Here is a 72,089-nt window from a genome sequence, read left to right on the forward strand (position 1 = left end):
ACATTTGCTAGCCACTCGGGGTAAGTACAAGGCATGATAAAGCCCGCCTCTAATAATTTGTCTACTTCAGCTTTGATGGCCTCATCCTTCTCGGCCGAGGAGTTCCTCATCTTCTGCTTGACAGGGCGAGCGGTGGAGAGTACGTTCAGCTTGTGAACGATCACCTCCCGGCTCACGCCTGGCATCTCGGCCGAGTATGCGAAGACATCTTTGTTCTTCCTCGGCAGGTCTAGGAGATCGCCTCTACGAATTTTGGCTCCGTGTCGACACCGACAGCGATTACGGTGCGCTCCGGGTCAATTTACACTTCCTCGGTCTCGGCTCCTTCGACCATGCCGACATTAGTATTCATCGATTCGCCCTCCTGCTATAAGGATGGGATCTTCCCTTTCTCCGATTTCTTCGCCACTTTGAGGGATTGCATGTTGCACCCCCTGGCAGATACTTGGACATTGACAATTTCATCTCTTTCGTCCTTTGAGACGAGCTTTTGTGCTTCCCCCCGGTCCGAGACGTACATTAATGTCAGGGCCCGGATGGACATTATCGCATCGGCCTCGCTCAAAGTGACCCGGCCTATGAGAACATTGTAGGCGGATGAACCATCAATAACCACGAACTCAGATAAAACATTTTTAGCCGCGTCCGCTTGGCCGAACATCACCGGTAGTCCGATTGACCCTGGGGTACCAGGCCGCCCCGGCAGAAGTCAGACGGGTTAGTGTGCGGGGCTCGGTCTCCAATCTTGAGACCGAGATTGAGAAAGCACTCCTCGAACATGATGTTTGTGTAGGCACCGTGTCAATGCACCTTTTGACCAAGTGGTTGGCTATATCCGGGTGGACTACAAGCGGGTCGTTGTGCGGGCAACGACTCCTTCGTAGTCCTTCTTTCCGATGGTTATATCGGGGACGGTGGAAGCGGGATCATTTTTGTTTTAGGCACAAAGTTGATGGCTTGGTACAACTCATTTAGGTGTCGTTTGTGCCCATTAGCTGACCCACCGTTCTCGTTTCCCCCGATGACAACCTGGATCACTCCCATCCTTTGGAATACTGATTTTCTATTCACCCCGTCGGAGCTTGTTTCTGGGCCTCCAGCTACATACTTGCTGAAGGCCCCCTTTCGGATTAGCTCCTCGATTGCGTTCCTTAGATGTCGGCAGTTGTCAGTTTTATGGCCGGTGTGGTCGTGATACTCGCAAAACTGACTAGTGTTACCGTCCCCCTCGCCTTGGGGGGCCTTGCCCACTTCTGCCCTTCATTCTTGCTTAGGGTAAAGACCTCGGCTGGAGATTTGACCAAGGGGTGAGACTACTGTACCGCTTCTGGGTGTATGGTCCCGAACTCCCTCCGGCGCCCGCCGAGTGCTGTTTCCTATTAAATCTCTCAGGCCGTGACCTATTCCCGTCACGGCGTCCTTCATCTACGTTGTCCCGACGGCTCCTCCTCTCTGGGTGCCCAGCTTCACTGTGGCCTACCCAGGTTTTGTGATAGTCCTCCACCTTTACGGCTCGGTCGGCCATCTTTCTGGTGGAGTCTAGGTTGAGGTCTTCACACTTGATCAGCTCGTTTTTGAACTCGCCTTTCGGGAGGCCTTTCATCAGTGCGAAGGCCGCCAGTTCGGTGTTCAGGTCACGGATCTGCTGAACCTTAGCGTCGAACCTTTTCACATAGCTTCTGTAACACCCCAAGTTATTGAGAGTAAGGTTGTCCCACATCGGGGAATTGAGGAGGTTGTGATATGTTTATAAAGGATTCCACCCACCACTTAGTAACAAGGCCTTGTGCTTTTGGGCTTAAGTGAGGACAAATATGGGCCCAAAGGTGCACACCCATCTTATTGGGTTGTGTTACGACGGTGGTGGGTCAGGTTGTTATAGCTTCGGAGGGACTCGTCCTCCCCCTGTCGGATAGTTAGGAGATCTGAAGTCTCCACGGCCCTTCTCTTGTTGCAAGCATACTGGGCTAGGAAATTGTCTCTCAGGTCGGCATAACAGTATACCGAGCCATTAGGTAGCCCCTTGTACCAACTCTGAGCCATCCCATGCAGGGTCGTTGGGAAGACTCGGCACCACACCTCATCAGGCTGCTCCCATACCGATATGTACGACTCGAAAGCCTCGGCATGGTCGGTTGGGTCGCTATCCCCTTTGTATGATAGAGGCGGCAGCTTCAGTTTAGTCGGCACAGGGACTTCGAGGACATAGGCACTGAGGGGCTGTCTGACCACGTGTCGAATGACACGCGGCGATCGGCTCCTCGCAACCTTAGTCCGGCTTCTCTCCCTCTGGCGGGAAGGGCTTCTTGTTGTCCGACTTTGGTGAGTCGGACTTCTTTCATTCCTTCGGGGGTGTCCTCGTTGTTGTCGCGGCGACGCTGTCCTCCCACGAGTGGGGGAAGGACTTAGGTCTGCCACTGGCACCATGGGCTCTGCCGGCGTCCTAGCATGCCCAGCTTCTTGTATCGCTCCGGACAAGTTGTTCGGAGTCACTTTATGGGCCCTGGTCACCTGTGGATGCGCTACCGTCACCGTCGTCGTGACGGGGGTGATCGGCGTACTACCCATCAGGTCCAGGAATAGCTTTAGTTTGGCTGCATCGACCACATGTCTCATGACAGTGACTTGGTCGGCAGGCAGCGGTGTTTCTGGCTCTTTCGGCATCCCATACGCCGGTTCAGTGACTCGGCCGGTGGGGGACTGCCCGATCTCAGAATTAGGGAACGTGTCATCCTGGAAGAATGTAGTTCCTTCACTCATAGTTTCTTGTTGTTTTGACATCTTCTTAGCTCTTTGAATGGTTTTGGTTCTTTTTTTTTTTTTGTAAGGTAGGTGACTAGCTTTTAGTATCTATTCCCCACAGACGGCGCCAATTGTTCCGGGTGTAATTCCGGAGCAGGATTGTGACCACTTAAGCTTGTAGAATGATGTCGTTGCTTGTCTCTTCCTTTCACTCTCTTCTGTAAAGATGAACAAACTGAGGGCTCGGCTTGGTACCGAGCGTACTCACTCCGACGCTCAAGTCAGTAAACTTAAAGAGATAAGTTGTATGTTAACTTGGCAAAGTATATTGTAGAGAGATAAGTGAGTTTATACCAGATTATTCGGTTAGTTTTGGGATCCTTTTCTCAATGAGAGAAGTGGAGTATTTATAGACTTTCACCTTTTGTCACGTAGTGGCCAAGTGGTCGCAGCAGGTGGAAAGACTATCTTGCCCTCGGCCGAGGGACCCATGACAGGCCGGCAGGCCTGGTTGACTCCATGCCGAGGGGTCTGGATGTGAGTACGCGGATATGCTTCTCGGCCGGCTAGTTGCCTTAGCTGAGACCCAACTGACAGGCCGACAGGCTTCGTCGGTTAGGCTGTTAATATGTTGACTTGCTGTCTTTTAGCTTTGACCTTGCTCAATGTGTTGACTCGGTCAGCGGGTGCAGAATATGCCCCATCATAAGTATATGAAAAATAATCCATTGTAAGTAGATGTGTTAGTCAAGAATCAAAAACCTGTTTGATAATGAATAACTATTATCTATACTCTTCACAAGAGATCCTTAGCAATGGTTCATATGAGGTTTTAGAAGAAAATTCATATTTGTCTTTAGTTACGATGTTTTAATGGAGATTTGAATTAAAATCGAAATGATATCGTATATGAATTGAGGTAAAGAAATAGAACAATATAATAACGGAATAGTGGAAAACTTAACATTTATCGTTTTATTAATACTTGTAAATGACAAGTAAAGCATTTACATAGTGACCTCTTCCCAACTATGATAAATGATTCCAAGACCCAAATTTATATTAACTTGGGCACGGTAGGGCCGATTCATCCCTTATCAATATAACTCGGTGGATTAACACTTTAATCGATTCTACTTTTAGAACTCTTGGTCGATAAAATTACATTAACATTTATCTTTAGCCCGGAACACATGCGACTACGGTCACGAATACTTCCGTTGAGCTCAATCCAAATTTCGAATAAATGTGTCCATGATCCAAATCCACATAAACTTGGGCAAGGTAGGGCCGATTCATCCCTTATCAACATGAATTCGGTGGATAGACATTTATCACCCACTTCCCCTACGTAACAAGGTTTGTACCCCGGTAGGGCCGAGTGCACTCCCTCGCGAAATAGGTTTTTATGGTTTCTACTTTTTGGTAAGGCTAAGTCTCAATTGTTTATTTTTAGCGAGAGGTCATGTCAATTTATTATCTATCACATTTTAAGTGAACTAAAGCGGTGAACAACGATAATTCTAATTGAAACGGTCGATATACTCGATTAAAATGACAATGCATGTTTTAGTTATGTTGATTTAGCGATGCATGCAACATATAAATAGAATGCAAAACATAAATAAAATCCTAGTATGGCCTTCCTAAAATAGAAAATCTAATTAACAATTACATATTCGGAAACCAACTCCATTGGTCCCTTGAACTTCGGTTTTGGCACGCATCTCGAGGTAACACCGTCTTTATGTATCGTCTTCCTTGAGTGATATCGTCTTCAAGGAACTCCGAAATAAATAAATTACATAACAAATTACATAATTTCCTATTATACATTTGTAATAAAAATAAAGTAAATCTATTAAATTACAAAACGGTGATACGAGATCACAATAAATTACAACCGAATCGATATTCCCATACATTTCGGGTAATACCAATTAAAACTAAGGCCATACTAAGTAAAATTACATAATTCAAAAATTACATAAAATAAAATTATGACAATCATAAATAAAATGCAGCATTATAATATGTATGAACATGCCCAAGTTTATGCTAAATCGCCTTTAAGGAGCCAATATCGTATATTAAACGGTTTTTACGGATTTGCGTGATTCAACCTTTTAAAATCACAATAAATTGCATAAAATCATATTTATGCACAAGTTAATTACCCTAACCAATTTAGGACTCAAAATTAGTCTCCACTAACATATTGACTATAATTAACTTATATATCTTAAAATTGTTCATTAATGGACTCAAAATTACAATAAAATGCCATAAACTTCAAATAAATCACAAAAAATTTCAAATAAATTCAAATTTGAAATTTAAACTCATGAACATTCTGGAAAAATACCATGACACTCATAATGTTCAAAAACATAGTTTAAAGATTTCGAAATTTATCGGAAAAACAATATTGCGGTTTATCGGATTTATCAAATATTGTCATAAAAATATAAGAAAAATTATATTCATCAACTTTTCAATTTTAGATCTGAAAAAGATAATAAAATGCAACATATGACGTTTTTCTTTAGTCATGAAGTATGTTTTAGCAATTATTCACTAATTAAGTCACTATTTATGCTATTTTTCATCAAAAATTCATAAATCATGCATAAAGACTTCATTATAGCCTATTATTTTACACACATCTTGTAAAATTGCATGTGACAACATAGTAAATTTCAATAACCATATTCGAAATATTTCTCATATTAACCTATTTTTCATTTAAATTCGATTTATATCATGAAAAATCCATATTTCGAGCATAAGAACTCCAAAAATTATGAAAATTTACAGGTCATCTAAAAATAATATATGTGAAAACATATCCAAAAACCACTGTAAAATTCGAAGTTTAGCTAATTTTAGTCCGAAAATGACATTTTAATCATAGAATCACATTTTTAATGCCATTATTATATAAGATGAACAATAAAAAATCCATAAATTAACCAAAATATCCTAAAAACATTTTAGGACCAGAAACTTCAACATGCATAATTTATTTCGTGATATTTCATAATAACACAAATTTACAAGTTTTATATGTTAATCGTATAACTCGGAAAAACTATAACCGATTTCCATGCAAACAACCTAAGGCTCTTGATACCGCTTGTTAGAAATCTATATCTCATTACTTAATATATTCATATATGTTCTAATTAATTTAGTCATAAAATTAATTACAAATCTTATGCAAGCAAACTAAAATAGATAAGTGAAGAAATCGTCTTCTCACCATATGATTTTCGGATTATAAGGGCACCAACAAGATCTCCTTCTTGTTAGTTCTTGAGCATTCCAAATAATGGATGAACAAAGATTCAAGTATAGAATCTCTCCCAAAAGCATATACCCAAGGAAAACTCATAAAAACTAATATTATTTTGATCTAGTAATAATATTAATCATAATTAAATTTGACACAAAATGTTATTTTTGCTCTTGAAGTTTCGGTTCAAGAGGGAGGATTTTTTGGAGATTTTAACTCTCTAATTTTACATAAGATGTAGAGAGTATTTTCTATTTTCTTACATTAGAAAATATTGTCAAATTGTGAATGAATAAAATTAGAGGAAAAACCCTCTAAGATGCTCTTGAAAACCGGTTGGGAGGGTGGAGGAGAGCCAATGCATGGGCTCATTTTCTTCCCAAGAAAAATAGACTTGCATGGCTACAAATAGGTGTGCAATCATTTTGTTTTCCACTCAAACAATTAACATAATTTAAAACATAATGCTCCCTCCACCATTTCGGTACTTATAACATAAAATGGATGGTCCATTTTATTTTGTCATTTGTCAATTGTGACATATGTGACATGTTACTAGACATGTGAAATTGTAATGTATTTTTAACATGTTAAAAATCAACGTATTAATAAAAATACGTCATGTACAAAATCGACTTAGTAATTCATAACTACTTGTACCAAAACGGTTTACCCATTATAAATCACAACGTCTTGTATTTATAATAAATTATTCATTCAGTTTCAATTGTTTCATAAACAATAATTTTATCTAAGTAATAAAACAATTCAATCACTTAGACCGTATCTAATATAATCGAATTATAATAAGACACGTTAATTTTACTCACAAAATCATCCGTCAATTTTTAAGCAATTTAATTAACTCGTATCGGCATACGATTAATTAAATAATCAATTAAGAGTATTTCCCTATAGGTATGACCTAAGGGGATCAACTGATCACCACCGTCGCACGACAGTAATGTCAAACTCTAGTCAGCCAATCATTACCGATATGTGTGGACCAGTTGACTGTAAAATATTACATCCCACATGTATTCTTAAAATGAGATTTAAACATGTGATCAATATGATCGACAATTGTGATCGCATTATTGTCGGAGGACATATATTCCAACAATTCCTATCCAAGGCCTCCTGCAACAGCCGCTTGCTTGAAACCGCCTCAGTCTTAGCAGCATCCCTCTCAGCCTGCACCCTGGTCAAGTCAGCAGCTTTAGCAGCCAGGTCAGCCCGTGCAAAATCCAGCTCAGATTTAGCCTATCATAATCTGATCTCATCAGATCAATTTTGGCTACCAAAGAAGTAGCCTGATAGGCATTATGGAGACAGGTTGCAGCACCCTGATCAAAAACAGAGAAAAATATGAGTAGTTTATACCAACAATAGAAAACTACCAAAACAAAACACATTTAGAAACCATGCCAACCTACCTCCCTCAAACGGCCAGGGCACCGACCAAGAGGTTGATCGAATGATCCATCAAGCAACCGCACGAGTAGAAGTCTCAACAGGTCAAGGGTAAGCATGACATCCGATTTAGAAGCCGCATAGTCTCTCGATCATCACCCTAGACCTCCATATTATCCAACCTGGATCTCACCTCCCGATCAAGGCGAAACATCAACATCTTCAATTCTCCTTTTTTGGGTCTTTGAACTTGTTTCAAAGCCAGGGGCGGCAATTTGTAGTAGTGACCTTGGCAGCATCAGACTGCTCAGTCAAGTCAATAACAGGCTCAGTATCCCCGCTTCCCTGGGGACCTTCCTCCTTGACCTTAGCCAGCCTGGCTGAAAGGTCAACCATGCCAAAACTGGCAAGGCGAACAGATGACCTAGTAGCTGCAACACGAAATACTGTATCAGCAATATAAACCAAACATTATCAGGAAACCTAGGTAAAAAGAAAGGAAAGATTAAGATGGACTTACTGCCTGAAGTAGTGGCACTAGCAGCCCCTGAAACTTTAGCCGCCATAGGAGCACCGTCAGCCTTCAAACAGCGTGGAAGGTGACCAACCCCACAACAGAGAGGCCAGGACCTCTCCAAAGGAGGAATAGCGAGGAAAGCAGAAAGATTAGGAGTAGGATACTCAGTTTCAGTAACCCAGTCATCAACTGCACACATAGGAGGTATGATTTATTATAAATTTCATTTCATTTTTTACTAACAGATAAAACATGCAGGGCAAAGAAAGAAACCAAAAAACTCACCAGCCACGCAGGCCTCATGATTTAAATACGCCAGTCGGGACCCATTAATTGGTCCGACAAACATGTAGCCAAGCTGCAGCCCAGCCCTTATCATGGCCACTTTGTCCAAGTTACTCGAAGAGGAGTAGTAGACGCCCTGACCTTAAAACTTATACGGCCAGGACTGTTTGTTTTAACAGCATAACGGGTCTTCAAATCGTCGAGAAACAGAAATATTGTGTTTTTTACAGAGGTTCTCAATAGAACATACAACCTTCCACACCATTGGCATTAATTGATAAGATGGAACACCGATTTCCTTAATAACTTCAACCATAAGAGGAGAAAAAGGAAGCTTACACCGCCTCGAAGGCCTGGGTCATGGATGCTGAGAACCAACCAGGACAAGCCCAGTCAGCCCTGATAGGAGAATCCTCAGGGATCCAGACTTCAGCATCAGCGGGGATGATCCCCTTATCCTTCAAAATCTTCTCGAACTCAAGCTTCAAACGGTTTGCAGGAGACTGATCCTCATTTAAAGCCTTCGTAGGCTTGAATTGCAAAGCACCATGAGATATTGAGATCATCTCCAATGGAGGATCACTCGGCTTACTTACTATGGGAGATGGAGCAGCAGAAGAAGCAGGCAAGGTTTCAGAAGAAATTTCCTCAGGATTCTGAGGAGGAGGAGTTGCAGGAACCCGCCTAGTAGATTTTTTTTTTCTTTTGACCATTATTTAAAGGATTATGGAAGATTGATTAAAGATTGAGGAAGTTGGGAATTAAGAAAACTGAAGAAAAAGATTGTTAAAGAAAGAAGATAAGAAGAAATTGCGTTGATGAGTTCAACTTAATGAAGCACACAAGTATTTATAGTGGAAAAGATTAGGGTTTCAGCCGCAAAATCATTAAGGCAAGTTGCAGTAAATAACCACGCGTCAGCAATTGCAGTAAAAAAGCCATTACAGGAAACTAATCAGGAAAAATTTAACCGTTGGGTAATCTTACCAATAATAAAGTTATCTCCTCATTTTTTTCGTCCTGACACACTGCAAATGAGGAGATAAGGGGCAATTGTTAGGCCTGGAAATCCATGAGACCTTCCGATAAGTATCTCACTGAACTCGATGCCAGTGTCGGTGTGCCAGGCTATCAGGGCACATGAAGATAGGCGCCAGGCCATGGAGAGGACAACGGTCAAAATATCAGGACGATATCAGACCATATTCGCGTATATTAAAGGAATTAAATGCGCAGCATTAAGTATAAAGATTATGCAGTAAATACGATAATTAAGGGAGAAATATTCGATGATTATTACTGGCAATTATGGAGAATATTCTGCCTTTAATACCAGATCAAGCAGCCGTTCAGGGAAGAAGACTATATAAGGAACACTTTGAAGATTTCAGAAGGCATCTCACATACACGCAAGAAGAAGTATACGCAATACTTAGAGAAATACAAAGATTGTTATTATCAGATAATTATTCTTTCAATTTACATAGTGAAATCCTCTCTTGGCTTGGTGCCCGTGGTTTTTCCCATTCAAGGGTTTTCCACGTACAAAATTATTTATCTTGTTATTATTGTTATTTCATTCACGTCTTGTTATTATACCCTGACGACCTGACCAACAGACTACCTAGAGCTAGTTAACCCTACACAGTTTCACCCTGACCTGATTTCGCCTTGCGCAAAATCCACACAAAACAATAGTCCTGCTAGATATACTTCCAACGTACCATAGACATTAAGATTCAAAGTGATGTATCTAGGGAAGCCTGAAAATAGAAAAGTCTATTAGAATGATAAAAAGTACCTGATGCCATCTCATGGGGTACCAGAGCAATTGTGGTCCCAGGATGCTGTAAGACCATATCGCCCAATAGTAGTTTTAAAATTAAAAGAAAACAAAGGTACCAGAAAGGGATTAATGGAATTGGTAGTATGTCTACTACCGGATTTTTATTTCTTTGCTTAAAATAATTTGGCTTCTCATGGTACATGACTTTGTAGGCTAAAATCTACTTATTATTAAAAGTAATGTCTCTTCAGGTGAAGTATGTTCCATGGGCGTTGTATGATTTGACCGTCCATAGTCATCAGTCTGTATGCACCATGGCCAACAACTCCTTCTACCTGGTATAGTCCTTCCCATTTATAGGCGAATTTACCTGCCTTTCGATTTTTAGTGTTTTGGAACACTTCTCGGAGAACCAGATCTCCTACATCCAGGAGCCTGACTTTCACATTCTTGTTGTAACTCATGGCTACTGACTGCTTGTAGGCAGCTAGGCTTATTTTTGCACTTGCTCGCAGCTCATCTATTGTGTCCAGGCTCCTGACCATCTCTGCACTGTTCAGTTCCCCGATCATACATCCATACCTGTGAGTGGGAACTAGAACTTCTGATGGAATGACTGCCTCCGCGCTAAACACCAGGCTGAAGGGTGTCTGGCATGTTGCTATTTTCGGCGTTGTTCTATCTGACCATAACACCAGTGGCAACTCATCTGCCCACTTTCCTCCTAACTCTTGTAACCTCCTTCTCAGATTGTCCATGATGATTTTATTCTTTGGACTCACTTGCCGTTAGATTTTGGAGTCCTGGGTGTTGATTTTTTCAAGGTGATGTTCCATCCGCACAGCACCCTTCAAAGATCGTTGGAGATGAAGTGTGAGCCATTGTCACATATGATCTCTGATGGGATACCAAACCTGCAGATGATATTGCGTTTTATGAAAGAGATGACTTGTTTATCCTTTACTTCTGTGAATGCTTCTGCCTCTATCCACTTGGAGAAGTAATCTGTCATTGCCAGCATCCATATTTTGTTCCCTATGGCTCTTAGTAAGGGGCCTACTACTATGCCCCATGTCATGAATGGCCAGGGAGAAATGATAGGGTGCAAGGGCTCTGCTGGCTGGTGATCATTGGTGCTGAACGTTGGCAGGCGTCACACTTACGTGCGTACTCTACTGCATTTGCCTTCATTGTAGGCCATAAGTACCCTTGTTTGAGAGCTTTATTTGCCAGACTCCTGCCCCCTACATGGTTTCCACATTCGCCACTGTGGAGAGCATGTAACACAGTCTGCGCCTCCTCCTTATCCAGACACCGTAAGTAGGGACCTGCCAGTGACTTCCTGAATAGTATATCGTCAATAAGTATAAACCTGGAGGCTCTTATTCTGAAAGCCCTCACTTCCTTCTTGTCATCCGGCAGCTTATTATGACGCAGCCAGTCTAGGTAGGGTGTGCGCCAATCCCAGTCGTCTACCTATGCTGATGGTTTATCAGGCGGCTGGTCAAATGGCTGAGAGCCTTCCCCGGCTTCCGTGGTTGTCTGAACTCCCACTTCGTCCTGATTATCCTCCAGTTCTCCTTTGTCTACTTCATCTGTCTTCTGGATAAAAGGATCTATCATATGTGCGATAGGGATGCTGGACAGTTCTGTCGGCTTGAACGTTGCCCCCAGAGTTGCTAGGGCATCTGCTTCCACATTCTGATCTCTGGGGATATGCTTAAGTTTGCAAGTTTCGAATTTCTGTTTTAGCTCTTTTGCTATTTTTAAGTATGCAATCATCTTTGAATATCTAACTATAAACTCGTCATTCACGTGGTTGACTATTAGTAGAGAGTCACTGGATATGTGCAGGTGCCTGACCCCTAATTCCGGAGCTAGTTGCATTCCTAATATCAAGGCCTCGTATTCTGTCTCGTTATTAGTTGCCTTGAATTCACATCTTACTGCTTGTGCTATCAGATCTCCTTGTGGTGACCGCAAGATCAACCCTACACCCGTCCCCCTTTGGTTGGAGGCTCAGTCAATATGCATCTGCCAGACCTCTGCCTCCCCGTTCCCCTATATGGTGAGGATTTCCTCATCTTCCAGATTTTGGATGGCTGGGCTGAAGTCTGACACAAAGTCTGCTAGTGCTTGCGATTTGATTGTTGTCCTAGGTCATACTAGATATCATACCAACTAAGGTGTACGGACCACTTCGACATTCTTCCTGACAGTTCAGGCTTCCTCGTGATAGATTTCAGCGGGTAGTTAGTCACAACATGTATGGTGTGGGATTCAAAGTAAGGGCGGAGCTTGTAAGATGCTACTACCAGTGCTAATACTAATTTTTCGAGAGATGTGTACCTGGTCTCTGCTTGTAGCAGAGACTTGCTCACGTAGTATACCGACTTCTGTTCCTTTTCCTGCTCTCTGACTAGAACGGCACTTACAACCACCTCTGTGACGGCTAGGTAGAGGAACAATGGTTCTTCTGGTTCCGGTTTTGACAGCAATGGTGGGCTGCTGAGGTAGTGTTTCAGCTCTCTAAATGCTTGCTCGTGGTCTGTAGTCCACTCAAACTTCTGACTCTTTCTTAATACATCATAGAACAGCCTGCACTTGTCGGATGATCTTGAGATGAACCTGCTCAGGGCTGCTACCTTACCAGCTAGCCTTTGAACGTCTTTAGGTTTTTCAGGTGACTCTAATTGTAAAACGGCTTTGATCTGCTCGATGCTGGCTTCTATCCCTCTTTGAGTTACAATATAGCCTAAGAATTTGCCGGAGGATACCTCGAAGGTACACTTAGATTGATTTAACTTCATTTTGTATTGCCTCAGGGTGCTGAATGTCTCTGCCAGGTGCCGCATATGATCTCTGGCTTTTTCTGACTTTACCACCATGTCATCAATATACACCTTTATAGTTCTTCCTATTTGCTCCTTAAAAATGCGGTTGGCCAACCTCTGGTATGTGGAGCCTACATTCTTTAAGCCGAAGGGCATAACGTTGTAACAATATATTCCTCTTTCAGACATGAATGCCGTCTTCTCTTGATCAGCAGGATCCATCTTGATCTGATTGTAGCCACTCCATGCGTCCAGAAATGTCAGCATTTCATGCCCAGCTGTTGCATCCACCATTGCATCGATATGAGGAAGGAGGAAGGGATCTTTAGGGCATGCTTTGTTGAGGTCGGTGAAGTCCACACATGCTCTCCACTTTCCATTCTTCTTAGGCACCACTACTACGTTAGACAACCACTCTAGATATTTTACTTCTCTTATTTTCTTTGCTGACATGAGGCTATCTACCTCTTGGTTGATTACCTTATTTCTTTCTGCTGCAAATTTTCTTCTTCTCTGTTGGACGGGCTTACACTTTGGGTCCACACTGAGCTTATGTGTTATGATGGATGGATCTATCCCTATTATGTCGTCGTGCGACCATGCGAAACAATCCATGTTGTCTTGCAGAAATTTGATTAATTTCTGTCTTAAGCCTCCTGTGCATCCAGTTCCAATTAGCACAGTTCTTTCTGGGAGCAGCTTGTCCAGGTTAATTTGATCCAACTCTTCTACTGGGGGCTCGATGTATTCGTCCTGGACAGGCTGTTTCTGTAATTGCTATGCAGGAGGGCTGGCAGTGCACTTTAGCGCCTTCTTATAACAGCCTCTAGCTTCCTCCTGATCTCCTCGTACTGTCTCTACTCCCCATGGTGTGGGGAATTTTATGCATTGGTGATACGTTGAAGGGACTGCCTTCATCTGGTGCAGCCACGGCTTTCCCAAGATGACATTATAGGTAGAGGGTCCGTCTATGACCAGGTACCTGATCTGCTTATTGACTCCTCCCACGTAGGTTGGGATGACTATCTCGCCTAGTCAGTTGGATGTCTCCCCGCTGAAGCCTACTAGAGGGATAGTCTTCTTCTGTAAATCCTTCTCGCTGAATCCCATATTTTCTATGGTTTTTAGCATAATCAGATTGACCGAGCTGCCTGTATCTACCAAGACCTTTCTAACTGTACAGTTAGCCATTAACAGGGTGATAATGAGTGCATCATGATGTTCCCGTTCGTCATATGTGTCTCTTTCATCAAAGGTGACTACGGTGGTAAATCACGTGAGAAATTCTACAAGAATTTCTTTGGTCTATCTCCTTTAGTACCGGTGGCATGCCTCTTGTGCCGAGTATATTAGTCCACTTATATCCGAGCCACTTTGTTATCACGTTTATGATCTTGGTGCATGTGGGTGGATTTGCAGGCTTCGCGGAGCCTACCTTATCTTGCTGCTTGCCCCCACGTGGTAATAGGTGGCTCAGTTCTCCTTGTTCGTATAGGCGCTTGATCTCTCTTCGTAGTGTGTAATAGTTTACAGTGTTATGCCCGATATCACGATGGAATTCACACTTCTTCTTGCTATATTTTTGCCATGCTCGCTCTTTCCTGGTGGCTTGGGCCACCTTACTGTCTCCCGTCTCCCATCTCCCGAGTGCTTTCAAGATTCCTCCGATACCTGTAGTGAATCCATATTCGCGAGTAGGGAGTTGCCGATTTTCTTCGATCCTGTTGATCCCCCTTCCATATGGCCTATATCTCTCATCCTTTCTGCTGGTGGTTTGCTTTCTTCCCGATTTTTTCACACGGTGAGGTACTAGAAACACTTGGTGTATTAGGTAGATCGGCTCGGCTAGGATGTCTTCCTCGATCGATTGCGGCGGCAATGCTTCTTCTTGCATCGCTTCAAAGTTATGGCATGGATGCATAGTTAGCCGCTTATACAAGTCGAATCATGGTGGAGGCCCTCAGGAAGGCTTCTATTTGTCGAAACATCACATTCTGTCGCCACCTTTTCATTGTTGAACGGTGTTGTATTCTCCGATGGTTTCTCCCCCCCCGGACGATTCTCGTATAAGTCCCCCGCATGCTTTTGTGGCTTCCCGCCACAGTAAAAACCGGGTGAATGCGTTCACCAATTCAAAGCAAATGTGGATATCGACCTATTGGGTAGACTCACAAACCATCGAAGTGCAGGCCCCGTTAAGGTGGATCCAAATCCTTTGCACATGCGAGCCTCTTTTACCCCCCTACTACGGTACATTCGTAATCATCTTCGCTTGTCTTGGCTTATATGGTCAAAGGGATCTGCTTTGTGCCGTCAAAGAGAGGCATATTTGGACTTGTGAATCCCTTTGGCATATCTGTGATGGATATGGTGTCCACGAATGGCGAGTCGGCATAACTGTCCGGTCTTTGCTTTCTCAAGTGGGGAGGCGGTCTGGAACCCTACTTAGCATCTCTCTCAACTCTAATACTTGTTGATTTGTTATGCTACACGAATTCGGGTCCGCTGTCCGCTTGCTAATTCAATATGCTGCCTCCTGAGCCAAACTCTTGAAGGTTCTGAAGCGTCCCAGCAGCTAGGGGGTTGAAGTAACGATTGTTCCCTGCTGCCAGTTTACTTGCTGGTTCCACTCGGATCTTGCTCCAGGTTGTCTGGTCAATTGCTGCGGAATTGCTGACAGAGGTGCCACCTGTTCGTGCTTCCACTACCGGTCGCCGCCGATTATCCGGTGTCGGTATCCTAGTCCTTGTGGAGTTATTCTTCCATCTTATGGTATTGTAGCTAGATCCAACCTTGTTACCAGTTCAGCTGGTATCTGCCGAAGTGGATTCCTGCCGCCTAGTGCCCCTTGTGTCAGATCTACTAGCTGGGTCCTTCCTTCGCCCGCTCCTTCTTTTCGGGGTGTTCTTTGTTTTAGGATATCTATTTGTGCCTGAGCTCTCTGTCCCTCTTCCTTGCTTGACTCCGCTTTTTCTCGGTCTTCTCTCATGTTTTCCATGGCCTTCTCAGTAGGCTTTCTACGCCGCCGAACAAGATTTGTGTGGGGCGGGTGGCGGGGTGAGGCCTGAGCTCGCTACTCCCTTATCCGATCTGGCTTGGGTTGTGACAACAGGAGTTTTTGGAGGCAAAGAGGTTTTTGTTGTTGGTGTGGTTCTTGAGGTATGTCCGGGAGCCTGCGTTACCACTGTCGATGCTGGATTTTGAGTAGAGGTCGGCAGTGGTGACAGTTGTCTGCTCCCTGACACGGATTCCGATGCTTGCTTATCCATTTCGTACTTAGATTATCAATGATTGACGACCACAATGCCCCACGGTGGGCGCCAAACTGTTTAGGTATTTTTTACCGAATTGGTTGATTCGGGTCAATGCGGTCTTACTCGTCGGATATTTGATTGTTTGTTTGTATGACGGTATTTAAATAAGGAAATAAAGTACGAAACATAAATTAACACTTGAGATTTGGTGACGCGAAAAACCCGATGTGGGAACAACCGCGGGAGGTACGGTACCCTGCCAAATATTGCACTAGCTTTGAATAGGAGGATGATTACAATTGTATCGTAATGCAAGTCTTGCTAACACGAGGTACCGTGTTGATGAGATCCCAAATGAATGTAGGTATGCGTATGTGAACGAATATCTGTATGCGTATGTGAATGAATGTATCTCCTTCTTTGATTGCTTCCTTGGCTATTTATAGGGTAAGAACCCTAGATGTATCCTACTTTGATTATGAAAAGGGAATATAATTTCCATAATAACTCTTTCCATACTTGGCCGTCTCCCTCAATTCTCCCTGATCTCCCTGACTTCTCCTTAACTTCTCCCTGAATACTCTTTCCTAAATCCAAACACTTCCTTCAATGGGCCTCACCCTTCCTTTCGCGCACGTGCCGGACCATTCGTCCTATTCCGTGCTTCCTACAACTGTGGGCTCCCCTTCTCTTATCCCTTCTCTTAGGATCCATTTATTTATCAAGTGGGCCTTTCCCCTTTGAGTGATTTTTTTAGCCCAAACAGCATGAACAATGCGCCTATGGCAAGTGTGGATGAGAAAAGATCAGACTAACTCTTCATGAGTTAGTCTTAGTGTGATTGTTTTCTCTAATATTAGTGATCTCCAATAAACTCGTACGCCTAATATTCATATGATACACCAACTAATAAAACTTGAGAACAATAAAGAATAAGCCAACCAAAGATGAAATCAACCCCATGTCAGTAAAACTGAAATTGTGTTGGGTTAAAACTTCCAATACAAGTAATAAATTTACTAAGTGTTACAATGTGCATAAAATTGATGATATGCATGTAACTAGGGGTGTTCATTCGCGGTTCGGTTCACCAAACCTCTAATTTAATTCGGTTCACACACGGTTCGGTTCGGCAAAACTCCGAACCTAAACCGCACCGTTAGAAACGGTTATAAACTGTTAGGACATATTTGTTGATGATGACATGCCCAATTTAATCGTGTTTCTAAGTGCACTATTTCAGGAATAATATAACCTCCTCAAGCAAGAATTAATCAATGTCAAAGTCAAGAATGATTGATAATTTGCTACCCAAGATTTAGAGCCGTTTTGTCAACTTATGTAAAGATGAAAGGGTAAAATACATGTAATAGTGACAGTCTGATCTGACATACCGTTACCTGTAACGGGTAGTAGTATGCTTGACTACCTCGTTTGACCCGTCACACTTGGAGCAAAACTTTCATTTTAAATATTTTACAAATGGGCTTTCTTAAACCAGTTTAACATCTTGAAATATTTGAAAGGGTGGTGTTTAAAAAGAGTTTGTAAAGAGTATTTCAAAAGATTTCCCTTTTCATGATACAACTTTTGTTTGTCCTTCCATGGAACTTGGTTTGACTCTTTCCTTCTTTAACAAAAGTTTGTCCTCTTGTTAATGGCATCTCCTCTTTGTTTCTGAAAACACAAGAGCTTTTTAAGGATAGCTACAAACTCTCTTTTCTCCTTTTTGATTCTTAGAAACAAGCCACTTTGGTGCTAGTTTGGGAAAACTAAAGTCTTTGTTTCTTTTCAAATGCTTTGACTCACAAACCCTAGCTTGCCTCCTCTTGTGTGCCTCCTCCATAAAAGGAACCCTTCTCTTCACTTTGAAAGTAAGACTTTTCCAGAGAAATCAAAGTATTTTTGCAAAATCAGTTTTTAAAGAACTCGAAATTTTCTTTGCAAAAAATCTTCGAAGCCTTCAAGTGTGTCAGTAGAAATCAATGTTACTTCACAGTATTGTACTCTCTCATCTAGAATCATTTGTACCAATAAGTTGTCCTTCTCAATTCTTTTAAAGAATCAGTCTAAGGAAACTTGGTTTGTAAACCTTCTAGTTAGAGTGTAGAGTTCATAGACGGAGTAGTCTTAGAACTCGTGTCGCAACCGGAGTAGGTTGTTGGTGTCACAACCGGAGTAGGTTGTTGGTCCTTTTGTTGTTAGTGTTTTAAAGTGGTCGGAGTAGATTACTTCACTTATCAATAAAAGAAGATTGGACGTAGGCCTTTAGAGTGTGTCGAACCAATTCAAAATCGTTGTGTTGTTTTTCTCTTCACTTTTAATTCCGCTGCAATTTATCTTATTTGTTCTTCATTCACGCTTTAGCTAGCAATGATCCTGAATCATCGTTACTTAAGTCCGTAGCTTTTACTTCACTTGCTAAGATAAACAAGTAATGATCGAACAACTGCACGCTTCGATTTCAACAACTTACTTTGGCAATCGTGATACACTCTTAATCATTCAATTTATTTGATGTATCCATTTAACATTCATATTGTCAATCAACTTACTTTAAAACAATAAAGATTAAGTTGAAATTTTCAGTTGAACTCATTTATTGTTCTTAAGCACTGTGACAACGATCTTTGTCGGTTTGGTCTGTTGCTTACCACATTTGCAAAGCCAACTAGTAACAGTCTGTCTCACTGTTGCTCTAGTGAGTTCAACCATACGCCTTTTAACTTTCATTTAAAAGGGGTGTTTGTTAGATACTTGAGATATCATTTCATTTGACTAACTTAAATCAATTAAGTTTAGTTAAAAATTTTAAAACAGTACCTAATTCACCCCCTCCCCCTCTTAGGTACTTAGAATCCATAAACTCTTCATAAACGGTTCGGTTAACCACTTTAAACGGTTATTAGCGGTTCGGTTAGCGGTTAACCGACAATTGTCCATATTACTTTTTTTTTCAGTGTTCGTTAATTTTTTCTAATAGCTTAATTAAATTTTCATTATATAGTATACCCAACAATTAAGTTAATTAGTTAAACTTTAGTATTAATCAATTTAAGAAATTTTAAATTTGAATACACTAAGAAAATTAAACGAAAGAACGGTTTTTTATATAATATTTTAATTTTTTCCTTACTTTTTTGTGAAACGGTTCGATTCGCGGTTAACCGGTTATCTAAAATTGCGAACCTTAACCGAACCGTTTCCATAATAAAGTTAACGGTTCGGCTCAGTGAATCGCTTTGTCGAACAGTTCGGTTAATCGAACCTTAAAAATGTTCGATTTTTTGGTTCGGTTATTGCGATTCGGTTTATTCTGAACACCCCTACATGTAACTTTAGGAGGTGTTAATGAATGAAACATTCATTTGTTAACTTTACGTGAAAATGAGACAAAACATATGAATTGTGTTTTAATTCATATGTGTATAACGTAAGGTGATTTATGATGGGTAGTTGTAACGTCACTTTTACGTGGCTATATAAAGGATGTTAAATCCTTTGGAAAAGATATCTCACAACAAATATCAAACAAGGTGACTTAGCTTAGTAGAAAATAGCAAGTCGGGTTTGAGGGTGAGAGGTAGTATAACCGGGTGTTATAATACAATAATTTAGGAGGTTACTCTAGGGGTGATATTAGTGACATTGACTAATATTACTGGAGGTCTAGAGCTTGTTATCTTATTTTATTGTGGGTTTCGAATTGGTATTTAATTCGAGACGGTTACGTTGTACTGGTGCTATTTTTATAGTGGATTTTAGTCAATTTGGCTAGTGGGTTTTACTTCCGGTTTGGAAGGTTTTGCCCTGGGTTTGACCCTAAAATATTGTCTCATCTTATTATTGCTTACATTTATTTAATTTTACGGTTTACTTGTCGATTGTTTGCTTCCATTGCTCGTGGGAGATTGGCGCTAATTTCCCAACAAATTGGTAATTTAAAACTCTTTTTTGTTTGATGTCATGGGAAATACAACCTATGATATATGGTCTAATTACTTGAATGCACTGACTGATGATTGATATGACATAATAATAAAACCACCGTAGAGAATCTTACTTTGATGGCAAACGTAGTTCCAGAGTAGAATAGTTATCCCGTGTTGTATGGGTATTAAGCTTTGAACTCCATCTCCAGCTATTCTCTTGATTCAGTTTTTGCGGTTTTGTTGGCAGTACAACATATTCAATAAATCCTCTTTGAGGGAATTCTTATGGAACAAGATTCCAGTAGATTTCAAACTGCTCAGCTTCTTTCTTTTTGTCATGTAAGCTGTAAAGGGTTTCCAGAAAGTTGGCATGTAACTCATGAGTTACCGCCAACAAGAAAGCCACCAAAATTGGCAAGGAACACTAACATTGCTCAAGAGTCAAGACCTTTGCCTTTATTCTCTGCTCATCTATTATAGCCACTTACCTATTAACAAAGTTCCATAGCTCCATGGGGACTTCACGTAGTAACAACCGAACATAAAACAATCAAACACTCGTTATTTCAAAGTCAATCCTAAACAATCTTAGAACTCGCTTCACATTTCAAATAACTCAAATTTCGTCTCAGTTCTAATTGTATGTTAAACATCTTCACTTGGATCAAAGTACCAGGCCTAAGGAAAATCCATCACGGACACAAGTTAAGTCATAATTCTTTAAAAAAATATTCAGTATCCAAAAATAAAAAATGACAACTTTACTCTGAAGGCCGTGAGGCAATAAACTACGACGTGTCCTTCGGTTTTAAAATCAATTTACTATATCATCATTTACAACTTGAGAAAATAAATCTATTTCAATAGGGTCATTTTCAATGTGTATTTTGTTTGGTCTTACAAGTTACAACAATACTGCCTGACGCAGTGACGCCCTTCACCTAAAAACCCAAAAAGCATTAAATTACTACTCCCTCCTATTCCACATTAGTTTTGGGGTAAAATTAGTGATATGGTGATAAGTGGATATAAATGAAAGTAAGAGAGAGAATGCGGGGTCACAAATTACTATAACCACAAATGATAGACAAATAAAGAAAGTGGTGAATATGTCGTTTTAGAAAATGTGGTAGATGTTAGAGAATAGAAGGGAGTACTTGGTACGAAGTAACATTCTAACTAGAGACAAATTATCAAATTAAAACTCGCTTCGATTCCCCATATTTTTTCGACCTATTCACTAGAATTGCCCCATTTCCTTTTGGACAGTGATAGAGCGCCACCGGGTAATGTCCAAATTGGGTGTCACCCTCTCACATGCATTCTTAATTGAAGGGGTCCTCACTCACCTGAGTCACCCCATGTGAGAGGGTGGCGCCCTTTCATTTTTCTTTCCTTTTTAGGTATGTTTTTGTTAACAAAATTCACTCTATTTTATTGGTGAAATCCACCACCCACTCACACCCTTAATCTATTAAAAAAAAGTAAATGAGGCATTTTCAACAATCCGTCTCATTGTAGACGGACACTTTCCGTCCACTATCCATTTAAAGCTGTAAACGGATAGTGACGCTCTCACAAAATGCAAGTGAAAAGGGCAACTAAGGTTATTCATTTCACAAAATAGTAAAATACAGTAACATTTACGAGCAAAAAGATAAGAGTCCAGCTCCTCTCCAGTTCTATAAAGGAAGTTCTTAAAAGGAATTGAGGTCCAGTACTCTTTTAAGTTTTAATTTAGGGTATTGCGGTTTCAAATACGCATTTTACTCTTTTACATACATAAATTACATTTTTACCCCTTTCATTTTTCAATTTTCTTTCCACCCTCGTCTCGCATACTTGATATTCCCTACCAGTGCCACCACCTTGACCACCACTAACCCCTATCATCAGCGACCCACTTACCGAAGACACTAACCGCTTTCCCCAATCGGCGATCACAGTCGTGACGCAGCCCCCGTCGATACTAATGCAATAATGCTCGCACATTACCATCTTCCTTAATTCTCCTATTTTAAAATTCATTTATTGAAAAAAAAATCGACAAGACAATCAAGTCTTGAATAACAATTTGATTGAAATATCAAATTGACAAGGATTATGGACATTGATTGGTATCATTTTCATATGGTCGAAGAAATGCAGCACGACAAATTTTGCATAATACAAAGAACACAAATTGCATAGTGCAATTTTGGGAGATACAAAGCAACTTGCGTAGTGCAATTTTGGGAAATACAAAGCAAATTAATGTAATTTTTTGATAAATAGAAGTAATTACTTGTTTGATAAGATTCATAGTTGAAGAATTTCAGTGAAATATAATTAGGTTTTAGGAGAACGATAAAATCAATGTTTTTTTTAGTTGAGGGGAGGGTAGTGTTTGGAAACATTATGAAAAAAAATGTATCTGAAATAGTAAAAACCGTATGTGAAAGAGTAACACCGTTAATTTAAACACAAATTCTCATTGAAGACATGACATATCCGTCACAAGCTGAAGACGGATACCATTTTACCTCACAATGTACCCACTTTTTCTCTCTCTGCAACACTATTCATGTGGTCCCCTTTCTCCACTAACCCATTTTGTTACCATTTTATCTCACAAAATATCCGTCACAAATGGTAACCCGTCACAAGGGAGACCAATTGTAATTTAAAAGACACGTGTATAAAGTAAAAAAAGCAAGGGCTGAGATTGGTTTTCCTAATTTACTCCAATTATATTGCTTCTGCAGATCATACATTATAGTTACATCAGTACCCATCATCCATTCTTCCCCATTATTTTACCCATCTCCCATTATTTCCACCATTATCATCTTACATCTACGGAGTATATCTGATCACCCAAAAAAAAAATCATTTATCATCTCTCACATCAAATCTCGTCATTTGGCTTTTAATTTAGCTTTGAAGAAGACGAAATAAGGCGAGAATTCCCCTCCGACGTCAGTGGTGGATTTGCGGGGGAAGTGAGGGCACGTGCCCTCACGCACGAAAAAAAAAAAAAACAAAAACCTGAAAATCTGAAAAAAAAAACAAAGAGGAAAGGCGCATAGAATGATAGAATACCACAGAAACATAAACATTCTACAAATAAAACAAAAACAAGATCCAAAATACAACCACCTTACCGCCGGCCACCTCCTCACCTCCGGCCTTCCACCTTAACGCCGGCTTACTCCTCACTTCCAGCCTTCCACCTGCCATAGTGCCACCTGGGTAGTCGGACCGACGTAATGGGTAACAATGGCTTCCCGGTGTGACGGTTCGGAGAAAGGTGAATACCGTTCAGGTTTGTTGTGTTTAGGATTTGAACCAGTCCAGTAACCCTTTTTGTCTCCATTCTCAAATATTAAACCAAAAATTCCCCCTAACAATTATCTTGTTTGCAAAGTTGAGCGCGGGTTTGTTTGAGAAAATAGATGTAGAAGTTGTGAGTGGAATAGGCATTGACAAGCTTTTGGAAATTCACTGCAAATCGAAGAACGATGATTTGGGTACTCATACACTCCGACCAGGCCAAAGTTATGAATTTAAAGTAAAAACCGGTATCTTCAGTAACACACTATATTTTTGCGGTTTTACTTTTGATCAGAAATTACATTGGTTTGATATTTATGATCAAAAGAGAGATGCCCATGGTGACCCTAACTGTAAAGATTTCTGTCTGTGGTGACCCTAACTGTAAAGATTTCTGTCTGTGGCAAATTATGGTGTCTGGTCCGTGTTCTCTTTTTGGTAACAAAGAGATCCAATTTGTTACCCTTGGAATAATAAAAACTAATTAGCTTCTAATTTATCTGTCGATCCCGGGTTTTTCATGTCACTCACTGAACCTACTACTGCTCTGGAAGCGGCTCCGTCCTGTTTGACCGTCTCAATTGTAATGCTTTTAGTCACTTAGTGAACCTGTCAATATGCTAGTGTAACATTGTATCTTTGAAACAATGTAATTTCTCATGCTATTTAAGTATCTCAGTTGCCTCTCTTTGCTATTGTTGAGTGAATAAGTTGTAGCGTTTGCCTATTACAAAGTGCAGTTCCTAATAAATTGAAACACACAGGTGCGACTGATCATCAGTATTACTCGATGGACTACAGGGCATAGAGATTGTTAAATGAATATTCTCTGTGAGACTGAGTAAGATGACACTACGTTTCAAAACTGATTTACAATAGGCATTTCGTGTTTACAATAAATGTGTCGCGATGTTAGGAAGACAAATTAGTTATACGTTTTGAGTAATTACTCAATCAACAACGTTGTTGCTAAAGAGCTTGAACTGGTTGGCATCAAGAACCAATTTTCGCACAGAAGCGAATGCTCCAAGCAAACCAACGCCAGTGAATACGACCATTATCGAGACATTGATCCAATATATGGACGACGATTTAGAAGGTTTAAAAGTCATGTTATAGAGAAGCATTGGGAGTATGAAGTCTAAAGGAATGAAACCTATGGCTCCAACGACACTGCTGATGTCCCCGAAAAATGGAAGCATTGCTGCGAAGAACCCACAAAGTATCATGTAGAGTGACCGAAGGATTAATCGTGGGATAAGGTTTCTCTTTGAAAACATGCCTTGCTTTGTATCTGCTGATTTCTTCTCCATCACTTCAAATGCTACTTGAGAGTATACCTGCCACATTTTTCATACATAATGTCATGTAAACGGTAATTTACCTTTCTACTGCAATTAAGAGTGTTTTCTAACCCTTTTATACAGTTATCCCGTTGTAGGCATTAGGCAAAAGTCGTTGAGTCGCTAGGGTATAAGCTGCACAACGACAATGAAATCAAAGCATAGTAGTGAGAGTGTTTTACCAAGCCAATGGCTAGGAGCTGGAGAAGAACGAAGATGACAGCAAGTCCTAATAGCCAATCAGGAGCCAAAGCCGGACCGTTGTCTGGAAGCAGGCTCTTGAATATGTTAGATGCAGACTTGTTTCCAAAGACGTAATACCCCGAGACAGCAACCGCGTAGAAAGTTACAAAAATAACAGTGTAGCACAGTGAAAGGGCTTTTAACATCTTCCCTGTTGCTGGTGGTGCCAAAGTCGCCTATCAAAAGGTAAACAATCAGTTGAAACAACAAAACTTTCACAAATTCTCGCATGGGATGATTGTTACGAGACTGACTCAAATAATGAATTACTTAATTCTTTTTAATTTTTTAGTGGGTTGATGCCTTGATGGATGGGAATTTTTTATTGAATAGAATGAGACTGCATCTCGAGAAAACTATGGGACTTTCACAACCTGATGAAATACCAGCAACAAGTAATCGACTTTTATAGATAAGGTTAGAATGACGAATTACTTGAATTTCCGGCAGTATGCCGTTCCCAAATATAGCAGCTATTATTGAGATGGAAGTGAATGCATTAAACACCCTTGTAGCATCTGCAGATTCCAAAGAATAATGTCTTTTTGGTGCATTTTTAGATATACCTGCGAATTGGACAAATTTTCTACTGTTAATATTCAACCTTGCAGAAATTTCGAACAAACTAAAATGATTGGAGACATTAACATAGAAGGGCTGATTCGTATGACCACAAACCTGCATTAATACATGCACCAACCACTAAGAAGCTGTAGCCCAAACACAGAATCAGTGAACCCAAGTTGATATGCCTTAGAGCGTGGAAGCTTGGAATCTGAGCGAGTATTATCATCACCACTGTCACCATCGCTATGAATTGGTACAATACCAGTGAACCATTTGGTGAAAGGCTCGAGTACATGAGCTGCCAGGCACAAATTAAAGAAATTCAGAGACAGTTTAATTATCGACCAAGATTATATTGCTGATGATAAGTAAAATTGAGTACACGATGCTTCATTAAAAATTCAGCAATAAAATTGATATATTAAAAGATTGCTGCATTCTGAAATTTGCTGAATGTTCATTAAAATTATCAAATGTTCAAGGAATCTGTCTGTTGCAGTGCATGATTTATGAATTGGTCATGTATGGCTTCAATAGTCACAATAAGTTACTTTGTGCTACATGGTAATAATTTGCAGCCACTGATATAGCATACCTGAATGCATTGTCCACCGAGCAGGATAGCCCCGATCCCAATTCCAGTGTTAATAGCAGTTTGAATGGTTATTACAAAATAGAACATCCAGCCAGAACCTGTTCATGTTGTTTCATGAAATATGAAATGACGGCAATGGTAAGATCTCACAAAATACCATGAAAGATTTCTTGACAACTTCAAGTTAAGCCACATAGCACTAACAGAGTAACACACTACTACAGTACTACAAGTGGTATAGATGCTCCCTCTACTTATATTAGCCATCTATATTCAATAGTACCTCTACAGCTCTACTAATTCAGGTGTCGTAACTAGTAACTCTATTGAAAAGTTAATCTAATCATATCGACAAATGCTATACGCTTATGCCAAGCGACTAATTTCATCGAACTCACCCATTCAAGATGCTGACAAGATCATTCACCAGAACAATAATTTGTCGCTCAATATAGTCAGTAATACACTAGTACAGCTGAAATTTCTGTAACTAACTCATGGTCAGTGACCAATCTGACCAGTGAATATTGTGCGTACTCCTCTCTTAGGCTATTAATGCGCTATAATACGGATTACAAACCTGTCATAGACGCAAAAGATATTCATTAAGTAAAATGAGAGTATGAATTTGAGATTGGTTGTACTAAATTGACCAAAATATGTACTATAGCATCTATAATTGGATAAACTAGTACTAACAACCCAATATCATACTTTATTCACATAAATAGTTTTGCAAGTCTTTCTTAAAGGTCGATTTGACCTGGTTTAGGCCCCATAAAGCCAAATTGAGCGGACCTGTATAGAAGGGGATGATTGAGCATAATTAACAACTCCGTTCGTTGATTTTATTTACACCACCAGGCATATTGATTAGTTTTGTCTGAGGTTATTATGTGCATACTGACAACTTATAAAACTTACTCCATATATCGAGAAATGTAATACGGAATGGGACCGTAAAATACTCCTCCATAAACAGTTTTTATGACACAGTATCATTCAATTGCATAAAATGAGACATAAAAGCAATATCGAATGCAAACTACTTTCAAAGTTTATCCAATAATATCAATATTCTATTTTATTTTGAGATTAGAATACAATAATACATACACCATGACATTAATGTGAGTTATGATTAGATCATTGGATTAAACTAATTTAAGAAATCAAAAACAAAACAAAAAGAGTCATTTTCAGTGCAAGGGACAAAATGCTACCTAGATTAAATGGACAAGGACAGCATTTGACTTTGGCAGCCTGTCAATTATCAAGTAGCAAGGGATCATGTATTCATGTTCTCCTCTAAATTTTTCCATTGCAAGTCCTTTTACTAATATTGATATGAAGTACAATATACTCGGTACAATGTAAAATTTAGAAATCGCATTCTAAAAGGTGCAAAATGGAACACTATTAAGTCTCTCTTAAGACCGTTAAGTTTGAAATGGATCTAAAAATACATTTCCAACATTAATTAATGCATATTATTAGCAGGGTATATGACTTGTATTAGATCTGTTTTATTGTCTTAGATAAGAAATTGTAGCAAGTGGCGAATTAATCACATTAACATTATACTTTAATGATAAGATGGTAGTACACACAATTAAATCAATATAATAATAAGAAGTGTACCTAAGACATCAGCGGCAAGTTCCCGGAAGCGAATATGGCGACGACCTTGCTTCTCACAGTGATCAAGAACAAGTGACATCAGATAGTAAGCATAGAACGTCACCAACCCCATTGCAGTCAAGCAGAAGAAGCCTAGGCCCCACCCTAGCCCCCGGAAAACATACGGCAACGTTAATAATGTGGGTCCCACTATCGCCGTTGTCAGGTGGTATCCCGCATGCCACCACTCCCCTGCACATTATATCAACTTATGATCATGATCCACAACGGTTAAGCTGATGCTTGAGGTCCACAACGGTTTTACATCTTAATATTATTATGGGTTGAATTTCAGTTTTGAGATGTTGGAGGGACCAGGAATTGAACTTGAGACTTGAGGGTCAAGCGTGTTTGAAGCATGGATGGTTGTATATCTTAATAGTGATTGAGCGTAAATAATGCAAAATAGGAAAGGAATGTATACCTTTGGATTGGAGGACGAATTGAGCACCGGCGTCGTCGTTTTGAGGGACGGGGTTAGGAGATTTTCGGTCATGGTATATGTTTGGAGAAAGAGGACTTTCAGGAGGCATGATTTGAGCTATACTTGTATACTATACTAATCTAAATTAGTCCGTAGTTATTTACCCGTTTTTAAGTTGATGACGAATTGAGGATGAGCTAATAGTAAAGGAGTAGTAGTTCCCCTCTACTTAATCACAAATTCTCATTGAAGACATGACATATCCGTCACAAGCTGAAGACGGATACCATTTTACCTTACAATGTACCCACTTTTTCTCTCTCTGCAACACTATTCATGTGGTCCCCTTTCTCCACTAACCCATTTTGTTACCATTTTATCTTACAAAATATCCGTCACAAATGGTAACCCATCACAAGGGAGACCAATTGCTACTTAATAGACTTAAGTTGATAACGATATGCTACACGAGTGCAGGTAGAATTGAAGAAGTAGTCTCTTAATTAGTTAATTTGTTTGTAGTTTTTTAGTGCAGTATTGGGGAAAAAACAAAGAAAAAAGAGTGTATATAATTGGGTTGCATAACTGGATTTGCTTTGTGGGTGACGGGATTTATTGTTGATGGATGATTATTTTAATCTGAAAGAGACTTGTGTTTATGTGTATGAAGGCTATGAACTAGAACTAGACCTGTCAAACGGGTCGGGCGGGTCGGGTCAGAATACGGGTCGGGTCAAATACGGGTCAGGTCATACGGGTCACGGGTCGGGTTAGGGTCAGAATACGGGTCAAGAAATAATTTTTAACGCCTTTTTTAAACGATTTTTTTAATTTAAAAAATATTTTTTTTAAAAATTGAATATATTTTAAATTATTATTTTAGTCATATTCATCATATACAATAACTATATTGCTATAATTATTAAAATAATATTTTTTTAATAACTATTTTATTATTAAATATTATAAAAGTTATATAAAATTGACTTTTTAGTTGAATTTTTAATTTTAAGTAATAAAAAAATAATTTTTTAACTATATTTTCAAATATAATATATAAATAATAATATTTTTAATAAAATTCAAGATTTTCCCTTGACCCAACGGGTCGACCCGTTCGGGTCGGGTCTCGACCCTAAAATAACGGGTCATTTCGGGTTCGGGTCAAACGGGTCAAGCGGGTCGAGAAAACCGGGTTTGTAACCCTAAGAAAACAGGTCGGGTCGGGTCTGGTTTACGGGTCGGGTCGAGTTTTGACAGGTCTAACTAGAACTATATGAATGGTGATTTGACGAGAAAAGAAGTGAGAATTGTTCTAGTTGAACGGGTATATTAGGGGAGTATTTACCCCAATTAGATGTGGATTGTAGATTTGTAGAATAGGGACTTGGGAGTAGTGTTTTATAGACTTTAGTAGACTGGTCCTACTAGAATTTAAATTAGAAGAAATATATAGCCATGTACTTCACTATAGTCAGTACCACCGTATCAGTGTACCAATTTTTTTTTTTTTTTTTTTTACAGCAACAAATAGCATAACTTACAAAAGAGCTTCCTGAGCAAGATTATGAGTTATCCTATTCACTCCCCTAGGACAGAAACTAAGAGAGCAACAATGAAAATGAAACGCAATAGACTTAAAATCATGGATAATGCAACTAATAGATGCAATCGTCTTCTCCGCTCCAGCAACCTGCATAACCAAGTTAAGACAATCTGTAACCAATCTAACATGAAGGTACCCTTCGTCCAAGGCCCATTTAAGCGCCATGATAGCTGCATGTCCTTCGGCATGCAAGGCAGAAGAGGCAAACGAGCGAGCGTGAGCAGTATTCCTTAAGGCCCCATTATCATCCAACAAGCACCACCCCATGCCAGAACTTCTATCAGCCTTCCAAGAAGATCACACTTGACGGTGCGGACATTTCCACACCCAGGCCCACCTACAATCCAGTAGGGGAAGGAGTTTCTAATCCTCTTAGCTAATCCAAAATCAGGAGAGGAGTCCAACAAAGGCGCTTGAAGTAGGCTAGCAACCTTACTGCGCACAACCTCATTCATACACTGAATGTCGTCAAGAATACAATTGAGAGCACTCATAGGCCAAGGGCGGCGGTTCTTGAAAACCATACCATTCCTACAACACCAAATTCTCCAGAGGGTAGCGATAAGGGGAAAAAGGAGGGAGTTAGGATCTGGGCCGATCAAGAAATAAGAAACCCAGTTTATGACCCAAACCCTAACATAGTATCCCGACTTGACAGTGAAAACACCATGTTTAGAAAATTTCCAATAAAAGGAGTTATCCGAGGGTTGACACGGGATATAAGTTGCGAGGATTTTCTTAGTAACTTCCTCACCCGGATCGAAACCAAGAGAGGAGAGATTCCATCTCCTATGCTTATCATAAAAGTCACCAACCAGGAGCATGGAATCAATAGGAGCATCAATAAAATCCCCACAAAGATCATGAAGACTATAACCCTCTATCCATTTACTCTTCCAAGCATTAAGACGAGAAGAAGATCCAATAGTCCAAGCAATATTGTTGTAGATAAGGCCGGATCCCCAGACAAGGCTTTTTAGAGCCCATGTCGACGCTTGGGGAGCCTTCCAACGATTTTGGAACAAAATATCATCTTTAATACCAAGTTTGGGACCAATAACTTTACTAATAAGGCTTCCCGGAACACTTAAGATTCTCCAAGCAGACTTGCGAAGAAGGACTTGGTTAAAGCATCCAATATTGCGAAGTCCAAGACCCCCTTCTCCCACAGGCCTTGTAATACCCGCCCTTTTTAGAGACCCGTTGACCAGCGTTTACCGACCTTGGGAGCAGTAATGGTCCTTAGAAGTACGTACCAAAGTTATCCTGTGTTGTGAGTTAGGGGTGGTACTCGATAGAGTAGAGGCTACTCGATCGTGTAGCTTGGATACTCGATCGAGTAGGGGCCACTCGATCGAGTAGGTAGGCCACTCGATCGAGTAGCGTCTTTTCCGCGAGGGTTTATAATCGCGTTTTGTTAAAACCGCAAATCATTTTCCGCCTCATTTCTTCAGATCTTTAGGTCGCCTCTTTCCCTTCCCTTCACCATATACCTTCCATGGGAGCCTTTAAAGGTCCTTGTGCCTTAGAAGTGCATAGCTTGAGTCGGGTAGCGGTTCTTTGCCAGGTCTCCTCATGTAGGTATGTCGTCATCATCATCCGTATCCTTGTCTTTGCAGTTAGGGTTAGCTTGGTAGTGATAGATGTTTGTGTTGTGTATATAGGTGTTGCTTGATTGCTGGGTATTGCGTGTGTTGGCATGGAATCGTTGCAGTCGCTTAAAGGTAGGTTCGCCTACTCAGTTTCCGTGGATGGTCTAGCGTGTCGGTTGTTGTGTCGTAGTTGTTGTGTCGTGGTTGTTGTGTCATGGTTGTTGTGTTTGTATGGCAAGAGTGTATGCGGTAATCAGTTGGTGTATGCAGTTTGTTGGTTGTTGTTGTATTGCAGCTGTCTGTGTTTGATTGTCTCTGGTTCTCGAGGTGCGTCCTCGGCTGAGTGGAGTCACTTGCGGGAGTGACTTCACGCCCTAGTTTCGCCCTCCGTGGAACCCGCCACGGGAGGGGATGTGCACATTAATGGGACAGGGTTATCGCTCGGTATGATGAGCGGGGCTTAGGTGGGAACGGCTGCGGTCCCCCACTGGCAGGGCTGGTCCAGTGGACCGTCGGTGACGGAGATTGATTGGAGTGGGTGTGATTGTGTGTGACTGATTGCGTTTGTATTGTGTTGGCAATTGTTATTGGTTTATGTTGAGTCTTATCTCAGTTATTGACCTTGTGTGGTTGTCTTCTTTGTTTATGTGTCTGCCGTGATCCCTTATGGTGAGCAGTCAGTCTTAGCAGGTGTTGATGTGGTTGATGGCTGAAGTCCTGGCGGGGATGAGTCTTCACGAGTTCTGATAGTGATAGCGTGTAGCTGACGAGTTGTATCTTTATTTTGTTAGTTGGTTATAACACTTGTAAATTTAACTATTATTGTTCTTTTATCGATTTTTGATGATTACTTACCTCGGGCAACCGAGATGGTAACACCCTTATATGCTAAGGAAGGCCTAGTTAAGGCTCCTTGGTATATAGGGGTGTTACAAAGTGGTATCAGAGCGACGATTTTGGAACCTGTAACCAATGAACATAATGAACGTAGTGAGTCTAATAAAATGAACCTGATGTATGTGTAATGGGAGCCCTAGCTGATGCTAGATTTTGGGTGAGTAGGCGCCCTCATTTCAAAATCCTGGCTCCATTGTGCTTAAGTCAGTCACTGGGTATGGAATGTGGAGTCAATAAGTATGTACTTAACGTGTATGTTGATTACGTGGGAACTATCTGTGGTTGAGTCTTTGTTGAAGTTGATATAGGCATGATAGTTGTATCCGGACCATGTATGGTGAAGTTTTGGTAGAATTAGTGAGTATATGTGATGATAATGAGAAACGTAAAAGGTTTTATTTAATAGAAATGCGTGAAAAGTGTAGAAGTGTATGCTGTAGTATGAAAAGCGGTCATGTTGGTGTTTGCTTCAGGTTGTTAATGATGGTGATCCTATACGAGTTTATAAGTCTTACCGTAGCCATAATAACGATAGTTAAAGAAGTGTTGACTTATAGTATGAGAAAAGCAAATAGTAATGAGTATATGCAATGTTTAATGGCTGAAAGTTTCCGCTTGCGTGGTGATTAATTTGTGTAGCATAATTTGTTTATGTTGAAACTGGAACATGATAGTAATACACTTGGATGACATGTGGAAAAATTCATCGTTAATTACATGTTGTTATGATGTTTTACATTATGTTTATATGATGTAAAACATATAATGTTTATATGATGTTTTACATGACTGATGCGTGTCTTTTATATGATGTTTTACATCTTATTTTCCACGCATTTCAGAGCTCATTCATGTAGTTTATGCTACATGTCTCCCTATTTCCGTCTACTTTCGTATTTTTGTACATTACTGCAGAAATGTGAAGAATCCAGCGGAAATCGAGCTAAATCCGTCCCCGAGTATCCTGCATTGCATTTGACGTGGAGTATTCACTTAAGGAACGAGCTTGGTGCGCATTTAAAGGCCCAAAAGACAAATCCACGAGATTATAGAAGTCAAGTAGCAGCTAAAGTAGTCGATCGACCACTACCTTCAGTCGATCGACCAACCATCGGGTTCCAGAGGCTACTGTACACTGCTATTCGGTCGATCGACCGGTCACTTCAGTCGATCGACCAAGACGCTATTCCAGGCGAGAATTAAAAGTTCGAGATTTATCAAGCCCATGAGTTATTAGGTTTAGGAATTATGTTACGTATACTTTCTATATAACGTAACCTAGTTCGACAGATACAGGCATCCAGTTTTTATCAAGTTTTACATAAAGTTTTACATACAGTTCTTTAGAAATAATTAGGGTTCGAGATTACTTTCGGTATTGAATACAATTCGCTTTGTCATTCGGCTTTGTTCTTTTCCTTCGCAATTCACACGGTACTCTCTGGTTTTATTCTGTTATTTTATTTTCGTTCATAGTTGTCGAATTGCTAGATCAGTTCCCAAGCCGAATTGCCATCTTTTGTTAATTGTTTATTTTATCGTATTAAGCATGAATTCCGTAGCTTTAATCCTTAATATTATTCTTGCCTTTAATTTCAGTATGAGTAGCTAATTTATTCGTGCTAGGATGTAGGGGAATTATAGTGTAGGCGGCAATATAATGAACACGGCCTGAATCGCGTGTCGGTCGATCATTGCCATACACAGTCGATCGACCACCGACCACGTGAGGTTTTATTTTCGTTTTAATTGTTTTAATTCTTTATTCGACGAATCGAGTGCACACGACTAGATGAATGCTTAATATATGACTGACCCATTAGATCGAGAGATAGGGACAGTTGTTAGATCACCAATTAAAATGACTAAACTATCTTTGAGATCGAAAGATAGGTAAAGTTTAGACCGTAGTCACTTTTCAGGACGAAAGTTAGTATTAGTGATATTAGGGACCTATAGCGAGATCGAAAGATGCTATTTGTTAAGAGTGGACCGAGAGGACCTCTTTATTTCCGCCTCATGTGTTTGATTTAGACTGTTTAGTATCTTTGCCCCGAAACTATAACGAACCGACCGTCCTAGTACCTCTTTTTATACTTGATTTTATATATTTCGTTAGTTTACATTTCTTTTATTGTTATTAGCTATAGACCAAATCCAATCGAACCCCCTCCTTATTGTTACCTTAGACCGAATTTAAACAACTAGAAATTACGTCTGCCTCTCTGTGGTTCGACCCGACTGCCGCTAGCTATAGTTGTAGTAGGAGATTATAAATTTATTTTTGACACCTCACGACGGGTATCAAATTTTGGCGCCGTTGCCGGGGAGGCAATTGTTCTAATTTTTAGTTGTTTTTATTTAGTCTTTCTTTAGTTTAAGGGACTTCCATTCCTTAAACTTTTCTTATATTCTTTTTGTAGTTCCTTCTTATGCGCAGGTCACAGGGTGGTGAACTAGTACCATTAAATCCTGAGATCGAGAAATCCTTGCGCGAGTTGAGACGATCACAAAGGGTATCACCGACAGAGGAAGAACTGAGTACTCTGTCAAGTAACTACGAGAACGCTCTGTTCGAAGAAGATCCACCTACATCTCCTGCCTCTACTTCTTCAGCTGAGACAGTCACTTCTCCAGAAATTCCAGTCATGGCTGAAGAAGCAACCATTTCCAGTCACTCAAGAGCCGACAGCTGCGAATCTCTACAAAGGATTCGAACTACCTGAGGAGGCGAGAAAATTCGAGCCAAAGCCTTCCTATATTAACCTGGTTGAGAGAAACCAGTTCGGGGGAGCTGCAAATGAAGATGCAGCCAAGCATATGGAGATTTTTATTGATTATTGCTGCTCTATACCCCCGCCGACCGGTGTGACCCAAGACCAGATCAAGGAGACCATGTTCATTTTCTCCCTTCATGATGCTACAAGGGAGTGGTACAGAGATCTGGATCGAGCCGCTCATGGGATCACCGACTGGAATTCATTGGCCTTGGCATTCTACAAGAAATACTTCTCTGCTTTGAAGACAAATGCCATTAGAGCTCAGATCACGAGCTTTAAACAGGGGCCTGATGAGAAATTTCATGAAGCATGGGTCCGTTTCAAGAAACTGGTGCGAACCATACCGCACCATGGGTTCGAAAAATGGAGTCTTTGCAATCAGTTCTATAATGGGCTGTATGACGATCATAGGGCTATTTTGGATGCTGCAGCCAATGGCCGATTTGCTGAGAACATGGGAGAGACTAAGAGGTGGAAGATCATTGATGATTTGGCCACTCATAAGGCTGAATATGGGAATTCGAGAGGAAACCAGAGGAGAGCTGCTGAAACTTCCTCTGTTCTTGCGCACTAGAAGCTCATTGCAAGGTTTGACAAATATGAGTTGGGAGGGGCTTCTAAAGGAGGGATATACCATGTTAATCTTTGTTTCGAGACGGTCCTTTCGTGCCGTAGAAGATGTGGAGCGAGGGGCATGTCTCGAGAAAATTGTTCTGTCCCCTTTGAGTCTTGCGCTGCCTTTCAACATTATAGGCAGACAAACACGTACTATGAGCCAAATGTCCACCCCAACTTAAGGTGGAGTAGCCAGAATGTCCTGAATCCGACTCAACCTCCACAACAGCAGCAACAGCAAGCCTATGTACCTCCACATAAGCAGCCATATCAAAAGCCTCCGTATGTCCCTCAGCAGCAGCAACAATCCCAAAATTCCGAGTTCACCGAGTTGAAGAACTTATTGCTGAAGGAGTCCCAAGCTAGAGAGGTCGGGATGAAGATGCTAGAGAGCCAAATTGCTCAATTGGCTAGCAAGAATACCACTCGAGTTCCGGGACACTTGCCGACTCAAACTGACCAGAAAGAGACCCTAAATGCCATAACTTTGAGGAGTGGGTCTACCCTGGAGGGGCCTGCTATGGTCGAGGATGCCACTGCAAAAGATGAGGCAAAACCGAGTCAAAACAAAGCTGGAACGAGCAAAAGAAAGAAAAAGGCGTCTTAGGTATATCGATCGATCGACCGACATACCGTCGATCGACCGAAGTGCAAGTTGAAGCTTCGGTGGTCTGTTCAACTCAGTCGATCGACTGACATCACTGGTCGATCGACTGAGATCGCTGCTGATAGTGAGATTTTTCGTCCTCCGATGCCCGACAACTTGAGGGATCATTTGTTTCGGGGCACGACAGTCCCGAAAATATTGGGGAAAGACCCGAGTGCTGATGGGTCAGTCCCGGCTCCGAAGTACGACCCGATGTCGATCAATGGTTCACATTTGAGACGGTCTGAAGAGGGGTCAAGCTTCAATAAGGAGAAAGTAGTGGACTTCCAACCTAAGTCCACGGATACCGGCATGCGCGATTTAGAGGAGAGGGCTAAGCTACTTCTTATAGCCCCATATCCGGAAAGACTAGTGCCGACAAAGGAACAGGTATCTTTCAATAAATTTGAAAAAGTTATTCGTAGCCTGAATGTACAAGTGCCTTTCCTTGAGTTAGTTAATCAAGTGCCTGCCTATACTAAATTCATGAAACAACTCTTATCTAAGAAAAAGTCACTTGAAAATGTGCATACTGTCGCATTGACTAAAGAGTCATGCTCTTATTTGTCTCACACTGTACCCCATAAACTAGAAGACCCGGGTAGCTTTTCTGTTCCTTGCAATATAGGTACCTTCTCTATTGAGAAGGCATTATGTGACCTAGGAGCTAGTATAAGTGTAATGCCCTTGAGTCTTGCTAGGAAGCTCAAATTGACTAGGTTCGCAGTGACAGACATGACAGTACAGATGACTGACCGATCTGCGGTCCAGCCAATAGGAGTCTTAGAAGACATCCCCGTGCAAATAGGGAAGTTTTTCTTCCTTGTTGACTTCGTCGTACTTGACATGCCTGAGGATGCCCATATTCCCATTATTTTGGGTAGGCCATTTATGCACACTGCTGGTGCAGTCATAGATGTCGGTCTAGGAACCTTGACCTTCAAAGTGGGAAAGCATTCTATTGTCTTTGCCCAGCCGGCTAAGAAAAAGGACCCCATGTGGCCTGTAACTTGTAATACGGTTTCTGAAAAGAAATCGTACTATGTGCTTCCTGATATGCCTATCTCTATTCCTGTTGTAACCCCTCCGCCCCAGACTGGAAGCAAATTGGAGGAAGATTTGTCTATTTCTGATATTGCAGGAGCTGGTTTGGGGAAGGAAGTGCTGCAAGTTGCTCCGACTGAGAAGGAACCGATCATTCAAAGAGGAGGTCTTGGTTGCCTTAGCTATGGCATTGATGAGGAAGTTGATGACGAGCCGGTCAAAGTAACGGAGTCCGACTTGGATTCTGACAAGCTGGAGGAGGTCATTGATTGGGGAGATGATCCGTTGAGCCATACGGACGTGGAAGCTAAGAAGGGTGCAGCTGAGAAGATAAGCACCGTTGAGGCTACCTCTCGTAGCCAGAAACCGACGAAGTGGGCCATACCGTGGCCGTTCTTGATCAACTATTAGTTGATCAAATGCTTTATCAAACATTTACTTTAGTGCTTTTAAGACTATTTACCACATTTTGTGTGCGCTAGACTTCGCATTTTATTTTGCTTGCTTAGGATTTTATACGCTTTAGACTTTACTCTGGGTTTTGCGCAATTTTGGGCGCGTATTATTGTGCAATTGCAGGTTTTTAGACCTCATTAGCTCAAGTAATTGAGAAAATAGGAAGAAATAAGAAGTTACAGCAGTTTTTCCAGTCGATCGACTGGTCTGTGTAGTCGATCGACCGGTCTGCAGTTCCCAGGAGCTTCTGTTCCTGTTCACTTGGTCGATCGACTGAGTGATGTAGTCGATCGACCGCGCTGTACTGCTGTACCTGTTCACGACCTCTCTCCTACAATTTTTGGTCGATTTGCGGAATTAAGGGAGTTTTCTACTCCACTTTATCTTCCGTCATTATTTATTTCTTCTATTTTCCTCAATTTTGCACATAAATCCGCTTCATTATTGTCCTTCTCGATTTTATGCGTGGTACTTTGTTTGTCTTTTCAGGTACTTATTGGTAGCACTATCGCTCTTTGAAACCTCCTAGCTTATTTGGTTTGGGAGGTTTCCTTTTGCGCTTTTAAAGTCTTGTGAGTTCCCGATTTCCACTTCATGTCATATTTATTTGTTTATTTTCTCGCAAAATTCCCATTTCTCTTTTCTTCATTACATGATTTTGCACAATGGGGACATTGTGCGATTTGGTTTGGGGAAGGGTTTTGCGTCGCATATCATTTGCTTGCATTCACGTTTACATTTTCGTTTTGCATCGTTTATTTCATCTCTTATATATACAAAATTCAAAAAAATTGGAAAATTTCGAAAATTTCAAAAAATTGCACGTTTATTTTAGCATATAGGTCGAGTCGGAACGGTAGTATTTCAATGATGACATTGCATTTGCACCTGTTTTTGCCTAAGTCTTGCTTGATTGACATGTTATTAGTAGAATCGTATAAGTGCATATCTACGAGTTTTCGTTAAATTTCTTGCTGAACTTGAGACTTGACTTAGAAAATTGGCAAACTACATCATATTTCTGAGAATTAGAGCCCATAACTGGTGACATTCATGACCAGTTTATCTAGGATGTGAGTAGTTACTCCTTATGAGACATGTTACATCAATGTGCATAAATATGAACTTAATATGCTTAATACCTGTATGCATTCGGTTTGTGGTTTGTTGACACATGTGGTAGAGGTTTCCCTTTATTCGTTTTGCCCATAAGCTCCACACTGCCAAAAATAGCCTTTTTGTCCCATTTACTACATCCTACATTTAGCCTGCCTTTGTCAAGCTAGTAGTCTATGTTCTTGAGATTGTCACTTAATTTTTGGTAGCATTTGCTCTTATTTGAGATTTTGTTGGGAGATGAAATGAAGGAGTAAAGAAGTTGAAAGGAAAGAAAAAGAAAGAAAAAGAAAAAAATAATTCGAAAAAGAAAAAAAAAAAGAGTTCTGTACTGTTCATAGCAGTCGATCGACTGCCAACTCTGGTCGATCGACTGGAGTTCGAAGGAGAAAGAAAAGAAATAAATCTCGCATAATTCAAACCTTTATCTTACGGCGATTTTTGCTCCCATGTATTATTCATATCTTATGGGGAGTTAGTTGATTACTTTTATACCAGAAATTGTGAGTTTTGTGCTTGCTATAGCACCGTTTCGTTTGATTTTGAGCAAGAAGAAGGATGTTGCCATATGGTTCCGTTTTGGTACTAGCTTGATCACCTGTACCTCCACATTTCCATAAAATATTTTGCCTCTTCTTACCCATACCTCACATTTCCATATATATACCTCGGCATGTGTCATGGTCATCTTGTTGGTTGGAATGCATATGTACGGTTGTAGAGATTGTTTTCATATTATATTGCAGGCATGTTCTTATAGGTCGTAGGTAGGTGAGAGTCTTTACAAAATGAATTATTTCTATCCTATTATATATTCACCTGTGCTTATGTGTGATATGAGCGACCCGTGAGAGTCCAATTTGATAAGTCTCTTTGGTTGACAGTTCAGCAGTTTTTGACGACTCCATAACTCGTTTGCATGATTCATTTGCTAATTAATTGTTGGTTGTGCATTAAATTGGTTTAGGCTTTACATGTTGTAATTCGCTCTGAGATTGAACTCGTTCCATTAGGTCATTAGATCGAGTCTAGTTCATGCTTGGGGACAAGCAAGGGTTTAGTTTGGGGAAGTTTGATGCGTGTCTTTTATATGATGTTTTACATCTTATTTTCCACGCATTTCAGAGCTCATTCATGTAGTTTATGCTACATTTCTCCCTATTTCCATCTACTTTCGTATTTTTGTACATTACTGCAGAAATGTGAAGAATCCAGCGGAAATCGAGCTAAATCCGTCCCCGAGTATCCTGCATTGCATTTGACGTGGAGTATTCACTTAAGGAACGAGCTTGGTGCGTATTTCTAGGCCCAAAAGACAAATCCACGAGATTATAGAAGTCAAGTAGCAGCTAAAGTAGTCGATCGACCACTACCTTCAGTCGATCGACCAACCATCGGGTTCCAGAGGCTACTGTACACTGCTATTCGGTCGATCGACCGGTCACTTCAGTCGATCGACCAAGACGCTATTCCAGGCGAGAATTAAAAGTTCGAGATTTATCAAGCCCATGAGTTATTAGGTTTAGGAATTATGTTACGTATACTTTCTATATAACGTAACCTAGTTCGACAGATACAGGCATCCAGTTTTTATCAAGTTTTACATAAAGTTTTACATACAGTTCTTTAGAAATAATTAGGGTTCGAGATTACTTTCGGTATTGAATACAATTCGCTTTGTCATTCGGCTTTGTTCTTTTCCTTCGCAATTCACACGGTACTCTCTGGTTTTATTCTGTTATTTTATTTTCGTTCATAGTTGTCGAATTGCTAGATCAGTTCCCAAGCCGAATTGCCATCTTTTGTTAATTGTTTATTTTATCGTATTAAGCATGAATTCCGTAGCTTTAATCCTTAATATTATTCTTGCCTTTAATTTCAGTATGAGTAGCTAATTTATTCGTGCTAGGATGTAGGGGAATTATAGTGTAGGCGGCAATATAATGAACACGGCCTGAATCGCGTGTCAGTCGATCGACTGCCATACCTGGTCGATCGACTGACCACGTGAGGTTTTATTTTCGTTTTAATTGTTTTAATTCTTTATTCGACGAATCGAGTGCACACGACTAGATGAATGCTTAATATATGACTGACCCATTAGATCGAGAGATAGGGACAGTTGTTAGATCACCAATTAAAATGACTAAACTATGCTGAGATCGAAAGATAGGTAAAGTTTAGACCGTAGTCACTTTTCAGGACGAAAGTTAGTATTAGTGATATTAGGGACCTATAGCGAGATCGAAAGATGCTATTTGTTAAGAGTGGACCGAGAGGACCTCTTTATTTCCCGCCTCATGTGTTTGATTTAGACCTGTTTAGTATGCTGCCGCCGAAACTATAACGAACCGACCGTCCTAGTACCTCTTTTTATACTTGATTTTATATATTTCGTTAGTTTACATTTCTTTTATTGTTATTAGCTATAGACCAAATCCAATCGAACCCCCTCCTTATTGTTACCTTAGACCGAATTTAAACAACTAGAAATTACGTCTGCCTCTCTGTGGTTCGACCCGACTGCCGCTAGCTATAGTTGTAGTAGGAGATTATAAATTTATTTTTGACACCTCACGACGGGTATCAAGTACGATAACCAGTGACGACTTCCGAACTTGGTTTGGGATCGACACGTAATATTGTTTTGCAGGAATCTTCAGTTAATTTTGTAATTCTGACCGTGTACTCAACCTTACTTGACCGAGTGCGAGTGCTTACTAGACCTAGTAGACCTCACTCGATCTAGTTAGGAAGCTATGACGTTGAGATGTAGGAATTTTCTGCGGATACTCGACGAAATAGCGCCTACTCGATCGAGTAGAGGGCACTCGATCGAGTACCCTAGGCACTCGATCGAGTAGGCTACAGTACAGTGGCTTTTACGGGTTTCTTAAAACCCTTATTCCTTCTCATTCTTCCTATTCTTTCTACCTATTTCGACACCTAATCTCTCAAACCTCTCAAAAACTCTCATATCTTTGTGGTTGTGGTGATTCGTTTGGGTGGTTTTCTTTGTTTAATTTCGTTCTTTCACTTCCTATTTGATAAAGGTATGAATTTCTTTCTTAATTTCATGTTTTCATCACTTAGAATCTAGTGAGATGGTAGAATAATCTGAAATTTCGATCCTTATGGACGAAAAGTTGCTTGTAATTGTTGTAATATGATTCACATGCTTCTCTTTCCTGATTGTTGATGTTTATTGTGCTAAAAATAGATTAGAAATTGCAAATTTTGGGGGCGAATTTTTCTAGGGTTTGTGAAATTAAATTGATTTTTGGGTGTTCTCTACATGTTGGATGATGAAATTGAGTAGTATATGTTACATATATCATGTTGGAAGTTGAATTTTGTGATTTTCACTTTAAAACTTGCCTTAAAACTCCGTCTTAAAAGTGCCCCAAATTGAAATTCGTTTTCTATAATTGAGATTTTGTGCTGGATATGAATGTATATGCAAGAGTTAAACCTTTAATATAGTAATGGTGATGTTAATTCTTGATGAATGTGTCAAAATCGTTACAGCTGTAGAGACCGTCTGAGATTCTATAAAACTGAATTTATGTATCAAATTTGGGAATTGATTGGTGAAAGTGTGTACATAGATGATTATTCAATGTTCAATTTGTGTAAATTACATGCTTTAAGTGCCTATGCTAGTATGTTTAAATTGTATGCTGAAACAGATGCCGAGGTTAAACTTGGGGACCCGCCAGAGTAAGAGGGGGAGGGCTTCACAGCCCGAAATTGGGGAGGGTAGCGGACCGGTTGTACCGTCTGTACCCGAGTATCCTTCGGTAGTCTTTGTAGACTTCAAACAGAAAGAGATATTTGTAGCGTTACAGAAACGCAAGATGAGACCCACCCGTTGTGTGGAAACCACACTCCTTGATGACCTGGGAATTGAGACGGATGTCCGTCATATCTTTGAGACTTTGGGGTTCACGGGGTTGTATCGTTTGAGGAAGCATACCTATCCTTTTCTGACCTTGGAGTTCATGAGCTCGTTTAAATACGAGCCAGCTGCACAATCTGTTGAGTTCCGTCTTATGAACGCGAGTTTTGTGTTGACCATGGACCTCTTTGCTTCTCACCTTGGGTTGGCCAAACCTCCCGAGGATTCCATCAGCGAGATTCCATCTGAGTGCAGTGTCTGCCGCCTTATGCCTTGTCTTTCCGGAAAGTCAGCTCCTACCTCCAGCAACATGTTGATTAATGATGTTCAACATGTTACTTTGAGGATCTTCCTTCGTTCTATTTCGAATCTTCTTTATGAGAGGCCGGATATGAGTAAGCTGAACAATCACGAGTTGTTGCTTTTGATGTCTTATCTTAACCGGAGCGGACTGAGAGGGTGGTCTTCAATGCTCCTGCCATGGTCTGTGCTAGCCTTGCCTTGATGGCTACTTCTACCACTCGGTACTTGAGTTGTGGTGCTATTGCCACTCGGCTAGCTGAAAAGCTAGCCTCCTTTGAGGCTTCTTCTGAGTAGGTTCCCCTATCTACACCAGTGCCTACCATGGACAGAGACTACTACCTCGACCTGAAATGGTTGAGAACTTTAGCTGATGGTAGCCTAGCTTGGAGAGTGTGGGGTATGAGCTGGATGAAGATCCCGGCTCCTGAGCACCTCCCACCGACAGAGCCATTAGATCCGGTGGTGGTAGTTGTTGACTCCGATGAGGAGGAGGATGATGATGATGTACCTCGACAGTTACAGACATACCTCATTGATGACACGATCCTTCAGGTGATGCCCGAGCCGAAGAAGGAGGAGAACGTGGCAGCGGTGGAGGATAGGCCCAGGTTGGGGATAGGACCTCTTCGTGTGAGGGAGAGGACATCTGAGACCAGACCACAGCCAGCAGCACCCTTTTCCTTGTTACCCCTACCTCGATACCCCGGAGACACGTTCGAGCTACTTAGCAGAGAGAGTGTCATCTACTTTGACACTTCGGAACATGCATGAGATGACGTATGCTCAGGGGATTGGGACCGAGGGGCCACATCTAGTGTGGTGGAGCGGAGTTGGGGACTACAGTGGGGTTTTCCACTCTTACGGGGTGGACCAGACAGCATGGGGGATACCACAGTCCTTTGCTTTTGGTGGTTTGACCCCATGGTATGCGAGTTCTGGAGCTGGGGCAGGGGTTGATGCGGGTCTTGGGACATCAGGAGCAGGCACCTCGGGAGGGGATGGTGGTGGAGATGAGATGATGGATGAGCAGCAGGAGTGATACTCCTTTTTCTTCTCTTTGTTTATGGTTTGGTTATGTGGGATGATAGTGATTGTTGTTACTTAGTACTTTTACTTTGGTTTAGTTTGAACTTATTTGCAGGATTTTGGGGGTCGGGTTGTCATCCCGACTCGCGCTTATGTGACGTTTTATATATATATATGGTGTTATGACAGGAAATTTCTAAGGTTTTGACCTGTAGCTACTCGACAGAGCGCCCCACACTCGGTCGAGTAGCTACAGATGTGACGAGGAGGGAGTATTTTGATCTCGGGCTACTCGATCGAGTAGCCAAGACACTCGATCGAGTAGCGGGCACTCGATCGAGTACCCTATATACTCGATCGAGTAGCACTGTTACAGGAACTTTCCGTTAATTAAAATTGTTTTAATGGTTATATAGTTACATGTTTCGTTGTTTAATATGGTTGTTTATGTTTAGTAACATGTTTGAACCGTTAATTACAGATGTTGGAAGTCGTATTTGGGTTTTGAGTGCGTATTCGTAACGACTATTGAAGTAGTAGTTGGTTCTTATTGCATTCATTTTACATCCGTAATGTCTACTAACTATATTTCACCGGAGTGGTGTATTTCCTATATAAATGTACAATTGATGTATACATGCATTCGTGTCTAGGAATAATTTCTCGAATATAGTGCATATGCTTTCATGAATTAATGGTTGTATGAGTAAGGAGTAATGTCAATAACGAATCATATGTGTTGGGTACATGTCAAGAGGTAAGTTTTCAATAATATGTATAGTATTTTGGTGGTGAACTTCGGGGCCGAAGTTCCTTTTTAGAGGGGAAGAGTAATGTCGCGAAATAAAAGGCCGATATTACAATTATTTTGTTATTGTTTATAATGTTTTCTATTATTTCGGTTACATTTCTTGTATGAAACTATAATTGTTTTCACTTGTTCGTGAATAATTGTGGGTTGAAGTAAAAGTTGATAGTGTGCTTTAAAAGACGGTCATAAAGAGATAGTTATGATGTCATGTGTTGGGATAGAATCGTATCGTTGAGTAACATAGTGGTGTTAATGTGACATGTGTCGTCTTGATGGTTGTTATTAGTGAACGTGTAATCTCGTAGTGCGTGGCTAAGAGTTGTGAGCAGCAGTGTAGTCGTTGGTTGTGTTGGTCCATGTGGTGACGTTAGTATTTCATGTAATAGCTTGTAGGAGTCGATCTATATGGAGTGTTAGACAGTTGATGATAATAACATGGGGGGGGGGGGATAGTATTTCCGGGGAGTAGTGACCTATGTCGGAAGAGTAGTGATGCCGTTTTGTTCCCGTATCTTGTGCTTTGGGATAGGTGAGTTGAACTTCGGGGACGAAGTTCTTTTTAAGGGGGAGAAGACTGTAATACCCGCCCTTTTTAGAGACTCGTTGACCAGCGTTGACCGACCTTGGGAGTATTAATGGTCCTTAGTGTTGGAGCTTGTGTCCTCCACAAATTAGTGTGATAACATTTATAAATCTCTTATAGTTTCACAAGAGTATACTTCGTATTTTATCAGTTGATTAACGATTACCTAATAACGGTTGGCTTGCTAGAAAGTTTGACGTTATTATCATACAGATGGCGGTGATCAACTGGTCCCTAAAAGTCACACCTAAAGGATGTGTTTGAGAGATGTGATTGTATGAAAATATAATCACATTGATGCCTGACTAAAAGGTTAGTCCAAGTAATTGACTAAACAGATAGTCAACGTGTTGATGAGACGATTATTTAATGCCGATTAAATAATATTAGCTGAGACGAATTAACTGTCAATTCGTAAATTGAATATAATAAGTTATATTTAATTAATGTATATAATGTTAGCTTGGACGAATTAATATGTTAATTCGTAATTAAATGTAATCGGTTATATTTAATTAGCAAGCTAAAGTATATATTCTACGATATTGTCACTGCATAGGCATTAAAAAGTTTCGCAATTTGTTGTGTGTAGACTGATTAATACGGAATGATATAAATGACAATTTATAAATAATACATTTTGTATACTACCAAAATAAGAAGATTTAATCTCCTTATTTTTGGTAAGTAGAAAAACCAAAAAAAAAAGAGAAAATAATTTCTCTTATTTTCGGAAAAATGGGCCGAAATTAAGAGATAAAAAATCTCCCTTTCGACTTCTCTTTTTCGGTGTAAATAAGAGGAGAAGGGAGATTATTTCTCAACCCTAATTTCTAACTCATTCTTGCCTCTCATCTAAAACACAAAAACGAAAAACCCTAGCAATTTACAGAAATTGGGGATCGATTCTAGCAAGAACACAAAGGGCATATCTCATATCATCTTGGGTGCAACTGATAGGTGAATATCATTGCGATATTGTTCTTAGGCCGATTTTGCTAGGACCAAAGGTTGTTTCTTCATTCTCTACTTTTGTTTATGTAATTTATTTTATGACTAGCATTCATCTTTATAAATTCGTTATAATCCTTAATAATAAGGGAAGTATACAGATTATTTCCCACAAGTGGTATCAGAGCTAAGGCCACGAATTTTATTTTGATGATTTTCATAAAATTGGATGTAAACAATAATTAGGGTTTCGAAAAAAAAAAAATTCGGCTGGAATTTTTTTTGCCGAGAAGAATTTTTTTTTTCAACCGATTTGTTTTGTTTTTTTTTTGTTGCTTTATTTCCAATTGATTCTCTCATATTGTTGTTTTAATCAATTAAGATAATAATATGATAATTTGTAGATGTTTCGATTTAATAAATCGAGATGTAAATGGAAATCGTTTTTGTCGGATTGATGAATTGTTTTTGCTGTTTTTTTTGGCATATAACTTAATTTAACAAAAGTTCAAATCAATTATGATAATCGGTTTTATCATGATTTAGATATTCTTTTAACAGGTTAAACTTGAATAATCTAGTTTGAATATGTATTTAAATTAAAAGTTGAATATGCCAATCTTGTTAATAGCAACTTTAAACAATTGTTCGTTTTTTCGATCGTAGGCTGCGGCTGTTTTTCCAAAAGAAAAAAAATTGAGTTTTTTTTTGGTTTTAGGGTTTTTCAGCCGAGATAAAAAAAAAATTGGGGGTGTTTTTGCTGAAATGCCGAGAAAAAGGAGGAAAGAAAAATTCTGTTTTTTTTTTTTTTACTCCAGCCGAGAGCAAAGAAAAAAAAAAATTTTTCTGTTTGCCGAGACCAAAAGAAAAAAAAAAGGTTTTTTTCCGGTTTTGCTTTGTTTGTTTTGGCCTAGAAAGATTATACATTATATTTACAATGTATGATAAATTATTGTGAAGCGGTTCATAATTCATAGATACCTAATTATTTTAAAGAGGTTTAAAATAATGAATGGATTAAATTCATATTACAAGTTTAATGTGAATTAAGATTAAAATTAATGTGATTAATTGAGGAATTGTCACTTAATTTGATCAATTAAATAGGTGGTTTGGGTAAAATTAATCTACATAATTAAAGAATTATGTCTTGCATGTTTAATTTTTTTAGTTGATGCATTTTATTTTAGTTGAATGAATCGTTGAATGGTTTTATTTACGTATTTTTGCAATCGGTTGTAATTTGTAATACCTAGTGTGGCCTTAGTCAAATTATGTTTTCGTAATGATGGAAACATAATTTTTAATGTAATTTGAGATCTCGTATCTCCGTTTTGGTTTTCTTTATTTATTACGGTTTTGAAATTAGAATGTAAATAGGCTTATTATGTAATTTTAAATTGTAATTTTTGAGAAGACTAAAGATGGAGATTGGAGCTCACTCCCGTTACATGGATCAAGATGGAACATCAAAACAAGCTTCTCGGGTCCATGGATGGATTCCAAAGTTGTATTTATGTTCATTTTGATAGGATAGGCCACACTAGGACTTTATTTTGTTTCACGTTTTACCGTTCTTATTGCTTTTCATTCACATGCTAGTTAATGCATCATATTCCGCCTAAAACCAAACCACCTACTAAAATGCATGAAAATTGACACATATAGGTTGTATGTTAGTTTTCATAGACATACAGATGTCACATGTTTATTAAGCCATCACCTTAGTTTATTCATTCACGCATGCTAGATATTAGTTCACTTAAAATGAATTAAAATAAAGTTGATGGGATCTTCCTCTAAAACGGAAATTGAGATTAGTCTTTATAAGGGCAAACAACTATGAATCCCTTCTTCGTCGGTAGGCATAATATGACCCCTTCTACGTTGGGTAAGTAGTTTGTGTTGACTTAGTTTATCTCAACATTATAGTCCGAAGAGTTTCTCGTGATTATGATGGACTAAAGATAGAATTTCTGAGAAATTTATCGACCAAGAATTCTAAGTAGAATTAGCCAAAAGGTTGGCTTATCAATTTCTGAGATAATTGAGTCTTGGGATCATTTATATAATTCTTGAGGAAGGTCAATTGTATAAATGCATGAGTCTTCGCCTTATAACAATATTGCATTAGACTTAAATTAAAATCGATGCACATGCTTATTATTTATTCTTCTTTTCGCAGTGTAGAACACGTTTTTATTACTGTTACAATAAATGGCTGGAAATAACGAAATCCCAATGCCAAGTGCCACACTTGGACGCGAGTCCTGACTGAAAGTTTTTATGGACAACATATTCAGTACACGCGACTGAAGAATGATGGGTCCAACTTGCGGATAGGGAGGCAAGACTACGGAATCTTTGTCATTCGACGGTAAGCTCAAGTACTTAATCGAGCCAATCTTTGGTTAACCAGGCCCCAATGCGGGAGTTAACGAGTCACTTGCTTATAGTGATTTCGTCATGGAAGCGGGTGCGATAAAGAACGTACTCATCTTTGCAATGGAAACCAATTTGCAGAGACGCTTCATTGCCCAGGGTGCAAACAAGATTTTCACCACGCTCACTAACGAGTTCTCAAAAGCACCAAGAATCGTTACTTATGAGCATACCTGTCGCTTCTTTGATGCGAAACTCCAAAAGGGCCAACCGGTTAGCCCACACATTCTTAACATGATTGAGAATGTCGAGAAATTGCAGTCACTTGATTGTAAAATCAGTGAGAGCATAGTCATTGACCGTATGCTTCATTCTCTTCACGATGGTTTTGCCCTTTTCAGGGCGAACTACTACATGAATGACTTAAAGAAAAGTCCTCATGAGGTACACTCACTTCTCGTACAGACCGAGAAGGATATGAAATTGAGTGGGAGCATGAAGCAGGATGTTCTCACGATTTCTAACAAGGGTAAAGGTAAGGGCAAAGCTCCATGCGACCTAACTGTAGGTAAGCCAAAATTCAAGAAGCCAGGAAATGGTAAGAGTGGGCCTGGTGAGACTAGTGGCTCACAGGGCAAGGCAAAGAGCAAGGGCGGTGACATTGAGTGCCACCATTGTCACAAGACTGGACATTGGAGGAGGAACTGTCCCGTGTACCGTGAGGACATTAAAGCAGGTCGCGTCGTTCCTGTTGGTATGTCATCTTATATTCATATGATTGAGATTAACCATGCAAGTTTCGGAACTTGGGTACTTGATACTGGTTGTGGTTCTCATCTGTGTAATCATTTGCAGGGCCTAAGAAACATCACACCTCTCGGAAAGGGTGATGTGGACCTGCGAGTCAGGAATGGAGCTAGAGTTCTTCTTTGTCTCGAAGGGAACATATGTAATCCAACTCCCTAGTGGTTTTGATTTATTTTTAAATAACTGTTACTATGTACCCAGTTTGTCTAAGAACATTATTTCAGTTTCCATACTTGATAAAGATGGATTTTCATTTTTAATAAAAGATAATAGTTGTATTTTCTCTTTCAATTAAATGATTTATGGCAAAGAGGTTTCCATGAATGGAATTTACATCTTAGATCAAACCACGGAAGTATTACACGTGAATAATAAGAAATTAAAGGTTGGTGACAAAGATCAAACCTATCTATGGCATTGTCGAATGGGACACATAAATGAGAAACGCGTAAAGAAACTCGTCGATAATGGGACCATTCCCGCATTCGAATTTTCTACATATGGCACGTGTGAATCATGTCTCATTGGCAAAATGACTCGAATTTCCTTCAAAGGTGTTGGCAATGCGCGCTAGCTAGTGACCTATTAGGACTCATACATACTGATGTTTGTGGACCTATGTCAATTATCGCTAGAGATGGCTATAGATATTTTATCACTGTCACGGACGATTTGAGTAGATACGGATATGTCTACTTGATGAAGCATAAAAGTGAGTCCTTTGAGAAATTCAAGGAATACCAGAACAGGGTTGAGAACCAACTGGGTAGAAAGGTTAAAGCACTCCGTTCAGGTCGGGGTGGCGAATATCTTTCAAATGAGTTTGATCAACACCTTAAAGACTGTGGAATCGTTTTGCAGTTAACTCCACCTGGAACACCTCAATTAAATGGTGTGTCCAAACGGAGAAATCGAACCATACTTGATATGGTTCGATCCATGATGATTCACACGGTAGTGCCTGATTCATTATGGGGGTTTTCTCTTTTGTCAGCTGCTCTTATACTTAACCGAAGTCCGACTAAAGTTGTCGACAAGACTCCATATGAAATGTGGAAGGGAACGGTCCCTAACTTGTCCTTTATTCGGGTTTGGGGCTGCGAGGCTTATGTCAAGTGGAGATACGAGGATAAGCTCGGCCCACGATCGGTCAAGACATACTTTATAGGTTATCCAAAAGGAACATTTGGTCATTACTTCTATTCGCTTACCGAACATCGAGTTTTTGTTGCGGCTAGTGCGACGTTCTTAGAGAAAGAATTTCTCGAGAATAAGACAAGTAATAGAACCTTCGAGCTGTCGGAGATTCCAGAACCAACAACCGAGGAACGGATGGAGGAAGTAGTTCCTCCAACTGAAGATACGGTTAACATTCCTGAGGAACCTAGGAGGTCGGGTAGAGTCTCTAATCCTCCGGACAGACACATTGGTATGGTCGAGGAGAATGACGTTTTGCTCCTAGAGAGTAATGAACCCGCTACCTATAAAGGTGCTATGGCCTGTTCCAACTCAAAGCTATGGCTCGAAGCCATGCAATCCGAGATGGACTCCATGTATGAGAATGACGTATGGGATCTTGTTGATTTACCTAATAAGGTAAAACCTCTACAGTGCAAATGGCTTTACAAAATAAAGCGTTCTGTAGACACGCAACCAGATACCTATAAGGCACGACTAGTGGCAAAAGGTTTCACTCAAGTGCACGAATTGCATTATGATGAGATTTTTGCACCTGTAGTCATGCTACGTTCCATTCGGATAATCTTAGCGATTGCCGCATTTCATGACTATGAAATTTGGCAAATGGATGTGAAAACCGCCTTCTTAAACGATTATTTGGAGGAAGAGTTGTACATGGTTCAACCCGAAGGTTAGATCCTGAACATCCTAAGAAAGTATGCAAGCTTAAGCGTTCCATTTATGGACTTAAGCAAGCTTCTCGGAGTTGGAATCATCGTTTCGACCAGGTGATAAAAGAGTATGGTTTCACTCGATCGGTCGAGGAACCATGCTTATATATCAAGTCGAGTGGGAGCAAGATTGTATTCTTGATATTGTATGTCGATGACATACTCTTGATTGGGAATGAAATTCCTCTCCTATCTTCGGTTAAAGAATGGTTGAAGAACCATTTCCAGATGAAAGATCTGGGTGAGGCACAACGCATATTAGGAATCCGTATCTACCGAGATAGATCACGACGGACGTTATCACTTAGTCAGGAGTCTTATTTGGATAAGATTCTTGGGAAGTTCAGCATGACCAACTCCAAGAAGGGGAACCTTCCAATGACGTCTGGGATGCAGTTGAGCAAGTCTCAGTCACCCATGACGCCTGAAGGAATTGAGCGCATGAGTCGTGTTCCTTACGCATCTGCAATAGGATCAATCATGTATGCCATGATATGCACACGTCCAGACGTGGCATATGCATTGAGTATGACGAGTCGGTACCAAAAGAATCCAGGTGAAACACACTGGATAGCTGTTAAAAATATCCTCAAGTACCTACGGAGGACTAAGGATAGGGTATTGACTTATGGAGGCGATACTAAGCTATGCACAATCGATTACGCAGATGCTAGCTTCCAAACGGATCGAGATGATTCAAAATCTCAGTCCGAGTTCGTCTTCACTCTTAATGGTGCTGCGGTCAGCTGGAAGAGTTCCAAATAGAGTGTTGTAGCAGATTCTACCACTGAATCCGAGTACTATGCCGCTTCGGAAGCAGCAAAGGAAGCGATATGGATGCGTCAATTCTTGTAAGGATTTACGATAGTTCCTAGTTCGAATGACCCGATCACCATCTATTGTGACAATAGAGGTGCCATCTTCCAGGCTAAGGAGCCAAAGTCTAGCAACAAATCTAGACATGTACATCGGAAAGCTCACCTGATCCGTGATTACGTGGAGCAAGAAGAGATAGTGATTGACAAGATAGCTTCGGATGATAACATCGCGGACCCTCTCACTAAACCGTTGAATTTTGATAAGCATGAAGGACACGTCATTTCCATGGGAATTAAACGTGTTCCTGACTTGTAGTAGTTGATTATGGATTTGATACATTATCTTTTTCATATACTATTTATAACTTCATCGTTTTTATAATATTTTGTTTTTCATGTGGATTGTAGTGACAACATTGAACGCCACAAAGTGAACTGAATTACATTATATTTTGTTTGGTCCGTAATCGCCTTAATGAGCTGATAACTCTGGCTATTATATTGTGCAGTCGATTGATGGTGGGTTTAACGAGCCATAAGTCAAACGGTTGACTGATCGATCACAGATGCGAGATTATAACGATACCTCGTAGGACAAATTTTTGTGACAACGTAATGGAGTCCTAAATGTTTAAAAACATTCGGTGCCAAGTCGTGGATAGGACATCCATTGTGTTCCTAGAGTCGATTCTTTTGACTATCGACTGTCTCTCGAGATTAAGGCAGTTTTTGGGTGACTTTGGTTTCTTTCTCACGGTCTGCCGTAACTGGAGGCTAAGTAGATTTTTTCTGGGTCATTTCATACTGTGCTTATATCTGCAGGATTCGAGTTGAGGAAAATATCCAACCTTCATCAGGTATAGTTATTTCTCAGGGCCACTCGAGGAGTTGTAACTGAAATGCATGGCCATGCTCGAATGATGATTCGTTTATCAGTTAAGTTACTCTCTAGTCGGGGAAACCACTCTTGATACAGATCACTTGTAAAATACGACCTTTGTGAATACGGATTTTGCAAATTGTTTTACATTGAGTGGGAGAAATTTTAGGATATGAGAATCGGTTATCGCACATACACTTGTGAGGACAAGTGGGAGTTTGTTGGAGCTTGTGTCCTCCAAAAATTAGTGTGATAACATTTATAAATCTCTTATAGGTTCACAAGGGTATACTTCGTATTTTATCAGTTGATTAACGATTACCTAATAACGGTTGGCTTGCTAGAAAGTTTGACGTTATTATCATATAGATGGCGGTGATCAACTGGTCCCTAAAAGTCACACCTAAAGGATGTGTTTGAGAGATGTGATTGTATGAAAATATAATCACATTGATGCCTGACTAAAAGGTTAGTCCAAGTAATTGATTAAACAGATAGTCAATGTGTTGATGAGACGATTATTTAATGCCGATTAAATAATATTAGTTGAGACGAATTAACTGTCAATTCGTAAATTGAATATAATAAGTTATATTTAATTAATGTATATAATGTTAGCTTGGACGAATTAATATGTTAATTCGTAATTAAATGTAATCGGTTATATTTAATTAGCAAGTTAAAGTATATATTATACGATATTGTCACGAGGACCAGACATTAATAAGTTTCTTTGCAAGTTGTTGTGTGTAGACTGATTAATACGGAATGATATAAATGACAATTTATAAATAATACATTTTATACATTTTGTATACTACCAAAATAAGAAGATTTAATCTCCTTATTTTTGGTAAGTAGAAAAACAAAAAAAAAAGAGAAAATAATTTCTCTTATTTTCGGAAAAATGGGCCGAAATTAAGAGATAAAAAATCTCCCTTTGGACTTCTCTTTTTCGGTGTAAATAAGAGGAGAAGGGAGATTATTTCTCAACCCTAATTTCTAACTCATTCTTGCCTCTCATCTAAAACACAAAAACGAAAAACCCTAGCAATTTACAGAAATTGGGGATCGATTCTAGCAAGAACACAAAGGGCATATCTCATATCATCTTGGGTGCAACTGATAGGTGAATATCATTGCGATATTGTTTTTAGGCCGATTTTGCTAGGACCAAAGGTTGTTTCTTCATTCTCTACTTTTGTTTATGTAATTTATTTTATGACTAGCATTCATCTTTATAAATTCGTTATAATCCTTAATAATAAGGGAAGTATACAGATTATTTCTCACACTTAGAAGTGCGTACCAAAGTTATCCTGTGTTGTGAGTTAGGGGTGGTACTCGATAGAGTAGAGGCTAATCGATCGAGTAGCTTGGATACTCGATCGAGTAGGGGCCACTCGATCGAGTAGGTAGGCCACTCGATCGAGTAGCGTCTTTTCCGCGAGGGTTTATAATCGCGTTTTGTTAAAACCGCAAATCATTTTCCGCCTCATTTCTTCAGATCTTTAGGTCGCCTCTTTCCCTTCCCTTCACCATATACCTTCCATGGGAGCCTTTGAAGGTCCTTGTGCCTTAGGAGTGCATAGCTTGAGTCGGGTAGCGGTTCTTTGCCAGGTCTCCTCATGTAGGTATGTCGTCACCATCATCTGTATCCTTGTCTTTGCAGTTAGGGTTATCTTGGTAGTGATAGATGTTTGTGTTGTGTATATAGGTGTTTTTTGATTGCTGGGTATTGCGTGTGTTGGCATGGAATCGTTGCAGTCGCTTAAAGGGAGGTTCGCCTACTCAGTTTCCGTGGATGGTCTAGTGTGTCGGTTGTTATGTCGTAGTTGTTGTGTCGTGGTTGTTGTGTTTGTATGGCAAGAGTGTATGCGGTAATCAGTTGGTGTATGCAGTTTGTTGGTTGTTGTTGTATTGCAGCTGTCTGTGTTTGATTGTCTCTGGTTCTCGAGGTGCGTCCTCGGCTGAGTGGAGTCACTTGCGGGAGTGGCTTCACGCCCTAGTTTCGCCCTCCGTGGAACTCGCCACGGGAGGGGATGTGCACATTAATGGGACAAGGTTATCGCTCGGTATGATGAGCGAGGCTTAGGTGGGAAAGGCTGCGGTCCCCAGTTTGTGGTGGTCCGGTGGACGATCGGTGACGGAGATTGATTGGAGTGGGTGTGATTGTGTGTGACTGATTGCGTTTGTATTGTGTTGGCAATTGTTGTTGGTTTATGTTGAGTCTTGTCTCAGTTACTGACCTTGTGTGGTTGTCTTCTTTGTTTATGTGTCTGCCGTGATCCCTTATGGTGAGCAGTCAGTCTTAGCAGGTGTTGATGTGGTTGATGGCTGGAGTCCTGGCGGGGATGAGTCTTCACGAGTTCTAATAGTGATAGCGTGTAGCTGACGAGTTGTATCTTTATTTTGTTAGTTGGTTATAACACTTGTAAATTTAACTATAATTGTTCTTTTATCGACTTTTGATGATTACTTACCTCGGGCAACCGAGATGGTAACGCCCTTATATGCTAAGGAAGGTCTAGTTAAGGCTCCTCGGTATATGGGGGTGTTACAGGCCTACTAAGGAAGTCTTTACTACACCAATGAATAGACTTATTAGTTCTAGTTTCACTCCACCAAAAATGCACCATCAAGGACTGAAGTTTTGATGTTACACTTACTACTTGTACAAGTCCAATACAATAATTTTTGTAAGTGGCATATTCATCTAAATTTTTAAATGGGTCAAATAGATAGATTGGATAAAATCGAAATGATTTTACAATAAGTTTGGCCAATTTATCGATTAGTGCTCGTAAAATTCTAATTTATGTATGACTTGGATTCTCCCCTTTCGCTTGTAGCTAGGAGCATCTGGCTGCTTTCCTTTGTAATAGGACAAATTTAAACGTAAATTTTAAAATTAAGGATTTATAATCAACATAAAGACAATACAATCGTGTCTGCAATACTAGTTATTATTTGTCCTTCATATGTATCGGTTTACACTAATAATGTGGCACTCTCTTTGTTTTTTTTTTTAAAAAAAAAAATTGTCCATTTCTTAAAAATTGGGAGTAGAGAAGAATATGGGCACGGGGTTATTGGATTAACACGCCCCAACATAGTTGATGTTCCATTTTAGCACGACACAACAAGTTATAAGTCTTGCCTGAGCCGAATTTTTAGAAAGAAAGTCGTGCCTATTCTTAGTGCGACACGACATACCTAGGCATGACACGCTAAAAAAAAGGCTGGAGTTGAGGAACAAATTGGGAATGTCCAAGCATGGCACGACACGCGTCGACATGCGATGGGCTGTAGGCTATGCCTGAGACGTTATTTTTATTTCACCGACACGAATCCCCCCTTTCTCTCCAAGCACAGTAACTGACATGAGATACTATTTAAATCGCTTATAATTTATTTATTTTGGTACGAATCTGTAATAGAGTAATTTATAAGTGTGATATTATTAAGACGTTTTTAACAAGAGTTTGTGTAATCAAACAATACCCCCCGAGCCCGGACTCACTCTCTCTCCAGGAACACAACATAAAATTTCGCGCAAACATGAATAGCCGGGATGCAGCACTATTTCCCGGCGATCATCATCGGATTCTAGAATTTGTGGACGTCGTAGAGAGAATCAAAACACCAGCTAAAAGGTATCCTACCTCATCGTCAACGTAGCTATTCCGTTTTCCGGTGATCGTTTAAGGTGTTCCGTCGGAAGATGTGGAACAAAGAGGAGAAAACGCAGTGTCGGCGATCGTGAACTTAGCGGAGTAAGCCAAAGCGGCGACAGAAGGTGTCAAGTCTCCTAAATTCGTTCTTCTTAGTATTTCCAAATCTCTCGCTGCCGGTGGAATCGTCGGAGCTTTGTAAGTTCTGTTTTCTTGCATTTTTTTTAGTGAAATGCAAGTACCAGAAGATGATTATGCAAATTTCGACATTAAATCATGTAGTTTTATTGCTTAATTTGAATTTAGGTTTATGCTAGATGTATGTAGAACTTATTTAAGTTGTATGATAATTAGGTTAATTTGATGAATTTGTAGAGAAGATTAACTTAGGCATCGTCCGAGCTTTGTAAGTTTCATCTGTTGATTTCTTTTTGTTGAAATGCCAGTACAAGAAGATGATTATACAAATTTTGAATTAGAATCATGTAGTTTTATTGTTCAATGTGAATTTAGGTGTATGTGAGCAGTAGGAAATATAAATTTAAGCTGTATGATAATTAGATCAATATTTAGAGAAGATTAAATAGTTGATTGTTGTTCTTTGTGATAAAGTCCAGCCGATTTTGCGTATTTTGATGTTTGATATTTTGTGTTGCACTTAGTAGCTCAAAAACATATTAAGTTGGTCAATATTTAGAGAAGATTAACTAATTGACTGTTCTTTTTTGCGATAAAACCTAGCCTATTTTATGTTGTTCAATGTTTTATGTTTGACGTGCTTCCCATGTTACGTATAGTAGCTCAGAGACCTTATTTTTCTGTAAAACGTTTTTTATAGGTCACGTACAGCAGTTGCTCGCTCTTCTAGAATGGTTGGAGATTTTGTTGCAGGTAAACCACAACCATTGTTTTCGTTGTTAATGGCCTGTCTCTCTCTCTTTTTTTTTGTGCATTTGGCTGTCATTGCATATCTGTGAATAGTTGTAGAGCAGCTTGTATCATTTTTTTTAGGTTGTTCGTGATGTAACTGCTTGTTTGAGTTGTGGCTGTTAACTACTACTAGTTTACAGATGAAGAGTATGGAGAAATGCTTATGTAAACCCGGTATTTGATGGTATTCTCGTGTTTTGCATTATAAGAAAATTTTCAAGTTTATCCTATTGCGATGCTATTCTCATGCGTTGTATTCTATCCAAGTTTATGAGATATTTCCGGGTTTTTTTTTCGTGGAAAGTTACCTTTAGAAATATAGTACGGAGTAGTATTTTTTGTAACACCTCTAGACGTAGTCACCTGAAACATCGACGTAGAGAACTTACATAGATTGTTCTCGTACAATTTTGCCTCACTCATGCGCACTGCACTGTGAAAAACTTCCTAAAAGGCAACATATTCTAAAACTATTCCACACTAAACACGCACAGTGTGGAGTTCTTAGCACATGGATTTCAGATGAGAAGTTGCATTTTTTTGGGATGAGCAGTAGTATTAATCCTTATAAGCACTCATTTCAGACCCTTAGATTGTCATTTATCTACTCACAAGTCTAGGATACAATCACCCACTTAACCGCGCAATATCATCATTAGTTTTTTTTGGTGAAATGTGAATTATATTAGAATAATTATAAAAGTTCGGAGTACATAGTCACTATTACATCAAACTAATATGATACCATCTGACTTAGATCATTAACACATACTAGTCCACGGTGTCCACACCATCTTTTGAAATTTAGTCCCCCATGTAATACATTGCCCACGCCGCTGAACATCAGACTTCACCCTAGCAATGACGTGAGTAGGCAAGGGAACCCTGAGTTCTACTCTACAAAGATTTTGTGCATGCCAAATATGATATACCAAAGCAAGGATAGCAGCAAAGACTATCTGTTTCTTCATCAGTGATCTGCACCTCCAATATATACTTCATTCCAGAATGCCCACACTAGGCATATTGATCCCCAGCCAACTTTTCAGATGACTCCAACACATTGCACTGAACACACAGTCATATAAGATATGCTGATGAGTCTCAATGTGAGTCAAGCATAGCTCACATCGCCCATCATCAGTTATAATCCCATACTTAAGTAATCTATCTTTGGTCAGGAGCTTCTGCTGGATAGCAATCCAGCCAATAAAGGCATGTTTAGGTGAGTTAACTTTGTTCCAAATCAGAGGATACCAGGGCACCTTTACCTGACTTCCTTGCAACCATCTGTACCCATTTGCAACTGAGTATACATTCTGCTCATTCTAAATCTCAGTACAAAATCCTTCTTTCATTTTATCCTTGGTTTTGCAGATCATACGCCAGGACCAGCTTGTATGAATAGGAGGTGTATAAGTAAGCTATTCCTGCCCTTTGATGTATATATGGTTGACCCATTTGATCCACATATGGTCAGCCTTGGACACCAACCACCAAACAAATTTACCCAGCATAGCCAAGTTCCAATTCCTACAATGCACTATTCCAAGTCCCCCATATTTCCTGTCTCTGCATAGTTTCTCCTAAGCAACATTAGGCATTTTATGAAACTGCTCAGAACCACCCTACAAGTAATTCCTGCAAATCCTCTCAATTCTGTCCAATACAGTCACAGGAATAAGAAAAATGCGTGCCCAGAAGTTATGCAACTGAGTCAAGACAGCTTGAACAAGGACCAATCTTCCTGCATAGCTAGCTAAGCTTCATGGCCCCCCAGCCTCTTATTCTCATCACTACTTTCTCCACAAGCCTTGAACAATCTCCTATAGCCATTCTTTTATGAGATATAGGTATCCCTAGGTATCTAAAAGAAAACTGACCATCTCTAAACCCAGAAATGTTAAGAATATATTGAACCTCCTCATCTCTCATCCCATTAAAGTATATATCAGATTTCTCACAATTCATCACCAGACCAGAAGCCTTAGAAAATGTAGCAAAGGCTCTTAATATAACTATGATAGATCTTCTGTCCCCTCTGCAGAACATTAGGAGATCATCTACAAAGCACAAATGAGTCAACCTAAGTGACCTGCAAAGAGGATGAAATGTAAACTCCATAGTATTAGTTACCTCAGCAAGTATCCTACTGAGATACTCCATACATAGAGTAAACAACAAAAGGGACATGGGATCCCCCTGTCTGATCCCTCTCTTACCCTGAAAATAACCAAAGCTATTCCCATTGAGTAATAAGGTAAACTAAGGTTAGTCACACATTCCATGATCCAAAGAATGAACCTTCTAGGAAACCCCAAAGCCTTCAACATTTGCTTGATATAATCCCATTCAATGGAATCATATGCTTTTTTCAAATCAATTTTTATGATGCACCTTGGAGAACAAGTCTTCCTCTTATACAATCTCACCAAATCTTGGCAAATTAGGATGTTATCCACAATGTCTCTCCCTTTTATGAAAGCACTTTGATTCTCACTCACAATACTAGGCAATACTCTAGCTAATCTGTTGCAAACAGCCTTAGAGATGACCTTATAGACTACATTGCAGCATGCAATGGGTCTAAAATCAGCCACATTCTCAGGCCTGGACTTTTTGGGGATCAGGGTAAGGGTTGTTGCATTCACCTGTTTGAGCATCCTGCCTGAAGTAAAGAATTCCTGAACTGCAGCAATGCGATCAGATCCTACCACTTCATATGCATCTTTAAAAAATTGGAAAGTGAAGCCATCAGGGCCAGGAGCCTTGTTAGGGGGAATGGCTGCCAAAGCTTCTTTAATCTCATTTTCAGTTACCCCAGTAGTGAGTAATTGTCTCTGTTCATCATTAACCACTTTGCCTCTCCTAATTGTTGGGACATGTACCCTTGTCATAGGTTTACACGTCCCCAACAGTTGCTGATAATATTGAACAAATGCCTCCTCAATAATAGCATTAGTATACTTCCTCTCATCAAGATCCTTGATACACAAGATTCTATCAATATCATCATTAATTGTAAGAGATAACCCTTACACATCTCAAAGATTTTGCCCATTGCTAGGTGGCTTATTTGGGCTCTCCTGACAACTGAATCTACACATTGATACCATTCATAGCACTCCAACCTATTACGAAGACGGAATACATAACTAAAGCACGCATCGGGTTGTGTACCGACCCATAAACCAACGCGGGTCCTTTGTTTCCACTTTGATATTAATCGTGCCCCCAAGAAATTCACATGGTCATCACCCAATCTGTTGCTACTCTTTAGTAAGTGGCAACCGTAGGAATTCTGCGAACATGAGCTTCTAGAAAACAAAGTGCACTTTATTTTACGTAAGCCTATTTGTGGGAATTTTAATTTCTATGCTGTATTCTGCTTTTCTGGTGGGGGCATTGACGAGCTGCCTGTCGTAGTGACCACTGACGCGTTCAGGTGGTAGTGTGGTACATGGGTAAATGTTGAAATGTCGAACCTAGAAACCTAGTTTTGCATTTTTTTATACAGACATATCATTATAGCTATGGATGGCAATGGGTCGGGTCTGGGTCGGGTCCGACAAGATCCGAACCTGTGCCCCTAATATTGGACCCGGACCCGACCCGGACCCGGACCCGACCCAGACCCTAAATGGTCTAAAATTATTGGACCCATACCCATACCCAAAGGGTCCAGGTCGGGTCCGGGTCTACCCACGGGTCTGGGACAAATAGCTGTGTTACTCAGACACGCCGACACGTGTCGGTGTCCGACACGTGTCGGCGTGTCGGACACGGCTATTTGGGGTGAATTTTCCTGTTTTGTGGTCTAAATTGAAGTGTCGAAGTGTCGTGTCGTGTCGGACACTGACACGTGTCTGACACGCGACACGGCAATTAAGTGAAGTGTCGGAGTAACATAGGCAAATAGTGCTTTTTTTTTCTAAAGGAGTATGACATACTGACAAGACAATAGAAAACATTTTGGTTTTGAATCCATACTCTTTTGTGAAGGAGTACGCGTATAGTGAATTACTAGATGCTTCAAAATGACTAAAGTCCAAAGAATAAGAATATGAGCAATGGAGTATAATCAGAGGACAAATCAATACTAATTTAATAGCAAATTGGTATGAAATTTCAATTCAAACAAGCAAGATTACAATCATACTTAATAATTGAAGGATAGGGAAGAGGATTAAAAAACCTAAAAAAAGAGGGATTTGCCTTTATTGAAATAGAGAAAAGAGAAGATAGAAGAGGATGTCGAACTCCTCGCCAATCGTCGTCCTTGCCGGTGAGTTTCGTCGTCCTTGCCGATCAGATTAGAGTTCGGGGTTAGTTTGATTGGGTGGGATTTGGGAAGATGAGGTGAGGAGAATTGTGTAGAACATTAAGATTGTTAAAGTTGTGAATGAAATGAACGGCTGATTGTGTGTTTGTATTAGGTTAAGAGTTTTTTTTTTTTTTTTTAAATTAAACGGGTCTAAGGGTCGGGTTCGGGTCAGACCCAGACCCGGACCCGAAAATTTTATGAAGGACCCATACCCGACCCATGTCCGTAGGGTCTCAAAAACTCAGACCCATACCCGATCCATCCGGGTCCGACCCTGCCATCCCTAATTATAACAATTGAGAGTTTTTGGGTTGAGGTCAATATCAACTTCCTCAAAGGTAATTGCTACCTCATGTCTAACAAGTTTGTGTCAGATGTCACCTTGCGAATTTACTGTTTCAAATGTAATTTTCATTTTCATTATATGGTTATTTTGTGAATATTTTAGGAATGTTAAGAGCGGCTACATATTTTCAATCTGACGTGTCCTGCCGGCATACCCTGAAGACTGACGATTGACAAAGACAGTAATTTTGGAATGTCTGCTTGCTAATTTGCTTCGCTTTATTGCAGTAATAATTTTTAATCTAGCTTATACGAAATGCCAGGCCATTATCTTCTTTCTGTTCATGGCAAGTTGAAGCTGTTGTCACCTGCCTGAATTTTCCATAGACTAGCGTTTGCTTTAGTGTTTTGATTACATGCTTACATAATGTTTACTCTCTTACGATTGTCCTAATGGTATAATCCTCTCTTCAGATACCATATGTGGGTCTCAACTTTGCCGTGTAAGGATCCTTAAAGGACTATCTGGTTAAGGAAAACCCGCTTGGACAGTTGGACTAGTCCAGGACAATGAGTTTAAGGGCATTAGCAATAGATGAACCTCCAAGAGGTTTGTTCTCATGCCACATAAGCTAATATACAAACCCATCTACCTACAAACCTCATCCCAACAATAGATAAACCCTTACAAGGTTCATAACGTGGCCTACATTATTATTCCTCCCCTCATACCCTCTCTCTACAAACCAGCATACAATATAGTAACCCTTTTTAACAACAAACCTCAACACCTATGTCTAGCAATAGAAGGTTTGTAGACAAACCTCAAAAATAGAGGATATGTCATCTTACAAACCCTTGACAAACCTTCTATTACTAGTGCCCTAAATGTGACTACAAGACACTTACATGTGGTGCTGCAGCGGGAACTGTGGGCCAGACAGTTGCCTATCCTTTCGCTATCATACGTCGAAGAATGTAGATGGTTGGTTGAAAGATGCATCTACGGTTTACATGTCCTCTTTAAGTGGTACCATCGATTTCACTTGCATTTGTGAAAGTGATGAAAGATCTTCTTGGGGTGGAAATGAGGTATCAGAATGAAGGAGGTATGATTTTTAGTTAGATGTAGCTTTAACAAACACAATCAAAGGTGAATTATAGCCCATAGGTGAGTATTCATGTATGTGTCACTGGAGCATTTAGAAAGCCATATCGACCAATTATGGGTTTTTTTAACCATCAAAGGATCGCCTTATTACCTTCAAGGTTTCGGCCTTGCTCATTTATTTGTTCATGCCAATAAGGAAGTTGTTTGTGTATTGTCTTTTTACCAGAGATCGTCCATGTAAACGTTATATCTCATATTAATAATTTGAAGTAGATCAATCAATATCAGGTTTTTAGGTTTGGTATATCTTTGACGACGTTTTTGCGCCTTCTGTATGAGCTACTACGTTATTGTTGCTGATTGGTGCAAAATAACCAGTTATCTACGAAATTTCAAATAGTCTATTGAAGTAAGGTGGTTATTGATCAAAATTTAATGATTTACATGCATAATGCTTTAGACATAGACTAGACTGTACTTCTATATGTTTCCGCGAAGAGAATGTTGAACCACCAAGGGGATGAGTTGCCGATGTAACCAGGAAGCAATATAGATGTTTATGCGTTCATGCGGGAGTAAAAAAAAAGAAATCTAAATAGAAAGAAAATGAATAACCCTTAGTTACTTGCCTGTTTAGGCTGGAATATGCATGGGAATGACAAACATTATTCAAATCCAACCACCGCATCAACAACACACATTTGTCCTATCACATATTCTACTTGTATGGACTCACTTAAAATGGAGATTTAGCTCTCCTTTGCTGTACCCCAAGAACACATTTTTTGTGCTCCAAGGAATCACAAACACGAAGATATGGACCAAGCCGCCAAATGTGTAAAGTTACCCCTTCTCTCTTTTGCTTTTTACTATTAGGGCCCACTTGTACATTGGTTGATAAGAGCTTTTGGGTAATCACAATTTACAAATACATCAAAGGTAAAAACATGCCAAAAAAGGAAATGTAAAGAATTAAATGAGACACAATCATAAAAAGAAACTCGTAAAGAATCGACTAGGATAAAGAGAGTAACTATTAGCGGACTCCAGATTCTCAAAAACCATAGTCAACCTCATAATCAATAAGAGCTAAAGACCTTATTTTTATAAATTCAAGTAGAAGAATGAATCCTGATGTTCAAATAAAAAGGAATGAATCCAGATATTAGAATCTGGATTGGACAAACACACCAAAATAGTTCCACTTATACAAAAAAACCATGTGGATATTCATCATTCACTTTACACACATAAGCATTATAAACAAAAATGAAATAATCTATAGGCATTTACCTCAACTTCATTGTAGAAGAGTTCTTCATCTACTCTACCGTCTTTGCGATCTCAGCTTTAAGACCTTGTTCTTGAGCTCGTCGTATCGAATCTGTAAATTATCATTCCACAAGCATATTTGCCTTATAGCTTCTCGTTTCTCGTCTGCAAGTATTGTTACCTGTTCACTGAGTGCTGTAACTAGTTTTTCCTTCTCTCTTTTGTCTTTCTCGGCCTCAGCTTTCACTTTACCAAGATTCTCCGTCACTATTGACCCGTGTTCTCTCTCATTCTGTAGTTCCTCAGTTAAACTCCTCAGCTGCCCCTCCAATTTTTCCCTTTCAATACTCTTTCCAGCCGAATAATGCTGCAGAATCTTAATCTCCTCTGACATGTTGCTGATGCTACTGGAAAATTTCTCGTTATTTTCCTCGAATTTCTTGATGATTGATTCCATTCCGGCTACTGAATAGTTCACATTCTCTGAGATGTTCGTGATCATCCCTCGATATGCTTCAGAAACTCTACTGATATTGTCTTTTAGAAGTTTGCACTCTTCTTGAAATTTTTTTTCTGCTATCTTAAACTCCCCTTCCTTTTCAGTTAATAACTGTTCTGTGATACGAAGTTTTTGGTTAGCCAAACGAAGCTGAACTTCAATTGTCCTGGTTTTCTCCAAGGCGGTATTGGCCTCATCTTCTGACATCTCGACCTCTCTTTGGAGGTCTTCAATAGTCCTCTCCAGCTCAGCAACTGACTCATCTTTTGACTCAGAAATCATGGTTAATTCGTGCCTCAACTTCTCAATTTGGATTTCCGCCACTTCGAGATCTGCCTTGCTCTCTTGAAGGTGAACTTCAAGTTGTTCACACTGCTCTCTTTTCTCGTTTAAACCATCCTCCAATTCTTTCAATGCTATGAGCTGATCTTCCAACTTGTGTTTCACTTCATAATTCTCGTTTTCCAACACCTTCAACGTCTCGGAATACTCTTGCTTTGATTTCTCGGTTTGAGCCTCCAACTCACTATTTATAGTCTTGACTGCTTCTAACTCAAGCTTTAGAGTGCCGATTTCCATCACCAAGGCTGAAATTTTTGACGAAGACTCATTTTCTCTATCCTCGAGCCTTCTTTGCAAGTCGGCACATTCTTCTTCTTTTTCTTGCATGGCCTTCTGCAGTTCCTCAATCCTGTTTTGTAATCTCTGCATTTCATCACTTCTTGTCCTAGTTTCGTCTTCCAGACCAAACTTGTGGCTTTCTAGCTTTTCGACCTCTAGTTGAAAGTCCTTCAATTTGATTGCTAGATTTTCCTTCTCATCAAAGTATTCTTTCAGCAGCTTATCACTACTTGATAATTTCTCATGCAAGCCTTCTATCTGAACAAGATTTTCCGCAATGTCATCAGTCTTCCTCTCGAGTTCCAACTTCATTTCTCTTTCGTTAACCTTTAAAGCATTCAGCTCATGCTCCAAAGCACCAATATGTTCCTGCAATTCCTTAATTTGAGCTGATGCTTCACCACTTTTTCCAGTCATCTCTTCCTCTAGCTGACGTTTCTCAACATGTAACTTATCTATTTCTTGTGTAAAATCATTGACTTGTCCTCTTAGGGCTTCAATAATGGAGTTCAACTCATTTCCAGTAACCTCCATTTTTGTTTCAAGCGATGATATCTGATCGCCTCTCTCTTTCACAAAGTTTTCCATTTCTGAAATTTGTGCTCTCAATTCTGATACCTCTTCAGCCATCTTCTCTACTTCTGTCACCTTGCTCTCAAACTGCTCCTCTATTACCCTTTTTTCTTTCATCAATGTCTCTAGCTCGAATTTTAAACCGCTGTTTTGTTCCTCCAAGGCCTTTATCTGCTCTGAAGCTTCACTTTTATGACCATCATGTGTCTGCTGTAGCGATGAGAAGTCTCGTTTGATCTCTTCTACAGTGCTCTGTCTCCGTAAAAGCTCATCAGCCATCTTCTCTGCTTCTGTCACCTTACTCTCAAACTGCTCCTCTATCTCTCTTTTTTCTTTCATCACTGTATCAAGCTCGAGTTTTAAACTGTTGTTTTGTTCCTCCAAGGCCTTTATCTTCTTTGAAGTTTCAATTGTACGTGCATCAAGTATCTGCTGTAGGGATGAGAACTCTCCTTTGATCTCTTCTACAGTTTCTTGCGCCTGCAAAAGCTCTTCAGCCATATTCGCTGCCTCTGCCACTTTACTCTCTAACTGCTTCTCTATCTCTCCTTTTTCCTTCATCACAGTATCTAGCTCGAGTTTCAAACTGCTGTTTTGTTCCTCCAAGGCCTTCATCTGCTCCGAAGCGTCACTTGTATGAGTATCATGAGTCTGCTGTAGCGATGAGAACTCTCTTTTAATCTCTTCAAGAGTTTCTTGCACCTGTAAAAGCTCATCAGCCATCTTATCTGCTTCTATCACTTTATTCTCAAACTGCTCCTCTACTTCTCTTTTTTCTTTCATAATTGTATCTACCTCGAGTTTCAAACCGCTATTTTGTTCCTCCAAGACCTTTATCTGCTCCGAGGCTTCACTTTTATGACCATCATGTGTCTGCTGTAGCGATGAGAATTCTCTTTTGATCTCTTCTACAGTTTTCTGTGCCCGTAAAAACTCATCAGCCATCTTTTCTGATTCTGTCACTTTACTCTCAAACTGCTCTTCTATCTCTCTTTTTTCTTTCATCACTGTATCAAGCTCGAGTTTTAAACTGTGGTTTTGTTCCTCCAAGGCGTTTATCTTCTTTGAAGTTTCAATCGTACGCGCATCAAGTATCTGTTGTAGGGATGAGAACTCTCCTTTGATCTCTTCTACGGTTTGTTGTGCCTGTGAAAGCTCTTCAGCCATCTTCGCTGACTCTGCCACTTTGCTCTCTAACCGCTTCTCTAACTCTCCTTTTTCTTTCATCACCGTATTTAGCTCGAGTTTCAAACTGCTGTTTTGTTCCTCCAAGACCTTCATCTGCTCTGAAGCGTCACTTGTATGAGTATCATGAGTCTGCTGTAGCGATGAGAACTCTCTTTTAATCTCTTCAAGAGTTTCTTGCACCCGTAAAAGCTCATCAGCCATCTTATCTGCTTCTGTCACTTTATTCTCAAACTGCTCCTCTACTTCTTTTTTTACTTTCATAACTGTATCCAACTCGAGTTTCAAACCACTGTTTTGTTCCTCCAAGGCCTTTATCTGCTCTGAAGCTTCACTTGTACGAGCATCGTGTGTCTGCTGTAGCGACGAGAAGTCTCTTTTGATCACTTCAACAGTTTCTTGTGCTCGTAAATGCTCATCAGCCATCTTCTCTGCTTCTGTCACTCTATTCTCAAACTGCTCCTCTAGTTCTCTTTTTTCTTTCATCAGTGTATCCAGCTCGAGTTTCAAACCACTGCTTTTTTCCTCCAAGGCCTTTATCTGCTCTGAAGCTTCACTTGTACGAGCATCGTGTGTCTTCTGTAGCAATGAGAACTCTCTTTTGATCTCTTCTATGGTTTCCTGTGCTCGTAAAAGCTCATCAGTTATTTTCTCCCCTTCTGTCACTTTACCCTCAAACTGCTCCTCTACTTCTTGTTTTTCTTTCATAACTGTATCTAGCTGGAGTTTGAAACCATTGTTTTGATCCTCCAAGGCCTTTATCTGCTCTGAAGCTTCATTTGTACGAGCATCATGTGTCTGTTGTAGCGATGAGAATTCTCTTTTGATCTCTTCTACAGTTTCCTGTGCCCGTAAAAGCTCATCGGTAATATCTGAAATTTTCAGTGAGAGTGTCTTATTTTCCTCTTCAGCGGCTTTCATGGACTCACTGAAGTTTTCTCTTTCCTGTTTCGCTGAGTCTAGTTCCAGTTTTAGATGAGATAGGTCCTGCTTAATGGTCTCCATCTCGAGCGCAAGACTTTGTTTCTCACCCAGAAGCTGCTCAACCTCGGCTTTCAAGTTTTCCACATTTTGGTTTCCTTCTTCGATTTTTTTGAAAGCTTCTTCTTTTTCAACGGCTAAATTGTCTTTATCTTTAGTCAAGTCTTCAATTTGTTGTCTGAGACCAACTTCTGTTTTGACAGAATCCTGTAGTTTAGAATTCAGGTCTTCTTTCTCTGCTTGAAGATTCGATTTCTCAGATTTCAATGTCGTAGTTTCTACTTCCAAATCTTCCACTGTTTGTTCGACACTTTCTAGCCTGGTTAGAATTGCATCATATGCAGACTCAATTGTCTCTTTCTCATTGCATACATCCTCCAATTTTTCCTTGAGCACTGAAACCTCAAGTTCTGCTCCTTCAAGATCCGATTCTGAATCGGAAGAGGAACTCCCTTTCTCATGCTGATGTTTGTGAACTTTATCCTTCAGTTCTCCGGTGAGATGATCATAATGAGAATAAAGTGATTCGTATTGTTTGTGGAAGTCCTCAATGAGCTCAGAAAGGGGCCCTCTTTTCGATTCATCTTTACCTTCTTCACTCTGTACTATCTTCAGTATTTCTTTTTTCTTCTCCTCCATATCTAAAGTAGAGAATAATCTTGTTAATACAGAACAGAAATTACCAGAAGAATGGAGTAAAATAAATAAGAAGATAGTTTGCAAATCTACTTGACATGTATGGAGTGAATGATGAAGTGAAGTTTAGAGGATGAATTTGCCTACAAGAGAGCATACCTTTTCTGTTTGCTTTCAGTTTCTCGTGTTTTTCAGGATCAGTATGGCTTTCGAAAAATGACTTTAGATTCTTGATTAAATGTTTTTTCTTTGCCATTTTGATTTTCCTCTTTAGTCTTTACCTTGAATTTCTTCAACTTGCATCCAATAACACTCTCGGAGGAAGAGTCAGTTCCTGCGCAAAGTGATAAACCAGAACATTACACTAGTCCTACCATCTAAAATATAAAACACTAGGAGCGAGAGTCAGTTCTACATCAGCCACCCACCGGCTTTTCGTTACATTAAGGGACTATCAAATTTCTAAAACTATGGAGTAAATGTGGCATTTTGGTCTCCATCAACCTGCAATTGGGTTGGTAGGATCAAAACTATGTTCATGTTGAGGACCCGCATTTTGTTCCTGAGTTCGGCTTGGGAAATTTGAGAATTCACGAACCAAACAAAAACCATGTCAGGGGGAAAGGAAAATGCAACTAAAATGTGAGCTTATCAAACCAATAAAGTCATATAGAAGAATGAATATCCAGGTACGACAGTACGAATGCCTCAGGTCAATGTGTTAATATGCATAAACTGTAACTTTACTCCACCTGCGCCGCTGTGGATTGCAATATGGTTGATACTTTGGCTGCGCCGCTACGATTGCAATATAGTTAGGGATATTTTGGGCGCATAACTGCATAAATAGTTGCTAGTCCAAGTATACCAGCCGTGAATGGGAAAAGCAAATCCGGGGGTTTCCCCCTTAAACGAAAGGGTTTGGAAGAAAATCGAAGGGTGCGTGGAAGACAATGTATATACAACTAACTATATTGCAAGCAAAATTTTGGGGGCCCGGTTCCTTGGAACCGGTTGCACCGCCCAAGAGCCAGCGCTGTTTCATGTATATAAAATCGAAACAGAAGATATATCACAAACACAAATAGGTAGTGATATCATCTGAACATTTAACATGATTTCTAGGTCCTACCAGTTTATGACTTATTCTGACTTTCCAGATAACGTGCATTAAAATTTACAACCAAACAAGTATGTTGCAAACAAAATGGGTTTGGTGACTACTCGGCGCATAAGCTTATTAAATACGAGTACTACGTACTCCACAGTCCACAGAAAAGGGATCAACATTTCCACGAAATATTACTACACAGATCAGCCTCGTATGATATAATACTACCGCAAAAGTTGTCTAGTACACTTGCAATGAAAACACTATCATGTGGTTCCCAACTTGCCATCTTAATAACCTATATATCGGTGAAATCAATCACCAAGAGTTAATAGCAGAATAAACAGCTACAATAACATTGTAATAAGTGGGTCTTCTTTTAAGTAATTATAATTACATTGTAAGTGCTCCCTTATTTTATGTACTACTACCACAGCCTTTGAAATCACCATCTTTCGTAAGGACCAATACAGTGTATGAAGAGTAATAAGTGACCTATAGTCACAGCACCTCCATCTTGTGTTTGAACTCACACTCTGAGACATACACTGCATACCTCTTTCCATTACAAAATTGCAAATTTGTGTTTGGGTTCTCACGGGCAAGACATAGGAATTAGGAACCGTATGATTCTATCTCATCCATTAATACCATTATTTAATTTTGGTTGAGATGCTCATTTTATTTGGAACTCCGTATTAAGTCACATAATCTAAAAGACTCAACCTTCACCTTAAGACTTTGATCGAGATAGTTTTTTTACATTCACCATTTATTTTCCTCCATTTCCTTCCAAAAGTATTCAAATTATTATTCATTTTTGTGCTCATCAAACAAGTACTTTCATGGTAAAATTAAAATCATAGATCATCTCATAACAAAATAGGAGTTATTGAGCGAAAATGAAAGGAAATAGAGGAGGGTGAAATACAGAGGATTCAAATAACAAAAAATTATCTTTCATTTCTTTAAGAATAAGTCACTGATAAAAACGATTTTGCAATAAAACATTATAAAATCATATAACAAAGACCTTGATCCTCTTACCATTAATAAATTGATTTCTAGAAATAAGAATAAGAATGAGAATAAATATACATATAGTATATCGATCTCATTCTTCCAATTTAATCCTCACTATTTCTCCCTCTCTCCATTTCCTCTTAGCAGCCAAAATACTTTTGCTAGAACGATCTAACTGCCACATTTTAAAGTAATGGATGATGAATAAGGTTGAAATAATATATTATATATAAATTTATTAGACAAAATGAATAGGAAGTAGAGATGATCTTGGCTCATTTTTCAATGGAAGGCCTTAGTTATGTTGGTGGGTGTTCGACTCCGCTGGTATTTCATATTACAGCGTAAGTCTTAAATATTCACCCACTAAATCAATAGTTTAAACTTCAGTCCCACTTATTGTTTAGTCCAATGTGAGGGTGTTCATCGGTTCAAATCTAGATCGTACCAAACCAAAACTTTGTTGACCGAAACCCAAACCAGAGTAAAATGTTGGACCATGGACTGGACCAAAAAAAATT

At 39.8% G+C, this 72,089-nt stretch overlaps 2 protein-coding genes and 1 non-coding gene across 3 annotated transcripts in view; all 3 read right to left on the reverse strand.

Moving 5' to 3' along the window:
• Positions 1-24,184: 24,184 nt before the first annotated feature.
• LOC141653631 (putative GABA transporter 2) lies at positions 24,185-29,648 on the reverse strand. The gene is made up of 9 exons (XM_074461463.1): positions 29,496-29,648; positions 28,680-28,893; positions 28,223-28,464; positions 27,760-27,990; positions 26,119-26,216; positions 25,635-25,821; positions 25,392-25,522; positions 24,896-25,132; positions 24,185-24,710 (listed from the first exon to the last, which is right to left on the reverse strand). The coding sequence occupies exons 3-9, from the start codon at positions 28,329-28,331 to the stop codon at positions 24,321-24,323; spliced, it is 1,383 nt and encodes a 460-aa protein (XP_074317564.1). The 5' UTR covers positions 28,332-28,464; positions 28,680-28,893; positions 29,496-29,648; the 3' UTR covers positions 24,185-24,320.
• A 5,699-nt stretch (positions 29,649-35,347) lies between these two features.
• Positions 35,348-35,454, reverse strand: LOC141653963 (small nucleolar RNA R71). The gene has a single exon (XR_012547550.1). It is a non-coding gene; the product is annotated as a small nucleolar RNA R71 (small nucleolar RNA).
• Positions 35,455-64,750: 29,296 nt separating this feature from the next.
• The window catches only part of LOC141653632 (uncharacterized), a 9,830-nt gene continuing 2,491 nt past the window's right edge, over positions 64,751-72,089 (reverse strand). The window contains exons 4-5 of the mRNA XM_074461464.1: positions 69,594-69,768; positions 64,751-69,439 (exon numbers count right to left, since the gene is read on the reverse strand). Coding sequence (XP_074317565.1) covers positions 64,995-69,439; positions 69,594-69,690 — 4,542 coding nt within the window. The 5' untranslated portion in view covers positions 69,691-69,768 and the 3' untranslated portion in view covers positions 64,751-64,994. The remainder of the gene's footprint in view (positions 69,440-69,593; positions 69,769-72,089) is intronic.

Source organism: Silene latifolia, chromosome 4 (assembly GCF_048544455.1).
Source record: "Silene latifolia isolate original U9 population chromosome 4, ASM4854445v1, whole genome shotgun sequence".
NCBI lineage: Eukaryota > Viridiplantae > Streptophyta > Magnoliopsida > Caryophyllales > Caryophyllaceae > Silene > Silene latifolia.

What these genes read in the sequence shown, in the direction of transcription:
- LOC141653631 (XM_074461463.1), bottom strand. Translation starts at nt 28,331, where the DNA reads ATGCCTCCTGAAAGTCCTCTTTCTCCAAACATATACCATGACCGAAAA. An exon ending in TCGGTGGACAATGCATTCAG is followed by an intron (nt 25,822 to 26,118) that starts GTATGCTATATC and finishes TGTGCCTGGCAG; the next exon opens with CTCATGTACTCGAGCCTTTC. An exon ending in AGCTCCTAGCCATTGGCTTG is followed by an intron (nt 24,711 to 24,895) that starts GTAAAACACTCT and finishes AAAATGTGGCAG; the next exon opens with GTATACTCTCAAGTAGCATT.